Here is a 72089-nt window from a genome sequence, read left to right on the forward strand (position 1 = left end):
AATTTGATGTTGCCCGAACGGAAACTGGTAAAGAAATGACGCGAGCTGCCACTTACTGTAGTTGTAATACGATGAGTACCGTCCAGCAACGCGCAGCGGCGCTCTAATGCGATCCGACCTTTAACTTAAATATTTAATAGCTGCGCCATTCACGTTCTTCGTATTGGTTTTTTTATGGAAGAGGAGACATCCAAACATACGGGTAACTGCTGTTATATGATCACCGAGGCACATTCCTCTCGTAACAACAGAGTAATCCCAATAGCGTTGACGACCTTTTAAAACGTCGAATAAAATATAAATGTTAATTCGAAAACCGAAAACTATTTGGTGCGGGGCGGGTGGGGATCGAATCGGGGTATAGTGGTGAGAGTCAACGGTACTTACTACCTATTTGCTTGACTGACGAATTGAAATGAGAATGATGGAGGGTTATCATCAGGAATAGGCGTGAGTCTGCAACATTATTCATCTTGTTCTTGTTGTGTATTAAAAAAAACCTAAACGGTTTCCACGGTGGAGTCCTGAGGCGAAGCTGACACTTTTTATAACTGTTAATATGCTCTACATTGTCAATGCTTCTACACGTGTCAGCTTTGGGTCAACTAAGCAGCATCAGACGGCAGTATAATAATGCATAGCGAACTCTGATGAGACTGCGCAAATATTGCAGTGCATCGGGGATGTTTGCTGACGCCAGTTCCCCGATTATTTCGCAATGCTAAGATCACGAGTTGCGGTTTTTTGGTCTCGAATTCGCGAATCTGAAGACGAAATTCTGATTGTATGCTCTAAGCACCCGGAGAATCCTATACTTGAATACTGGCTTACGGTGCATCGTGACAGTAACCGGAAATAGTTTTATCAGTGCTTTCTTCTCTTTGTACGAACCCCCCTTTGGGCAATTTTTAGTTTTACCTATGTTAATTTTTATTTTGTACTATCTTGTATATTAATTTTATTGTAACTTATTCTATACTATACAATTTATTGTAATGGGTTTTATATGCCTGAAATAAATGACACATTATTATATCTACAAACAACAACTATTCAATGGTCCCGGCAGGAATCAAACCAGCATCACATTTCTATAAAGGCTGACATTTATATCTGGACCACCAGGCCTAACTATCCATTTTATTTTAAAGTAAAATTATAACGCTCCGTCTAAATGTTTATATCACACATAAGTATCAAATATATCAACAGCTATGGTATTATTATCTATTTAGTATCTCTATGTTCATTTGTACGCAACTTAACGTAAAATATATGGCTGTAGTAGATTGAATTAGCCATGAATTATGTTGATAGTTACGGTTATCGCATTTTATCTATAAACGGTTGCTTTTACAGCCACAGAGCCTTCCATTACAAATTATGCTTTTAAGTACCTACAGCTATATATAATAAAGTGTGGGATCTATACATAATATGTATAGGTAAATAAAAATATTATATTATATTTAAGTACAACTGAATTGTCTGTTTGTTCTTATACAAGTTTTATTTTCAATTTTGTCTGTATTTATTAGAGCATGACCTATTTTGACCAGACTTTTCCTGGTAGAAAGCTTACGTAAAAAACGATTTAGGGTTCAGCAATTCAATGAATTGTGAATGCAAGCTGACCCATTGAACAGAATGCGACGTCGAACGTCAAAATTTCGCGAGAGATGGTAGACTTCGATACGAATCTAGCTGTTTTGTAAGAAACTTATTTATTCTTTCTTATTGTTTATTACAAAATTTGATTAACATTTTACTTAGATTTAACTAAAAATATAAAAGACGGTATTTAATTAGACATAATTAATTTAACTTTTTTTTTTAATTAGTCCAAGCCTGGCAAGTTGTATAACTTGTTGAGGTGAAACCCATTGGCAGGCGGGTGTAAGTGTCGGCCTCCCGGTCACGGGGCAATAGGTTGCAGAGTCAATTCCTGCTGGTAACATGTTTATCCAGAAATGGATAACTGATGGTAAAGGTGAGTTGTCACTTGTGCTAGTTGTTTTTAGTAAGTATTTAATATAAACATGCCAAAGGGGCAATGAACAGTGTAAGTAGAAGTGCGGATTATAAGATTTGTTGTTCTTTGTTTATCAACAGGGCACTTAAATAGAATACTAACGTAAACTATTGTGTGTATGTGTAATCATGTATGCCCGCAAGAAGTAATACTTCTTTGGCGGAACAAATCAAAAATCTTTAAGAAAAGATTCGCCAACTATTGTAGGTTTTTAGAACAATATTCTTATAAACAAGGTATTAAATACAACCAATGAAAATATTATTATACCGCATAATTTAGGTAATTTAGTCTTAAGTATGATACAAATAGTCTAATTCACAAACTAACATCAGAGTGTCGAATTTGGGTGTCTGTGTGCGCGCGCAACGTAAAATTTCTGAAGAAGTACCTATAACTGCAAAAAATCACATGTGATGTGATTTAGTTACTAGAATGGTATTTTGAAATAATGCAATGTAACTTTGGGCGAAAACGGCTCTCCTTTATAAATTTAAAAAGATTTTAAATATAAAAACAGAGTAGTGATAACAAAATATATTTATTTTAATGTTTTTACAAATATACAGATCACAGCACGTAGTTACCAACAAGGCAATGTAACTCAGTAACCAGCACTGCATTGCTATCATTCCCATCAATAAGCCTGCTTTTCAACAGATTACAATCCTTCGTCGCCATAGCCCGTTTTATAACGTGAACGCTTTCGAAATCTTTCACTTTTAAACTACATTTTGTAACAATATTCGTCAATTGCTTCTTACTCAAGAACTTCAATGTTCGTTTCGATATTAAATTATACAGTTTAACATATTCTACGACTTCGAGGACGTCTACAGCATCAATATGATTCAATAACTCGTAAATTATTGCCAATACTTCATACTCAACATCACTTTTAACTTTAATTTCTGTATTGTTACTGTTAGGTTTAACTTTCGAGATTGCAATTATATTTAAACTGTGAATTATTGTTTCAATTAAATTTATAATTACTTTAACAATACTTTTATCATTTGCAATATACGACATTATAGAATTCATCCAAGCCATAAGTGAATATCCTTCTAGCAATATTTCGAAAGCTCTGGGTATTGCTGCTATAGATTTAATAACTCCTAATATTTTAACTTTACTTCTTCTGTCACAGAGCACAGTTGTATAAAAATCCATTATCATCTTAAGACACATAGTTTTGAATATCACATTGACATCAACCATTGTTTTAGTTCCATCTCTAATTATTTCCAGAATCCATAGTCTGCGATCAATTAATTCAACTTCGTTATCATGAAAGAGGCTCAGAAAATCTGGTACGACTGTGAGGTCTACGAACTGTTTGGCTATTAAGAAGTTGTTTGCAGGTTTGTAGAGTGGGTCTGAAGGTGACGTGCACACGGTCAGTACTTTGGCGAGGTACAACGCGTCGATTGCGGGTAGTTTTGGATTTTTCAAGTCTCTGAAGTATTCATCTTGGTCTGGCTGATTGATTGCTGTGCGCAAGCTGTGGCGTAGTGTTGTTATGAAGTCAGTAAGAAGAAGCTTATCGTTTTTGTGTCTCCTGAAATTAATAAAAACATTTTTTTTACTATTTTTGGAAAAAATTGTAATGTTATATATAGTTGAATAATAAATGGTTTTAACGAAATATTTTATTTGCCTATATAATTTCACCAAAACATATTTTAAAATGAAGGTATTTCGAAATATAATCCTGTTTTTCGACCTTTAGCATTTTGGTAGCCAAAATAATTATATTTATTGTTCAAAGCAATAATATAAAAGTTATTTATGTATAAAACCACTAAAATACCTAAAGTTTTTATACAAATTTAATTTGGACCAAAGTTTTGACCGATGCGTGACTCGAACACGCGCCTCTCAGGTTTTGTCCGAGCGCTCTTATCAACTGAACTATCCATCCGAGTGACACATCACACGTTGTTGTTCTAAATAAAATTTATTTAGTGAACTTGTGTTTTTCAATTTATGTAGGAGAATATAGTGTAACTACACACTTGTGCATATTGTTATTGCGAGTCGCTCTTGCATGCCTTGAGTACTCTGTTATTGGCTTAGCACACAAGACATTAATACAAATGTTTCCATGGCTCAATTTATGCTGCCATGCCCCACAATTAAATTATTTTACTATTGAATACTCACGTCTCTGTTTCCAACAGTAGGCAGAACCGATGTAACACGTGGAAGGCCGCTGCTCTCATCAAAGGACACTGAGAACTAAGTCCCATCACCACCACAGAAAGCATACCACACCTCAATAGCTTAAAACAAGACGCCATAGATCCAGGCGCCAATAGGTGACTTAAAAGCGGGAAAATAAATGCTGGATCATATATTGCAACATTGTAATCCGTCTGAGAAACCACCAGCGCATCTTTACCTATTAATTTCATAGTATTCGTAAATTCACTTTGTTTTAAATTATTTTCAGTAGCTACATTTCCTGATTTTACCGTCAATTTTCGGATGTATATTTTGACGTTTCCTTCTTCAATCTCATTACAATTTGGCGGCAGTTGAAAATAATAATTTAATTTTTGTGTAACTGGATAATTTCGGACAGTTACGTCAATGACTTCTCTATCAAATAAGTTTAGAACTTGGTTTGGTGTGGGATGACTCCAAAGGGATGAGTTTCTTTTTTTTCTGACTGCATAGTAATTTGCCGCTGAATCTCCCCATATATACGGCTTATAATCATTGACTGGCAGGCCATTGGATTCGTAAAATTGCAGAATTGATAATATCAGCCTATCTGACGGAGATCTTGTTGCATGGTAGGCACTTAAAAACACTGGAATTTGTTGACTTTTCATCACTGACTTATTCATCTGCATTAATGTGTAGATGAATTGTAATAAGCGTGTTTTAATATCAGGGCTGTGTAAGCTCAGCATAACATTTAAGAACTCAGAGTGAGATGTAACCATATCAAACAGTGTTACTATATCACTGTTGTCTGTCGGATATAGAAGTGTAACAAATGAAGTCAATAAACACAATAATTTAGGCCCATAACATCTATCTTCATTTATATTACTGACTTTAAGTGCTGATTTTAGAACAATTTTACAAAAGTTCTGCCATGTCGCTGTATCAATTATTTTTTTTAAATCTTCTTTATCACTGTATGATTCAATATTATCTATTTTCGTTGTATTATAAACTATTGATATAACTTCATCTATATCTGATAATTTGTCATCTTTTAGCGAAGTGGAAATTAAACTGAGCATTGATAAAGCATAGTTGCAAAAATAATCAATTTTAATGTCCTTCTTGGAATATATCCTTGTAAGTATAGCCTCAGTTAGTCTTATATGAGATATTTCTAGAGCTTCAAATTTATGATTTTTTGAGAATAACTTCATACAGTCCTCCTCAGACATACATGTAACTGCAAGTTTTTTAATCAACAGCCAACTTTGAATGTAAACTTGTCCAACTTTATGCGGTTTTTCTAAAAATTTCCATATATTCAGTTTATACTCTTCATATAGCTTCTGCAAGAAATCATTATTCTCTGCAATAAAATGTGAGTGTTCAATAGCCGCATTTGCCAGCGGCAATGTTAGTTCCCTGTGACTTAATATATCTTGTCTATCCAATTCAGATTTGAATACATTACAAAAACATACATTTAATTGCAGTAAAGAACTTGCTAAGCTTGCTGTGGTTTTTCGTACTGTATTTGCTTTAAAGAATTTTCGAAAGTCATCATCAGTTACAAATATGGCATGATGTGGTTTGTTTTCAAAATATGAAATCAATGTTAGTTCTAAATTGGTTAAATTTGTTGTAACTTCTGTATATACGAGCATTTCTGTATATAATTTTATACTCTTCTTTATGATATCTGGAGTAAGTTCTAATGATATTGACTTAGAATACTTATCAAGTAAAATTCTCAGAACTTCAAGGACTACACTTGGTTCTTTGTCATCTTTAACACATGATGCTAATTCTATGTCAAAAACATGATTGAGCACTTTAATGTCATCTTCATTGGAGAGACCAACAACATTGAGCACAGCTATTGTATGGTCACAATTAATATTCTTTCTTTTATTTATTTTAATAAATGCTTTAACAATCTCTGTTAAAGTCTTTTGTTGATATGGTCTCAGAATAAAATGTTTCTTATTCAAATAATTTACAATATCTCTATTGCTAATAATCACATGCAACAGAAAGTCTGTGGCTAAAATATATGATTGGTTATTATTCGTATCTAAAGCTCTATAAATCTTACGAATATGAGCATTCTTGAACAGATTTAATAACATAGAGCGACAAAAATCCATTTTATGATGTTTCTTTCCAGTACAGATTATTGCTTTGAAGTAGCTTTGTATCTTTTTTTGTTTAGCCACTGATAATTTATCATATTTGGACAGTTGTATTACACAGAATATTAAATATTTACCCCAAATAAATAGCTGTGAACTGTCTAATGATTCTGTAACATTAATCTTGTAATGGATATCATTAACTATCAAATCATTTGCACCATGACACTCTTCAAGGTTTGAAAAGACCTGATTAACAGATAACTCTTCATCTTCAATTACCGACCTGGATATTTTAAGCAAAACATCATCTTTTAAAATAGAATCAGGCAAAGGTGTTGGATTTATAGTACAATCAGCGACATAGCTTCTAACTTCTAATTTTGAGTCCCCAATTAGTGCCTCAGATAATTCTGCTATACAATTGCTATGATACAAATTTGCAATATAGAGTGAGAGAAATTTTTTCAAACCTTTTTTTGCATCTCTGTTACTTTGAATATATTGCATACAACCAATTATAAAAGGTGAGGGTAGTTTGTTTTCTAAATATACACTTCCTGTAGTAATCCTATTATTCATCAGGTCAGTAAGAACCTCATCTATGTTTGATGCAACACTATCAACACCAACTATAAAATTTCCCATTTGGCTTCTTGTATATTCAACCAAATCATTCTTATTCTCTAAAACATATTCAACAACATCCACTATGAGTGAAATTGGATTAACTGTCACATTTCTCAATGTATATAACATTAAAAGTATTTCATCATCATTAGCTTCAAAAATGTCTGTGCTTTTCAAGAATTCATATAATGTTTCTTTCGCTTGATTCCAAGTAGTTGTATCTTCACTTGTAAACACTTCTAACATTATGAGAAAAAGTTCCTTAAATATTGTATTCTTCAAAGAAATTGCTGACGGATCTAGGATTAACCATAAAGATATAACTTTAAACTTTAGAAGTGCCACATTATCTGAAGACAATGTTTTAGTAAAGTCAAGAATTTTTTTCATATCTATGCTGCTTTCGAGGTTCTCGAAAAAATCTGGATAAATACTATTATACAAAAGTAACAAGTCTATTATATGCAATAAGGAGTCAGTAGCATTGATTTTTGGCAATTTATAGTGTTGTGAACTCTCAGTTCCTTCATTTTCATTTGTTATAATCTTGTTCATAAGTGAAACAATAACATTTGAAGGTGGCAAATGCCTGGGCAAAAAGTTTTCTAATCTACTTTTTAAATCAGTTAATATTTCAATGGATTCTTCCATTTCAAAAATATCCAAATATTTCTTTAATGATTGCAACATTTTTACTAACACTTTGACACAGTATACAGAAATTGTTAGATCTGCCTGAAAATTTGCTTGAATTAATTTTAACAATGGGACTGGTATTGTAATAAACCTAATAAAATTGGCTGCTTGTGTTGAGCTCAATGTGTGCAATCTAGGGATCAAATCCTCAGGCTTAACTGTATCTAAAAGTTGCACAACAAAATGTGTTGCTCTTTCCCATATTGGTGAATGCTGTGGTTGAAATGATTGCTCTATAATATGAACAACAGCTCTATGTAAGTCAGGGCATTTTAGGATTATCTGAAGAACAACATCAGCCTCATCTTTATTCTCCCAAGGTCTTTTCAAACTCAACAAGGTCTTATATAAATTTTGATTTTTATGCAAATCACTAGTTCCTAGACTATGGTCAACGAAGTATAGACCGTACTTATGAGATGTAAATAAGGTCAACATTATATTGGAGAGTAGCTGTACTATTTCTGGACGTGCCTCATTTTTTAACTCTTGACTTATCTCTGGAGGCCCTCTCCAATTAAACAATTTAAATAAATTATGCAGTACTTGGTGGCTAAATGTTTTGAGTTTCAATGTTTTTGATATAAGATTGTTATCAATCACATTTTTCTTAAGAATATTTAAGAACATTAATACAGCTTCTGCCTCATCTTGAACTAGGCCTGGTATTACCAATCCTAGCAGCCCTTGTTTTTCCAGCAAAGCTTTTATTAGCGGTAAATGTCCGTCAACAAGAAAGGAGGTCATGAAATGCACAAATGCTGTTCTCACATTGTCTTTCTCTTTATAATTAGGCTTTTCAACAATGTATTGTAAGTGCTTGGGTGTGAGAGGCACCTGACTTAGTACTTCAACACCTAAATCTGAGTTCAATGTAACCATTGATGTCAATAGGTTCAAAATGACTTTCCTGTGCCGAGGTCCCGAATTCTCACTTATCATAATTTCAACTGTTGGTATGAATGTGTTGAGGAAGTAGCGACAAGCTTCTTCTGTTACAGCTATCATGTGTGGCATGGAAGATTGAACTTTGAGAATTATAAGATGAAATATATGAAAGGTTGGAGTTGCTAGAGTAAGGTTCTTCTTATTGTCAGTAGAGATTTGTTTTAAAATTTCATGAGAGTTGCCCCCCACTTTTAAATACTCTAATAAATAATCAGCACCACTGTCTGGATTCAAACAAACTTGTAAAAATTGTGTTAAAACTGAAACAGAATAAATTTCTAGAATTATTTAATGAAAGACCAGTACAATCTCAAAACATGAGTAAGCTATACTTAAAATAACTTTGCTTGGAGAGTCATAAGTAAGTATTTATTCAACAATAGTATTTTTAATTTTGCTTACCCATTGTTTGACCTTGTTTTTTCGTTAACTCCTTCCGAAAGTGTTTCAAGTCAAAAATATTTTGTTTTGAGGAAGTATTTTGATTATTCTCTTGACCGGTTTCATTTTGATCTTCATTTTCATCTATTGTTATACTTTGTATTTCACTCAATTTTTTGTTTTTATTATCAGGACCCTCTGTTTCTTCATTATATTTTCGTTTTCCCATTTTGAACTAAGTAAAAACTACTTTTTAACTCATCACATACACCATAAACTTTTTAAAAACTAACTTCGAAATTGAAGTCACACTATGTTTTGAGAAAACACGTGTGTGTTTGTTACTTGAGTAAATGTCAATTGATAGTATTGATACAGAACGTCAAGTGTCAATATTGGACATCTGTCATTTTCACGTTAAATATCTTTGGGTAAGTTCCGATATGCACTGCGAGCACTGCACAGTGCTATCACTGTAGAAAAATTCATTCCGTTATGGACTGCCAGTATACTGCCGCAGTACCCTAGTGAATTAAATGACGTCATAAATCGCAGCCATATTCTACTGTGAGCACTGGTGTTTTCGAGGTAAGGTACTAGCAGTACTTCGATCACGTGATCAGTCAAAACCACTCGAGTGCCTAAAATATTAATTAAAATATTTTTAATTTGACAGTACTCCAACAAAAGTTTTTTTAATGAATTAAAAAACTTTAATACACTCATTTGAATGCTGCGTCAAACATGCGGCTGACAGTATACGGGATTGCGTTCCGTTTTAAATAGTAACCAGTATAACTGGCTATAAAGGAACGGCTTCACAGTATAGGTACTAGATTGACGTCACACTGTACAGTGGTCGCAGTGCATATCGGAACATACTTATACTCTTTGATGAGGAGTAGATCAAGTGCTTCTCATTTTGATTGTAAATACTATATAGGTAGTTAAATAGTAAAGAAACAGAAAGTAAAGAAAAAGTGCTTTGGGAAGGGCTTGAAACGTCGGGCTTACTGAATAATAATAAAAAATTTACGCAAAACCTAGAGTTAAAAATCCGTTACATTTGTTTTATTGCATTATTGGACAATTGGAGTTATAAACAACCAAGAAATATTATCTATGCTGTTGAAATGTCAATTAAATTAGTTCGTTCTAGAGGAACATTCAACTTTATGGCTTCCCCCAATGACTTAGGGCTTAATGTATGCATACCAAGTGTAATTATTACTATTCGTTAAGGACAAATCAATCCATCAGCTTAACTTTAACATCAGAAAGTCTTTACTTCTACTATAGCCAAATATCCCGTACATATACCTAATTAAGCAGACGTTAAAGTTTTAACGATCCCACCAGGGGTCCAGCTTAACACACTAGATAGCATTTTATCGATCGGCGCGCTCCGCCGCTCGATGTACACCTTAGATCGGTAAGCGGTCGGCGCTCGCGCAGCGTTTTCCCCGTGCGTATTATTTTACGTGTAGTAATAAAATGCTTATAACTATCGTGATTTGAATGACTGTCACTGAAAGCTATTGAAACAAACTATAAGACCATGTATAAATTATTCATTTTGTACTTTTATTTTATTTCACACAGACTTTTCTTTCCACAATAAGTGTAAAAATATGTATATTTTAGAATAAATGATGATTTTCAATAATAATTACTTGTTTTATTTACTAACTTTTATGTTTTTGTAATAAACATTATATGTTCTTTATAAAATAAAACCAAAATATACATGCCTTTATAGTAATATTTTGATATATTCATGCAGAAACAACCCCACGAAAATGATGATCAACAGAAATTGCTCGCGTTAGGATCCGTTCTTCAAAACGATTTATGAATAGATATTTAGCTTCTAGACTTTTATTTATATACCATTCGGTAGGAAATTTAATCTAGATTTTTTTCTTATAATAGTAGATCAGATTATTTATAAAATCCTATACTGTTTGAAGCAAAAACTAGACTGGGGTAGGAAATTCATTATAAAATCCAGATTTTTATCCTGTATATTTTGTCATGATAATCTATGTTTTCTGTTCATTCAGAACGTATATCCAAATGGCAATGAAATGACCTATTCAGCAATATATAAAACATGTACACCATAAAACAAAAACTATTGAGAAAAGCTGAATGAAAGTGTCTTGCGTGGACGCAAAATCGTTACACACACAGACACATGCTTACGTGTATTTACACGGCCGTATACGGGTGCTCTAACTTCGCGCCTCTTGAGAATTCTGGATTTCTTTGCATAAGACTTGCTTACTGTCCAGACTGAGTGGTATGACCTAGTGTCATGTTTATTATCAATTATTATATCCATAAATTTTATATGAACATGGGCGGGCTGTCTAAACGGGAGAATAAATTAGATACAAGTCTAACAATATTTCTAGAGCTTTATTATAATATGACTAATAGACATACAACAATGAAATAATAATATTTATAGAAATTTATAACCAGTAAGTACAATTATTTTAAAAATTTATATAAAAGAAAAATTTCTAGAACTTAATTGTATGACGAATAAATAATCAGCAAGGCGAAATACTTATACAAATCGTCTATAGTGACATCAGCCCATTGCCCCAAATACTTGGGAACAGTGGGACGATTGTTATATTGTTCAATATTTATTTGTGCCTTGCGTATTTATTTGTCTCTGACGCTATGAGACCCATAACGTCCACGTCCCAAATCCTCAAAAATATCTCTGTAGGGTCATTAGAAATAAATGCTGGCCCAGGTTGACGTAAGTAAGTTTCTTGTCGGCCGGTAGAACCGCCCACTGAAATACTTCACCTACGTCAACAGGTTCATGCCCCCCCAACACATTCAAATCCTCTGGCACTACCACCGACTCATCCATCACACATTCGTCTGGAATAAAATCATCCACATCAAATTCATGCTCTTGAAAGACCTTCCGTTCTAGCAATTACTTCGTGACGCAAGCGGTGGGTTATTGCCCTCGTCGGCATTTGAGTTGCCTCCTCAGTGTCCTCGTCGGACTGGTCTGCATCCGATTCACCTTCGCTGCCCGAATCTGCTAGTAGCAGGACAATATCATCGTCCTGCAGCAGCGAACGACGAGCCACCAAAATGCGCCGGCCCTGAGCCGTTGAGGGCGAACTAGCCGCCACTCCAGATGTCTGAAACAAAAAAAAAGTTAGAAACCATGATGATGAGAGTCGAGAACGATAAAGATGTAAGAGATGTTATAAAACAGAGACTATACAAGTAATCAAAGTAAAAAAGAGTAGAAGTGTCTAGAAACAAAAATTACGTTTACTGCATGGGCCCCTAATATTTATTTTATACTGTTTTTTTAGTATTTGTTGTTATAGCGGCAATAGAAACACATCATCTGTGAAAATTTCTTAAATCTTAGTGATAGTATCACGGATCATATGACACAACCTGGTGACAGACGGACAGCGGAGTCGTAGTAATAGCGGCCCGTTTTACTATTTGGGTACGGAACCCTAAAAATCAAAGTAAAAAAGAGAAGAACTGCTAAGAAACTTATTGACAGTGTTCAATAAATATTTACTGCCTTATCATTTGACAGATTCTACCAAATACAAGGAATGGAAAGTAATACAACAAATAAGTTGTGTTTATTGAGATAAATAACTACAAAATGTATAGAGTAGGTATTATTGGTCTAACAAGGGATTTGAAGTGGCCAGTGCTTGCGACGGTGCAAGGTCAAACTTGTCGAGAGCAATTATAGCTGTCGACAAGCCATTGATCGTTGATACCGCTAAGGCGATTTGAATAGTCACTAGCAGAGCTAAAATTACACAATGTTTATACCTACGTTATGACTCGGTCTATTGTTCTATGGAAACATAATTTGATACCAAATACAATAAATGGAAAGTGATATAACAAATACGTTGTGTTTATTTAGATTATTATAACTACAAAATGTATAGAGTAGGTATTTTTGCTCTAGCAAGGGATTTGAAGCGGCCAGTGCTTGCGATGGTGCAAGGTCAAACGTGTTTAGGCTAATACAAAGATATTACTTACACTTGCAGCCCCGACCTCTAAATTTATCGATGTCATCGTCGGCGGGCTCCCCGTCAGCTCTAACTCCCCATCAGGAATGGCCCTGCACCGATGCAGCGGCACAGACATCTCTTGGTCAGACATTATTGTTGGAAATAGTAGTTTCTGTTTTAAAAAAATTAAATGTGTTTTATTTGTGCACAGTAAAAAAAATGATAACCTCCTTTTTTTAAATCGGGAAAAATACTTCATCTGAAAAAGAATAACACCCCATCTTCTTCTTCTTCTTCATACGGGCGCTTTCCGCAACTCGACGTCATATGAGCCTATTTTGCGTGCGAGGGTAGTAGAGGCTACTCCAACCAGCCCAGCTCCTCCAAGAAGTCACCCAACCTCTTAACGTCGCAGAAGACTTCCCGAAGAGCGCCTGGTGACCCCAGGTCGCCCTGTAGTTTGCCACCCCACTGCATTCCAGCAGAACGTGAGCGGCTGTTTCCTCTGCCCCCAGGCAACCTCTGCATAGAGGGCTGTCCGTGACACCTATATTAAAGAGATGCCTGTTAAAATTGCCGTGACCTGTGGCCGCACATAATATTAATCTTAGTTGACACCGATTAAGTTGTAAGATTTCCCTGGTAAAACGCAAGTCGGTGCAAGGTAAAGCTGCTTTGGCTTGCCTGCACTCCTCAAGGCTATCCCAGTATTGTTGATGTAGTGCTTTTATCTTTTGATTTAAGTGGTTCCTGAACCAACTATGTGGCAGAGGCAGGAAAGGCTCTGGTCCAACCGGTTGGGTCTCAGAACCCCTTCTAGCTAGTTGGTCTGTCGCCTCGTTGCCCCTGACCCCACTGTGACCTTTGATCCACTGTAGTGTTAGGTTGTTGTTTTTACCAGCCACCTTATTTAATGCTGAGTGGCATTAAAGTAATAGGCTGGAATTGATTATCTTACCTTGAAGGGATTGTAATACCGATTTGCTATCAGAGAGTATTCTAATGGAGTGACCTTGAACCTCTCTGGCCAAGATAGCATTGGCAGCTAGCAAAATCCCCATGCATTCAGCCTGGTATACAGTGTTAAGCTTACCCAAGGGCTCGGATATGCTGATATTTAGATCTTCCGAGAAGACTCCCGTACCTGTGCCTGAATACGTCTTCGAACCATCTGTGTAGAGGTCGAGCTCATAATTTGTAAGGACACTGTCGTTCCTTTCCTCGAGGTCTATTCTGTATTTTTTGTCAAAAATGAAAGTCCGCTCTATTTTATCACTAGCTGCTTCCACAAGTGGCATAGCTGACCATGCTTCTGAAAGTATGCTAAGATGTCTTACTTTGTCAATTCTCTGTGTTTTCAGATGTTTTAATCTTAGCGCAGCCATTGCCGCTTCTTGATATATGAATAAGTGTAGCGGAGGGATGCTCAGGGCTATTTCTAAGGCGGCGGTAGGGGTTGTCCTCATGCATCCTGTCACCGCACAGCATGCTTGCCTTTGAAATTTTTGTAATTTGGCGATGCAAGTTGTAAGTCTGGTCCTGGTCCACCACACTACACAGCCATAAGTGAGCATTAGTCTCACCACTGCTGTGTAAAGCCATAAGGTGAGCTTTGGTGTGAGACCCCATCTCTTGCCAATCATCTTGCGGCATTGCCATAAGGTGATACTCGCGGAGTTGATTTTGTATTCAAGGTGGCTGCTCCAGTTCAGTTTGCTGTCTAGAATCACACCTAGGCATTTGACCTCTTTTGATAACTGAAGTCTTGTATTGAAGATAGTGGGCGGTTTGTGGTTCCCTACCAATCTTTTGTTAGAGAAGAGTACTACCTGTGTTTTGTGTGGGTTTACAGAGAGCTCATGGTCTTTACACCATTCCTCGACGATAACACCCCATATCCAGACACTCAGCCCCACTCTCTTCTGACACTCACACATTCAAGATGATAAATTTATATGTGTGCGACCATTTTGAGAGGCCTCGCATTTAGAATCAATTTTATAAAAAAACTATAGAATAATGGTACAAAATAACTACAGAAATGTATTTTACGATAGTTTTACAAGTAAAGTTATGATATTTCACTGTATTCTAATAAATAAAAACAATAAAAAATCATTAGACAAAAACTTCAGTCTCCATCTTTAGCCGTTACAAAATTTGAGTAGACGCATTTTCAACAAATACTATGTATTAGACTATTATAATTATTGATATGTATTGCAAATATACTCTATTAGTATTATAAAAATAGCAACTTACTGATTATTAGGTAATAACTCCTCAAAGAACAATATTCGTGCACACTCTTGATAACGTCCGCTCGCTGCGCCGCCAGCGAAAAAGTGAACACAAAAATGCTATGTCCGTAAAGCTATGACGTCGAATATTGGTGGCCTTGAATCGTAACGGATTGAAATGTGTATGGGACTTCACTCGTTCATAACTGCGTAGGCAAATAAACCATCTTGTACACCTAATAAGGGTGAAAACTGGGTGAGGTAAAAGAGTGCCTCGGGGCACAGCCGCTCTCATTGTTTTTTGAATTACCAGTGCCCGCGGGCACGTCCGATGCGGAAAGGATATGTTAATAACGCTCCATTCAATGGAATTTTTAACAAGAATTCATTTATTTTGAAAATTGTAGCATTATTCTTCTCACACACAATTCGATACCCTCGACGCAAGTTACAAAAGTCATTAGTCATTAAAAAATATGTATTATATTTACCTTTCCACATCGGACGGTGCCCACAGACACTTGAAATTACAAACACATACAGTTCGGTAGTGCCGCACGGCACTCTTTTACCTCACCCAGTTTTCACCCTAATTACGTGTACAAGATGGTTTATTTTCCTACGTAATTATGAACGAGTGAAGTCCGATACACATTTCGATCCGTTACGATTCAAGGCCACCAATATTCGACGTCATAGCTTTACGGACATAGCATTTTTGTGTTCACATTTTCCCGGGCGGCGCAGCGAGCGGTCGTTATCAAGACTTTGCACGAAGATTGTTCTTTGTGGAGATTTTGGTTTTATTTTATAATGAACATAAAATGTTTATTACAAAAACATAAAAGTTAGTAAATAAAACAAGTAATTACCATTGAAAATAATAATTTATTCTAAAATATATCTATTTTTACACTTAATGTCGAATGAAGTCTGTGTGAAATAAAATAAAAACACAATATGAATAATTTATACATGGTCTTATAGCTTATTTCAATAGCTTTGTGACAGTCACTCAAATCACCCTAGTTATAAGCATTATATTACTACACGTAAAATAATACGCACGGGGAGAACGCTGCACGAGCGCCGAACGCATGCCGATCTAAGGCGAACGTTTTGCGGCGGAGAGCGCCGATGTGGAAAGGTTTATAGGACCATCTGATATGAGAAATTGCTAGGTTAAGTGAATGAAAACTATTTATAGTAACAATGTGCAATTATCTTAACTGTTTTCTTAATAAAATACAAAAAACTAAACTTACGACTTTATGCTTGTTATGCAAAGGTCGCATGTTGACCTTGCGAGTTTAGGCTACGGAATTTGCCAAGAGTATAGAATATAGTCGTAAGTAAAAGATACGATGTTCTGCGACGTAAATTTTAAAATCTCCCAATTGCTGGAAGTTGGGTCATACATGAAATGAAAGAGCTTGAAACAAAACAACTGCATCTTTTATAATTAATAATTTTATAATTTAATCAAACTAGGAACAATGTTAGTAACCTGCTGAGGTTGCTGAATGAGATACTAAGGACTAGTCAAAAAGGTTTCTTAAGGAATCAATTTTGAGAAAATAAATGCCTTTTAGTAATATGTTTTGAGATCACCAAAAAAAATGGACAAATAACAACTGAAAAAATTTGATCGTCACCTGAATGAGGCAAATTAAGAAAATATTAATAATATACGTTTGGAATAATATGACATATAAAGACTCTTTATTTTATATTGGCAAAGGATTTCCATAACACTGATTCAAATTAACCTGATCAAGGTTTTTCTTTCGACGTGAATACCCATGCCAATAACAATCAACATAATTTGTTCATAATAAAAATCATTACTAAAATATAAAATATTTGAGTAAGAGGTCGAAAATGATATCTGTCTTATCTTGTTCCATGATTTCTTCTCTCTTTTTTTGTGTTCTTTAGCCTATTCTTGCCAATTAACAAATCTTCGAAATTTAAAAACCTATGTAACTCTTTTAGAAAGCATAAAAAAAGATAGGAGGATATAAAAATATATAAAAGAAATAAAGATAGAGGAGGAGTCATTTTCGAATCATCCTCATTCTGCGTATGGCCCATTCTCAAGAAACCGGTGCGTCACTTGAATTTCTTCCAAGAAAGCCATAAATGCGAATGAACGAACCAGAAACTAAATTTACAAGCATTCCCCGTATTTACCATAAAATTATGGGCACACGTAGCCATAACCTTCATACTGTGAAAGATCAAAAAGTCAGTGAAGTTCAGCAAAGACAATTTTCTTTTGCAGTAAAGCAGGCCTACGTTGTCATGCGGGTAATTAAATATTTTTGGAAAATCATAATTTTCTTTACTGGTGTTGGTAACTTTATTTCCTTCAAAACGTGGCATTGAGCACAAATATCCTTTTTAGGCTTATGAAATGCAACATTTACTTACGAGCTTACAATATCTGTATATTGTCTGATTGTAGTATCTAGTTTAGTTATTCCTTCTCTGTTACGCCATTTTTGGTACATGTAAAACGTTTTCCGAAACGTAAGAGACCCATCGATATATAAACTGTTTGTTTTACTGCAGACATAATGTGATTAAACAGGTTGTAAACATTTACATGCATACCAACTCCTCGAATTATATTATTGTCAATCTTAGTACCCCTGCAATCTCCTCTGCGGTCTAGCGATATGGCTCCATCTCCAGAACACCATTTTTGAATAGCTGTTTGTACTGTTCTTTCTCCTGCAGATAGTGTTTTAAGAAACATCGTTTTGCATACAACTATTTTAACAAATATTAGCGGTAGTTTTGGAGTATCAACCTGAGGCAAGAAATAGATGAAACTCTTAATTCCTCTAGAATTAACATGTAAATGTGAGTGAAATTGTGTGTTGTTAACTTCAGTGTGGTTTGCAATGTAATTCCAATGTCGCGTATGATCACTCAGCAGCCAAAAAAATTCAAAAAACCTCTTACGCGGTTCTTCACTGAATTTACACAAACATTTCAGACGGCACCTTGAAGGGCATGTAGACTTTTACCATGTCTAGGAACTCAAGTATTGCTTACGTCAAGTATTCTTCACATGCGAAGACATTTTGAGTTTTGACTGGAGAGAGATTCTCAGAAGTAGAAGCACTATTATTGAGATTAGTTACGATCAAAGTTTCCTCAATAGATATTCATCTCTTTTTAAACAGTGGCACTTGATGAACTGAAAGCAGCTGAAGGCTTAGGAAGATCGCAATTTGGGTTGTCAGCGGAAGGTTTTAATGAACTAGTGCCTTTATACGTATTTTTAGCGCTTTGGGCTTCATCGATATTAATATCAGAAGAAGTCACATGAAAACATAATAATAAATCATTTTATTTCAGGCTACAAGGCCCATAAAATAAATACCTTATAATCTAACAAACATATTTTTAAAACTTAAATCTACGTCACATTTTCGGGGCGATGTGAGGCGCTGGTTCGGTAACTTCCGTTGGTCGGCGACGTCCGCGATACTTGCGGAACACGACGCCCTTCGGCCACAGCTTCACGTCCAGAAAGGTCGATATATGTTCTGTCGGGACGCGAACAACAAGAGAGTTGAAGTCTACTGCGTGACGCGTCACCAACTTTTCGACCCCCAACCGGAACCATGTCTTCTCCACCAAGTACTGAACAATGTCGGAGGCCTTGGTGGTGTGGTGAAAGCGAGAGACGTAGATATACGTCGCTGGTACTACGGGACGCAGGAGCTTGTTCTGTCCTATCGGTGCTGTGCCACATTGATTATGACTAGGAGGTCTCCTCTTCTTCCGCTCCACCTTAATGAAGCCATCCTTGTCGGTCAGACCCTTCGACACAGCTCTACAAGCCGGTTCGTTGCGGGCGTGCCCGCTTCCACTTTCTGTCCTCAGCACTGTCCGCTTTCTGGGGTGCTGGCGGATAGCAGCAGCATAGTCACATTGAGGTGTTGACGTAACGACAGCAGGCGACACCTCCGAGAGGGGACGAGGTGAGGGACGGGCGGCAAGTACATTACCGCTTACACGTGCGGGCGCAGCGGCCGGTGTCGAGTAGAATTTCGCTGATTCAATACTCGCTGGCGAAGCAATGCAAGCCCCACGCCGTGTGTTGATGTTATTGGCCTCTATTGACCTACTTACAACAGTATTGTTGCGCAAAGTCGCAACTTTAGCTTGCAGGTCCCTGATGGTGTTGAGAGAGATGATAAGATGCCTCAAATTTCAACACTACTTCTGCCAGGCCTGCCTTGAGGTTTGTGATGTCCTTCAGCAACCTGGTGACGTCGACATGGTCGAAGGTGACGGGCGGTAACTTGTTCAAGTTCCTTGCCACGAAAGACGGTACGTCGTCAGGATCAGTCACCTTCAGGAGATTTATCATGTCCTGAAGACTTCTCCCTCCCCTTTCATCCCTCCTGCGGGACGGTATCTGGTCGGTTTTCATCAAAACCTCGTACAGGAGCGTCTTGGCGTGCATGATCTCCTCACTCTTGAAATTTGATGCACAGATCTGGATGATGCTGATCTCGTCCATAGTATCAATTGTGTGCTGAAGGAATGCCAGCAATTCATTGGCTATGAGTTTTTTGGAACTCATAGTCATAATAGCGTGCAGCGGCGGGCGCAAAACATGCAATTAACTATGGCATAACATCTTAATTCTAAATCAACCCTACGCATAAAGATGTAAGATATAGATACTACGTTACTCACTGATGTCATTTAACTTTTTCCTAAGTAAATCGTCGTAAGTCTAAGTTAAGACGTCACAAACTAATTTTAGAACACGCACAAAGTCGTAATATGTAACGATACGACTTTCTGCGTTGAAGTTTATAGTTGAATTCAAATTATTAATAATGAAACAAAATGTCAAAATAGTTAAAATCTGAAGTTTATTTAATAACAAAAGTGATCTCTTGACACAAACATAGCAATAGCATGGACTTCGTAAAATAAAATTTAGAAAACTAACCTATTTGTAAGTCCTCCAGGGTGATTAAATTATCATTTATTCTTAAATTGACATTGCTCTTTAATGCCAGGTACATACTTTTACTCGATCTCTTTATATAAACAAAAATATAGGCAAAACAAAAAACAAAAAAATATTAAGAAGTAGCCTCACTTAGCACGTGTTTCTCGTAAGCAAATTGTCGTATGATGTCGTTTACGACCTGTGATTTGTTGGCACGCGGTCCAAACACACAGCGCATAACATTGTAACTAGTGATAATTTCCTTTGCGCGGAACTGTTTCCATGTTACGACTATTAGCGTTCCTTCCCACAAGCACACAGCCGGTCTGAGGTTCGAGTCTCCTTAGGAGACGCCCCGCGACTGTTGTTGCGTAGTCTTTGCGGCCTCCACGGCCCACGTCCTACTTCGCTGTGAAAGCCAGGGCTGCTAACAGCACAGAGGAGGTTTTAGTCGGTATGGGGTGTCCGCTTACGCGGACACTCGAGTCCGACATATTACGCCCCGTTCCGGGGCGTAAATACGTAACCGTATTTCCTCCTCTCAAAAAAAAAAAAAAAGACTATTAGCGTTCCTATAAAATCGAAAAAAATGAACTTATTTTGTAAATGATATTATTATGTCTTTAATAAATTAAAAAGTTTTCTAATTTTATTCAAAAAACAAGTTAAGACGTTATGCGTCGGGGGTATCGATATTATTCTTGGGAACAGGTATACATTTTCTTAATGAAGATAATGGGGAACACTATGGGAACTTTTAAAATTTATTGTACCTTTGCTTCGTTATTGTGCCGTGGAGGTATTTTAAGTGTTTTTTTGTTGCGACATGTCTTTTTAATTGATATAATTAATTAACAACTAATTTTATCAATTTTTTATTAACTGTTGAAAGTGGTAGGTAAGTTATTAATGTGTTCTCGAAATTTTGTGTTGTGCCATGTTTTTTTGATCCGCATTAATGTAGTTTTAGGATAGTTACACTAGTAACTATCGTAAAACTACATCAAAGAACTAGCTTTGACTTTTCTCACACGCAAACTTGAATCGTTTTGTTAAAATGTTCCACAGCATTAATCACATTCTCGTCTGAATGAATTGATTCTGCAGCTCTGATTATATATTATAAAGAGCATAAAATAATATTTCTATAAGGTAACAAACAATTAAGAAATAAATATTGTTATTTTCTCATAAAGCTAAATAAATTAGTTTTTTTTCTAAACTATTAATCAGTCTTATTATGAAGAGCTTCTATGCGGTTTATTTCGTCGAGAAGTATGTCTGCAAGGTTTTCATTTGGATTTATATCTGAAAAAGGAATACAATAAAATTAATCCACCTATGTTTCTTATCATGATCTATCTATCTATATCTAATCATGGCAAATGAGACTTAATATCTTATGTCTCCAGGTGACGAGCGCAATTGTAGTGCCGCCTCAGAATTTTTGGGTTTTTTTAAGAATCCTGAACGGCACTGCATTGTAATGGCAGGAGGAGGCAGTCTATTTTGAATGGGTGGTAGTTTTTGACGTTCAATAAGTGATTTTGAATCCTATTTTGAATAAAAATGTTTGATTTTGAAGTAGGGCATATCAATTACCATCAGCTGATCGTCCTTTTTTTCTTTTCATAAAAAATACACTTTGAATTGTTTCGCATCGAATTTGGACGCGGAGCGGATCAACCGCAAACATAATACTTATATCTGTAATTTCTGATGGGAATATGGCGAAAAACAAAACGATGGATTTAGATATATAGAGAAGTACTAACACAGTTATAGAACGAATCAACGAACGGAGCAGACAGAGTGACAGCCAGTGGCATAGAGTAGGTATCTTATCAAAATAAAATATTACATTAGTGACACATGACAGTGTTATCAATATCACTTTGTCTTAAAGACGAAACAAGTTTTTCTTCGTTTAGTTTACAAATAATACAATTTCTAACAATTTCTTCTGACATTTAACATCTCAGTGACTACTACATCAAAGTATCGTGATTAGGTGAAGGGTTCGTTTGATTGACTTTTCCTGCTTTCTTTTATGCATTTGCCGTGACACACTGGGTCAATAGCTAAACGAAGAATTTCTAGAATCATCGGGAATCCAGTAGCGTATCATAATGTGTCTTCTACCGCATTTATCACGGGGAGTGTTCCGAAGCTGACTGACTTGATTCCTGTCGCCATTTTTCCATCACACTACAAGGACAATATGACGTAGAATGCTTTTACAAGATCCCAGAAAATGTTCAGAACAAAAGTATTGCGTTATTCAAAAGAATTGTTAAAAAACGTTTGTGTGGTAAAGGTTACTATAACATAAATGACTTTCTTAATGATACCACAGATTGGGAATGGAGTGACCGCCCTCAGGCTATTAAATAATAAGTTTAATTGTACAATATTACTATGTAAACATATTTTTTCGATGAAAAAAAAAGGCCGCTGAGTTTGTTGCGCCCGTTCTTCTCGGGTCTGAGGCATTCATTTTGGAATGGCGAGTAGTTTTTGACTTTCAATAAGTGATGTCACATCCTATTTTGAATAAAAATATTTGAATTTGAATTTGAATGGTTACCGTTTGTAGTGTATGTGAATTCACGATAGCCTAGAAACGTCAGCTAAAAAGCTAGTTGTCAAAGTCAACGTACTCGTTGTAGTGTATGTGAGTGAAAGAGAAGGAAGCATTATGACATCTCTAGCGCACGTGCGGTCGTGATACAGTCAGTCCGCTGTGAGCGACGGAAGTGAGTGGGCGCGTGTGTCTAAGAGTTGATAATATTGAAGAATATACTACACCGTTGAAGTAGACGAGCTGACACTTGTCGCGGCAGTCCGGGCTCCTGGCGATGATCTGCTGGAGTGTGCTGCAGAACTCACTCACGACTTGCTCCACATCTACGTTGCCCAGCACTTCAAACATTCATTACCATAAAAAATAAAGGTTTCAACTTGGGGGTGTTCAAATTATATTAATATTAATAATCGCATCTTGCTTCCGTCAAGGTAACACGTCAAGTAGAAAACATAACATCTTTGTGACACGTAGTACAACAAGAGTGTAATTTGAAAGTGAGTTTAGTGTTAAGGACGCGTTTACGAATCCGACAAAAATAAGATATTTTTCGGTAGAGTTTGTGATGAAATTAAACTAAGTCTAACAAAACTAAAAATTGCCATAAATAGATTACTTCTTTATCTCCAATTAGCGGTTTGCTTTGAAAATTTGATATTTTATGTCGTAAAAACGATTATCCGTTACCTCTTCACACAAATTGACGAAATGGGGCTTCATTCAGGATCAGTTTTCTGCTACCACTTACACAATTTTGGCTCTTAAAAATTATGTAAGGAAAGCAGATATAATATTTTCAAAAACACGGGAAATGAATTAAAGAATATCTAATAAATAATCTCAGAAAAAAATAAAAATGAATCGTCTAAAATTCATATATATTTCTGATAAGCATGAGCTTTAATGTGTGGTATTAAGGGTTATTTTATTTTGTCACTCCGTACGCATTGCACAGAAAGATCTATCGAAATAACCTCAGTCCGCGCTCGGCCGCCGTCGTGGGTAGACCCTGTGTCGGTTGTAAGCAGCAGCTCGTACTCGGAAAGATCGCTGTACGAACATGAATATTTTTTATAAGCTATACAATACTGTCTTTGATACTTTACATATTTTGTACGCAGTCAGATTTTCAATAAATTATGTTTCTGTATTTTTTTGCAGAATTAGTGATTTATAAGTTCATCTCTAATAATGGTCTATATTAAATCGAAATCCAAGATGGCGCCGATGAAATTTACCAACTTCTCTTCATGGGTGTCATTTTCATGGTTTTCGGGGTCAACAATAACGAATATCGGGTCAAAATCGAAATCCAAGATGGCGCCGATGAAATTTACCAACTTCTCTTCATGGGTGTCATTTTCATGGTTTTCGGGGTCAACAATAACGAATATCGGGTCAAAATCGAAATCCAAGATGCCGCCGATGAAATTTACCAACTTCTCTTCATGGGTGTCATTTTCATGGTTTTCGGGGTCAAAAATAACGAATATCGGGTCAAAATCGAAATCCAAGATGGCGCCGATGAAATTTACCAACTTCTCTTCATGGGTGTCATTTTCATGGTTTTCGGGGTCAACAATAACGAATATCGGGTCAAAATCGAAATCCAAGATGGCGCCGATGAAATTTACCAACTTCTCATCATGGGTGTCATTTTCATGGTTTTCGGGGTCAACAATAACGAATATCGGGTCAAAATCGAAATCCAAGATGGCGCCTGTGAAATTTACCAACTTCTCTTCATGGGTGTCATTTTCATGTTTTTTTAATAATATTAATTAATAATTAAATACTTTATTTGGTTCAAAAATACAGAAATCTTATTACTAATAACAATATTATGGACATTACAGAACCAAAATGGTGTCTAGTCAGCATTATGTTGGGAATTTTACTTCTCAACGCTGGTATTCTCTAGACACCGAGACACAGACTTTGAGAATTAAATATTTATATATTTATAATCCCCCAAGTCTACTGCTGCCATAAACATTGGCAATAAATTTATATAAGTATATATATATATATATATATATATATATATATATATATACAAAAAATTAAATTAAATCTGTTAGTAACTAATACACTTCTCAATTTAAGGAAAATATTAATAACATAACATTAAATCATAATATCATAACATTGGTAAGGAATCGGTAAAATTTTTCTTATAAGTAAAATAACAATAGGTTTGAATAAATACTAGCTAAGTCATAACTTTGACCTTTTATACAAAATAAAATATATCCATAAGACATCAATAAATCAGCTATAAAATCCAATGTTGTTCTATACACATATAAATAAATAAATTTAAATGTTTTATAAAAAAATGGCTCTGTCGTAAATCCTATTACTCCACTGCTGAATATCTAAATGATCGGACAGCCTGAGACTAGATTGTGATTATTTTATAGCGATAGAAATGACTGTACAATATTCTATATTTTTATTGAAAAGAGCGCAAAAAAGGAATGCTGGGAGAGTTTCTTGCGCCGCTTCTTCTCTGTCAGAGCGCCATTTGTTTCCGAAGCGGTAGTAGTATCTAGTAGTTATTAGAAATGACACCAAAAAGAATTCTAAAGGAATCAATTTTGAGAAAATAATTAATGCCTTTTACATAAAAGCCTATGAAACTTACCAACTCCTTTACATGGGTGTCATTTTCATGGATTTTGGGGTCAACAATAATGAATAGCGGGCCTAAATCGAAATCCATGATGGCGCCTATGAAATCTACAAAATTTTCTTAATGGGTGTCATTTACATCGTCAAAATTAGAATTCATTCATAAACTTAAATTATTTTATAAAAGGCCTGTCTAACAATATCCCACATGCTAAATTAATTCTTCATTCCCTAAATATAGAAATATTTACGTTTCGACTTTTCACTCACAATATGTACAAAAAACATACCGTTACCAATACGATACCCATATTGTTGAAGTCATAATTTTTCGCGGCGGCCCTCTTGGATTTAAAAAAACTGCGTTTACTGCACACGACGTTATGCGACAGAATTGCCATCTAAAATTCTAATATTTAACTACTAAACGAATACATCAACCAATTATCAAAAATACATAGGTATTAAAAAAATAAAATTCAAACTTGCTAAAGTATCAAATTCGTTTGGTTCCCGCAATTAACTTTAAGTACGTGTATGTGTTTGAGCGGTGTCAGTGTAGTGGTGCGATTCGATACCTCTCTGTTTTGAGAACGCGTCCTTAAATTCGTTTAGTGCATATCAACAATATATACAGTTGATAAAATTAATTCATTTACATATTAAATATTGGTAAAAGTGTATCAAATATCTAAATTATTATCATTGCCTAAAGTGAACGAGTGAAGTTAAAGGTGTACGGTCAAAACGCGTAAGCGACGCGTGTTGCACGGCGCTTAAGACCTTTTGGACGAGAACTTTTAACCTGCTGGTATTACGAGGTTTGTTATTCTTACAATTAACTTAACTTCAATATGAAATGCAAAGAATGTGCTAGACCTATAAACACAAACACAGATAATTATCTGAAATGCAAAACTTGCTCTGGAATTTTTCACTCCCTGTGTGCTGGTATGAGTGACACTGAGTTCTTTAAGATTTTGCCTATGAATAAAGCCAAATGGAGGTGCACTTATTGCAAACAGAGTGGTAAGAAAGGGTCAAGCTACATCTCGGAGACTCCAGTAGTTGAAGGAGACATAAATAAAAATAAAACGGAGTTCACCTATCTCACCACAGTGTTCACCAGGCGGTACCACCTTAAATGAATCATTGTTAAATAATATAAGTTCATTGATTGATACGAAGCTTGCACCCGATTCAAAATTCATGCATAATTTAAAAAGTCTTCTTAGAGAAGAGGTTAAAACTATGATTAAAAGTGAGACAAATCTGGTCTTGCCCATACTAAAGGAAGAGTTGCTAGATACACGTAAGAACGAATTTACTGAATCGACAGACTTCTTGAACCACCAACAATGTGATCTCAAGAAAATCATTTCAGACAAAAATGAAATTATTAAGAACTTAAAATCTGAACAAAGCCGTTTAAAGTCTGAGTGTAATGAGATACAAAATCGCTTAATTACTTTAGAGAACATTTCTCGTGATAATAATCTGGAAGTGCAAAATGTCCCTGAAAAGTAAAACGAAAATGTCCAAGCTATCTTCTTGACATTATGTAAGGAATTGCAAATAAATATGGGTGACACTGATATTCGAGCGTGTCGTCGCGTTGCCAAAATTAACGCTTCATCCAATCGACCACGCAATATTCTTATAACACTGTCTTCGCCTCGTCAAAGGGACACAGTATTATCTGCTGTGCATCGCTACAATAAAAATCACACACAAAATAAGCTAAACACTACTCATCTGGGAATCCCTGGTGATAAGAGCTATGTGTATGCCTCGGAACATTTATCACCTAAAATAAAGTTATTACACTCGGCGGCTAGAAAATTTCGTATAGAAAAAGGTTATAAATACTGTTGGGTAAACCATGGCTATATCTATCTCCGGAAAAAAGATGACTCACAGGCCATTAGAGTAAAAAAATGAGATTTTCTTAAAAATTTAGAGTGATTAGGTTTTTATCTTTTCTTTTTTTATATAAACTCAATGACTTTTTGTCTACATACTTGGATTATATAAAAATTTAAAAATGGTACTAATATACTATCAAAACGTTAATAGAATAAGAACTAAAATTTCAAAATTTTACTTAAATAATCTTAATGCCAACTTTGACCTTATATGTCTTACAGAAACTAATCTTAATAATAGCGTTTTCGACGGTGAGCTGTTGGACGACAGGTATGATGTATTTCGCCGTGATCGTAACAGTACTATTATCCATAAAAATGAAGGGGGAGGTGTTCTTATAGGCGTCAAAAAGGTTTTAAATGCGGTAAGAATTCAGCATCTTGAAAGTAAATTTGAGGATATTTGGATTAAAGTGCATTTGAAAGACCTCAAGTACCTAAATATTTGTGTGTGTTACCTACCACCTTTTTTAAATTCGCAACATATATCTAGTTTTCATTCAAGTTTACAAAAGATATTACTGGAGTCACCCACTGAAGACTTCTTGATCATCGGGGACTTTAACACTCCGGGTGTTACTTGGACGTACTCTAGCTCACTATTCGTACTACGACCAACTAAACTACAAAATTCTAGAGCAGAACAATTAATTGATACAATGAACCTTTGTAACCTTAAGCAGTTTAATAATATACCTAACAAAAATAATAGATACTTGGATTTAGTTCTCTCTTCTATTGAAACAATACAAGTTTCGGGAGGTGACCCCTTGACCAGACCGGATTTGCATCACCCTGTATTGGTTATAGAGACCTGAAATAAATTTGTGAAGCCTCTACAGGATAAAGGAAAAGCACGCCTTAAGTTCCATAAATGCGATTTTGTTCAAATTAAATTCAAACTTGCACGAGTAGATTGGAATGAAATACTATGTGATACATTTATTAATAATTGTATGTATAAATTTTACAATATGCTGTTTAATATAATAAAAGAAAATACTCCTTTTGTTAAATCTAAAAGCCAGGCATTTCCAGTTTGGTTCAGTCCAGCCTTAAAACGTTGCGTAAAAGAAAAACTTAAATATCACACTCTGTACAAAAAATATAAAAATCCGAGGGACTATGATACTTTTTCATTTTTGAGAAAAAGATGTCATATTCTAACCAGGGATTGTTACAATAAATACATCACTTCCGTTACAAATTCCTTAAAAGAAAACAGTGTTAAGCCGTTCTGGGCCTTCACTAAGAACAAAAAGGGCAGACCTGCTATTCCCCAAAATATAACTTATGGCAATCAAACCTCAGTCGATGGTGAGGGGGTATGCAATTTATTCTCCTCGTATTTTGGATCTGTTTATTCAACCCCTTCAGGATCTACTGAGATACACTTTGATTTTGCCAATAGTGATACTTTGGCTAAAGTTGTGATTACTGAGGGGCAGGTGCGAGAAAAACTTAAAAACCTAAATAAGGATAAGTCAGCTGGACCCGACGGTATTCCCCCCATGTTTCTAATTCACTGTGTGGATGAGATTAGCAACGCATTGGCAATCTTATTCAATAAATCTTTAACTACTAGAGTCTTCCCAGATGAATGGAAGAAAGCACACATTATCCCAATCTTTAAGAGCGGCGATAGAGCTTGCTGTGAAAATTATAGACCGATTAGTATCTTATCCGCTATGGCCAAGGTTTTTGAATCTCTTATATACAAATATATTTACAATCACTTTCGACCATTCCTCTCTGAACAGCAGCATGGATTTGTGAGAAATAGGTCTACCACTAGCAACTTACTGGTCTATAAAAACTACTTATGTAACGCCTTTTCAAATGGAGGACAAGTTGATTCTATATACAAAGATTTTTCTAAGGCCTTCGACAAGGTTGACCATGGAATCTTGTTACAAAAGCTAGAAGCCTACGGAATTCACGGTAATTTACTCAGATGGATCTCTTCATTTTTGGCAAATCGTAGTCAATTAGTTACGGCCAAGGGCTTTCTATCGAGTCCAATTAAAGTCACTTCTGGAGTTCCTCAGGGATCACACCTAGGTCCTTTATTTTTTGTCATTTTTATCAATGATCTAATCAAGAAGATTAAATGTCCATGCTAACTCTATGCTGATGATTTAAAAATTTATTATAATATTGTTAATACCAATGATTGCACGATTTTACAAAAGGATTTGACTGAATTAGCAAATTGGTGTAACATAAATAAAATGTCATTAAATATTTCGAAATGTAGTATTGTGTCTTTTTCAAGAAAAAAACACAGAATATTTTTTGATTACACACTGTCAGGTCAAACACTTAATCGTAAATCAATCGTAAAGGATCTAGGTGTACTTTTTGACGATGAATTGACATTTCGACCTCACTATGAGAATATTATAGACAAAGGTAATAAGCTTCTCGGATTCATTTGTCGAGTTTCAAAGGAATTTCACAACAATTTTTGTTTATTATATTTATTTAATACCATTATCAAAAGTACTCTAGAATATTGTTGTTGTATATGGTCTCCGTTTTACACTGTTCACATCGATAGGCTTGAAAGTGTTCAAAAAAAGTGTTTGAAAATATTATCATACAGAGAAGGCACAGGAAGGCTTCTTCATGACTATCGGGAGAGGCTGGCTAAATACAAAACTTTATCTTTGGAGGACAGAAGAAAGTATCATGACTTATTGACTATTTACAAAATAATAAATTCCAATATTGACTCGCCCTATCTCGTTCAATCGCTTAATTTTAACACTTTTCATAATTCCAGATCACAAAGGACTTTTTCTCTGTGTGTGTACAAAAATAATACCTCGTATTATAATCCCCTTGTGCGTATGTGTAGATATTATAATGAATTATCTCATAAAAATAAAAACCTAGACATATTTAGTCAAAGTTTGGCAGAATTCAAGAATATTGTCAAAAAATAATATATTTGAAATTATATTTATAAGACACAATATTGTAATCATTTTAAATGGTTTATGTATAGTTTAATATTTTTCGTTTTTATGTTTATGCTATATTCAGATACTAAAATTTTGTTACCTTTGTAAAAAGCATGCTGTGCACGCTATTAGTGAACTACAATACAGATATGTAAATACATATATATATATGTATTTACACATACATTGTAGTTTGTTTGTGTGCCTAAATAAATAAATAAATATACCTATATAATACAGAATAATTTTTCCGAGAGATTGCGGTTAGACAAATCCGAAATTATCAGGAGAAAAGTAAACAAGGGTCTCAGGCTCAATTTTAATGACTAAAACTGCCCCACTGGCTTTTTGAAAAAACTATTCCTGAACAGAATTCGAACCATCGGTTTCTATAGTACAAAAAAAATATTTTTTATAGATTAGGTAATCAACAAAACCACTTCGTAAATAGTGAATCGTAAAAATTTTAACTTCACATAAAGGCAGGATTAAGACAGGGTTTATTTTAATTAATATATTTATAATACTTTGTAATTATACTATAACGGCCTTACAAATCAAATTGGCATAAAGCTATAACTAAGCATAAACCAAGAATATGTAAAATGTTTACAAATAGACATTTTGCTTACGAATGGTTTGTTCGGACGTATAACGTTTCCCGCGTTTATTTGCAAGGCAGCTTGTCATTAGGAAAACTTCAGAATTATCATTGTATTGACAGTGTCGTCAACGATAATGTATATATTTTGCATTTTCTTTGTTTAACATCAGTTATAACTTTATACCAAGTTTATTTGTAAGGCCGTAATACTATAAGCAATTTTGGACCGTCTTAAATGTAACTTTTGTTTGAGCTAATCAAGAATTTTTTTTAATGCCTGGAACGATTACAGAATGTGCTTGGTATCTTTGGTGATTTATCTAAGGCTTTTTACTATGTTCAAGATTCAAGCTGCTCAGCAAGCTGTGTTACTATGAAATAAAAGGAACTGTGCTTGATGTTCTGACTTCATATTCAAACAATACAATTCAAAACGTAGATGTGAATGGCTGGAGATCTCCTGGACTACTACTACACAAGGGCCTATTTTTGAACCGTTTCTCTTCCTTATTTACATAGCCGATCTACCTAAGGCTGAGAGCATGTTTATCAAATATAACAGAGAGATAGGATGACGGAGCAGCAATGATATGCAGAAACCAATTGTTTCTCAGTTGATCGGGTGTACATTGTTCCGGCCGGACCATCGTTCCATCAAGTGAGCATTCTTGCAAACTTAAGCTGCTGAATCGATACTATACAACGAACATAAATGAAAATTATTTTTATGTGTTAAGTTACGAAAGGAATGCACTACAAAATTAAACACGGATGAACTGTGGTAAGAAGGTACCAAATAATAGGTAGGTATGATTAACTCACTTTCGGACAGGGTTCGTCTCTCAAGCGCTTTGTGGAGCGTGTGCAGGGGTGTCGCACACTCAGCAGCGAGGTACACTGGCGGCTCGTTCTGACGGTGTATTTTGTACGCAGAGTTTCGGTATGTCCGCCCCTTAACACCTGCCACGTCCTTCTCTACCTCGAATAGTGACTGGAAATATACTTGCTAGTTGACATTGTGGCATCGCAACCTGAAGATTGGCAGGGTGTTTTTAGAAATCCTTAGCTATTACAAAAATTGGAACTTTTATTGGATAATATTCTTGTCCATCTCTCCGTAAAACCCTGAAAACAGCGTATCAAACAGCGCTAGGGTTACCTCGTAGTAAATCACGACGGCGTCGCCTGCCTTTTAGTAAGGAATACGCGCTTATTTTGAAAGTATCCATGTTGTATCGTCCTGGAAATACAGCACAAGAAAGCTCATTCGTACGTATGGTTGTTCGCGAAATTTTTCCGTAAAATTTCCACAGTTGCAGAAATATACAAGAAGAAAATATACAATTTCTGTTTTGCCTCAAAACCCACCGCGAATTGTGTTTGACCGCAACTGGTGAAAATCGCGTGTTACTTATTATCATAACCCACATTGCTGCAGATTCTTCTGATGCATCTTGATAGGTTAAATTGACAGCGCTGGTTCAACACCTCTTGACTTATGACTTTTATAATAAAAATAAACTTTATTGGCAACATAATTATGCTAAACATAGGTCATAATTTATACTTCTCAATTTAATATTGCAGGAAAAAAGCTACCAACCCGACATGCTTCCAAATACGGTAAACGTTGGTTCTTCTTATTGAAATGCTTTAAGTCAGGTGGACAGTACAGAGACTTGGTAATGATGATAAATAGCTTCTTCACGGGAAATACCACACCTTGGCTTGCCTCGTATATGTTGATGTTTTCTTCGAAGCCCACAAAGTTAGCTCCATCGCTGGGGATTATGTGGGCCAAGTAGCCCTCGAAGAAACTACAGGCCATGCCGACACCGTATGTTACAGATGAGTTTTCTTTCTACAAATTGAAAAAAAAAATAAAAGAATTATAGCGTTGATGTCTATCAAATATGTATTATAATTAGTTTTGCATATCTGCTATATATGCTCAATCTAGAGCGCAAGAATATGGCATAAGACAAATAATGTGCTTTTCTATTTTTTTATAAAAATAAGGGACGAGACCAGCAGGACGTTCAGCTGATAGTAATTGATACGCCCTGCCCATTACAATGCAGTGCAGCTCAGGATTCTTGAAAATCCCCAAAAATTCTGAGCGGCACTACAACTGCGCTCGTCACCTTGAGACATAAGATGTTAAGTCTCATTTGCTAGTAATGCTTACACATTACTGCTTCACGGCAGAAATAGGCGTCATTGTGGTACCCATAATCTATCTATAAATCTTCCACTACAAGCTCGAGAATACTATATGGAATCATCCAAGAGCTTAGCGAGGTACGTACAAGGGAGAATACTGCTAGTGATGTTAATGGATGGCGGTTTTTCACTATGAATCAGATTCCACACATGCCGGATTGCGCCCTCTTATAAAAAAAAAGGTTTGTGTGGTTTTATAAAACCACAGTAAAAGTGAAACTTTTTTTCACATTATAGACATTTAACTAAAAATGTTTGTAATAATTCCATTAAGGGTGTAAAAATCGCTCAATCAATCTTAATTTTATACTTGGACTATTACTCATTCCAAATGAGAAATAGTCTATACACTACACGGTCAGCTGCTGTGCGAATTATAGGCACCGCCCGATCGTCACGCGACATGCAACACACAGACGAAAAAGTTTGAGACGATGTAATAAAAGTTTCACTTTAAAAACTGCCTATGTGAATCATCACATGAGATTAGCTTACGTAAAAATCGCTTACCATTTCCAGATAAAGGGTAACTAAATATCCAATGAATAACCAAACAACCTCCTCCTCGATAAATTTCTCGTCGAAATATTTGAGAACGGCGATACACGCGACAAATAGACCTGCATACGTTTTCCGTCTTAAAATATAATTGTAATGATCAAAACCACTTGAATGCAGTATCCTGTATCCCAACACACAAATTCCGTGGATCATTTTTATATACAGCATGTACAATATATATCGAACTGAAAAATAAAAGAAAACGTTATTACTTATTGTAATTAGTAGATAAGGGCAGCTATGCCACGCTATAAATTTGCCTTTTATTGTAGCTGTAAAGTGTGAAATGAGCCATGTGACAAAATGGCGGGCGTAGAGCTATTTGACAAGGGTCATATCGCATTAGGCTATATAATTTTGTGATATTTTACGAGTCAAACCATATCTGAAGTGTAGTGAACACTTTAGCGAAAGTTGAGTTGAAAATATATTTGTTTCAAAATAATAAATTTTATGTGCATATCGCACACTGTAACCATATCTTTATTTAAAAAAAAGAACCTCGCTGAGATTATTGCGCCCGTTCTTCAATAAGTGAGTGGGTTTGACTTTCAATAAGTGATATCACATCCTATTTTTAATAAAGATATTTAAACTAAAACTACACATCTGTGTGGGAGGTGCCCACACACGCGTTGCTGAGGTAAAGGGCCTTGACAGATGGCCAATGTTTCGTTTTTAGAGTTTTGTAAGAAATGTAACTAACGGGAGTCTTATTCTTTTACTAAGACTCTCTGACTATGTGTCTGATTGTCTGTCAGCGGTCTCTCTAAATAGTTAGACAACTGATATGTTGATAGTAGGTACTTGTATAACTTAATAATACCGCTATAAAAACAAATATTTAAAAAAACCGGCCCAGTGCGAGTCGGACCTACGTAGTTCCGTACCATTTTTTTACAAAAACGAACATGTGGTTGTGTGGGAGCCCCTTAAATATCTAATTGTTTTTATTTATTTTTAAAGTGAACATATAGCTAAATATTGTGAATATTTCAAGCGTCCACCTGTTGCCGTTATCAATATCGAGCATAAACGAACAAAAAGTCACATTTGCTGTATGGGAGCCCCTTAAATATATTATTCTAAATTGCGTTTTTTTTTTACTATTTGTTGTTATAGCGGCAATAAAAAAACATCCATATGTAAGAATTTCAACTGTCTGGTAACAGACGGACGGACAGCGGAGCAATAGGGTTCCGTTATTGTCATTTGGGTACAGCACCCGAAAAATCAAAAAGATGGCGAAAATTCCCAAAAAAAAACGCCAAATATTTCGCAGATCTTTTGCGACCCATGCACATGGTTGAATACACTAAAATAGATGCAAAAAGATTATATTAATTCTGAAAATAGTTACTTACCAGTTGAAATGAGCCATTTGTTCATGTTTTCACTTTTCCCAAACGTCAAACCTGAAAATATAATAAAAATCACCGTAAAAACACTACAAATAATTTTACAGCAATCCATCCTGTCCTGCGGCATAATCCTGTACTGCTACTGTACAACACATACGTGCAATGAACAACTAGATTGTTGTACCTTATCAACGACCAAGAATTTTATAGACGGAACAAGTCAATTCCAAAAAATCCGCCTATACAAAAATGGCATAGCGATGATGTTACTGCTAGACTGTTTGGCTTCAATGGAAAACACTAGCGATGGGCGTTGAATGAACGGATCAATTCAATCGAATGGTCGATGGTTCAACGGTTCACGTATTTCTAAGTAGTTCATTCATAGATTATGACAGACGTAAACAAGGGGTTCGTTGGTCTTCCTTTTTAAACAGAATGTAAATTGTAAACTAAGATTATTATTTGTTCTGTGCTCGTAATAGACCGTCTAAGAACTGCAGTCCACGATATTAACTAGTCGACGAAAGAAATTGAACGGTCTAGTTTCGTTCACTCTAAATACGTCGACGAACCATCGCTAGAAAACACGCAGTGCCAACTTCTAGATTTTTTTACTTCAAGCGTAATATGAATTGACGCCGAATTTGGCAACTATCGCCAGGCTTTATAGAAATGAGTGACAATCACAAAAATTATTTAGCTGGATGTCTCATTTCCACTTAATAGCAAAAGCAAAAGAATTATAAAATATAACCTAATTTTCATTCCAATTCTTATAGCTTTATGATTAAATGGTATAAGTGTTGAAATTTCTCAATCATCAAACTAGTGCTTGATTGGTGCTGATTACTTTACTTTCGAATGGATACAAATATCCCGTTAAACAGTTAAATGAACTCCAACAGAGTTAAGTTCTATTATCAAATTTCAGATGAATGCAGCATAGATTGCCCTTGCAAAGGCAGATAGAATACAACTTAAAAAAAAATACTGTAATATGACATAGAACACCTTGGTTTGATCATTTATAGGTGACTAAAATAAAACACAATTGGTCAATTGGTCATTCAGTAGGTTAAACAGGCAACTTGCATAGCTACAGTCAAATGTAATTATGAAGAACAGGTTGCAATCTATTTGATATGCACACTTATGACCAAATGTGCTCATTGTTCATCTCATATGTTTATAAGGCATTGTATATTCAAATGTTGAGAGTAATCAAAAGATATATTATCAGGAAAAATTGTTATTAAAAATTTGTATAACAAACAAATAAATAATATAAATAAAATTAATAAACTGTTATTACAATTATTATTTATAGCACATACTCTAAATAATAATGGCTTAAAAATTCAGTAGACTCTGTCTATGCTATTCATTGGTCGAAACCTATAGCAGAAATTCTTAGAATCATCACACACTGAACTACTTGTTTATAAAACAATAAAGAGCATTTGTTTAGAGTATCGGATTAGTGAACCTGATATTAGTAATTTATTTTATTGTAATCCAGGATATGAAATTTGATTACACTAAGGATATAAAAAGTAATAACATAATATCAAAAGAAATGTAAAAATGCAAAAAATTTTTAACAAAAAAACAACCGAAAACAATAGATATAATATGCACTAAAAAGTATAAAAACAATTACTTATTTTTATACAATCTAATTAATTAATATAATTCTAGTTACGATTATTGTCATTTTTGGAATCGATGTACTTCCGCCGGGACCTGCTCTCGCTTCTCGCCAACTCAAGCACATCTCACCTCTAACTATGTATGTAGTTACAAACCTATCTTGTATGAAACCAACTCCAAAAATTACAATAATCGTAACTAGAATAAGATTAATTAATTAGATTGTATAAAAATACGTAATTATTTTTATACTTTTTGGTGCATATTATATCTATTGTTTTGAAATCGTGTTCTTGAAGTCGGTTGTTTTATTGTTATTTTTTTATTTTTAGTGAATTTGAAGTACACTAACTAACAATTTGTCTTAATATGTATAGATATACTAAATTTTTCAATGCAGAAATGAACGTAAACACTTTGCAATTTGATAACACACAGTAAGAAATTCTGCCACAGATCGCAACCTTATTGTAAGTCATTAAGGAGTCCCATTGATCATCATATTCGACTACGACAATTACTTGATGATAACTATGTTATGATAGATGACTTAAATATCCAGATACCATAAAAAAGATTCGGCCGAGTATCCGTTAATTTGCTCCTAAGAATTGAAGAGTTCCGTTACTTTCTCATGGATTCCGTAATCAGAACCAAACCAAACTATCTTTGAAGTACATCCTTTCCAATAAAAAAAGAATCATCGAAATCGGTTGGCGCAATATTGAGTTGTTCGTAAATTTATCATATATCAGATTTTTATGGTTTTCTCATGGATGCCATTGTCAGATCTGGAACCACACGTGAAAAACCAGCTTTCAAATAAAAAAAAGAATTATCAAAATCGGTTCACCCAGTTGAAAGTTTTGAGGTTACAAACATTACAAAAAAATATACCCACAAATTGAGAACCTCCTCCTTTTTTGAAGGTTAAAAAACCCATTTTGAAGTTTGTCAAAGATGTATTTATTGTATATAATGATAAAGATGTATTGTTTATAATGTTAAAGGATGGTGAGATGTACCAAATAGGAAACACAGTAAAATGAAAAAGTAAATATGATATACATTATAAGGAATTACAGTCCAGTAATTGTTTGTGGCTCCTCCCCAACCAATCCCCAACGGACCAATTGGATAAAGAGATCAATAAAAGGATTGGTAACTCTTGGAAACACTACTGGTCACTGAAGGAGATCATGAAAAGTAAGGAGATTCCAGCATTAGAAAAAGGCAAGATTTTAAACACCTGCATAACACCATGTATATCCTATGGATGCCAAACCTGGGCCCTTACAAGCAAAAATATGAGAAAACTGGAAGTGTGCCAAAACACCATGCAGAGGAGCCTATTGGACATAAAATTAAAGGACAGAGAAAGACTAGCGGACATAAGAGAAAAAACAAAGGTGACCCCATAACAAAAACCATGAAAAAACTTAAGTGGAAATGGACAGGTCATATGATCAGAGGCCCAAACAAGTGGTCACAGACACTCACCCATTGGTACCCGAGAGGTGCTAAAAGAAAGAGAGGCAGACAGATACTAAGGTGGGAAGATGACATAAAGAAGGTTGCTGGACCAGTTTGGAGTAGAGAAGCGCAGGAGAGAGAGCACTCGAAGGTCCTAGAGGAGGCCTTTGTCAGTGGACAAGCTAGACACATTGTTAAAAACTAGAGGAAAAAAAAATGTTACTACATAACTAATGTCTAGAAATAAAGGCTATCTTTATCTTTATCAAATTGTTTATGGCAAACATTTACTCTTAGACTTTATTATAAATATCATTTCCAAGACAAGGGTGTCACAAAATTGACAGTGTTATTTGTCTTTCACACCCTTGCACTTATGCAACACACAAAAAGCTAGTAATATTATCTTTGTTGAAATTTTCTCACACACACTTTTCTCATTGGAAATTGAACCTGCATCATGTTTCTTGCTAGATAAACATATCAACAGCTCAAGCTACAGGCTTGTTATAACAATCATTCTGTTACAGGTTCAAATTTGAAAAAAATATTATTTTCATTCATTAAAACGATTTAATATGTAGAAATATTGCTTCAATTGTATAGGCAAATATAATATTGACATGAAATAAGTATATTTATATAATAAATGATATAATCAGCTGTTCCCAGAGATGAGATCCAAGCTCAATTCATTTATCGCTACAAAAACTACTGTGTACTAAATTTAATCACAATTGTTACAGCCGATTCCAAGATAATTAATTAAAATAAAGAGTTATGTACTGTACATACTAACTCACAAAAACAACAACAGGCTACAGCAAAAGCAATTTCTGTGCTGTGAAACTTTTTTGGTTCGATTTTGCATTCATTTTAACGCTTTGTTTAGTTGCTTGAATGTTTCAGGAAACTGAGGTAACTTTAGAATTTCCAATTTCCATTAAAATTTATAAAGGATTCATTCATGAAAAGGAAAAAACTGCAAAATCAAAAATACAAACTACGTAGGTATTTACATCAGTCGTATTTACTCGTTTTTTTTATTATATTTATTTAGTGGCACAGGATGCAAGTCCATTGGTAGCTGTCATTAGAGTATTTTTATCGTACAATTTTTTTAATCTAAAAAATTATACGTAAAAACACTCTTAAAAAATATTAATTGTGTCAGTTAATTATGCTATTTATCAGTTATTAATCCAGTATATTCAGCTTTCCTCAATCGTAAGTATATCGAATTTTTTAGGTTTGAGTCACCCCCGTTATTGGCGATATTATCACCACTGAAAAATTGCTGTTGCTAGTCATACGATTGTCGTATGAATAATAAATAATTATGTGTCCGACAATTTTTAGGTTAAAACTTAGTATCCCGTAGCACGAATTATGAGGTAAAAAATATTGTAAAGCTTTAGTCCACGATTATAATACTACCACTCTTATTACAAGGTACCTCAACTCAAATTACGACATTTATATGGGGAGAAAGAAGAGGGAAACGCCTTCAATTCGTTTCTGGCATCGTTGTTTTAAATGTTCTTACATAATCTAACGTGACCAATTTTTATAAATTGTAGTTGATAGAGTTTTGGTCCACGATTATAGTTCTACTAATGTTAAGTATTACAATATTTAGTACCTCCTAATTCGTGCTACGAGATAACTCTAAGTCCAACCCAATTGTTATATTAATGAAAATAGAGTCAATTTTATATAAAAGCAACAAATAAAATATAATTCACATTATTAGAAACTATTATATTAGTTATTATATAAATGCGAATTTATTTTAAAAATTGTCGGACAAATAAATAATAGTTATTCATACCATATACGATAATCGTATGATTAAAAAAAAATAATCATCCGAAAATCGGACGAATAGACACGCAGCTGTAGGTTTTTTTGGCACTGCACTGTATGTGCATTCAGCCATAGCAGTAGACAGGTTCAACGCGTGGTTGAGAGAGGTTGTTGAATTTAGGTTATTTTTTTGTTAACGCTGATCGTGGTGTTTGTGTATCTGAATTTTATTGTTAGTGTTGTTTTGGTGGTGGTAGGTATAACTATTGTATGTAAGTATATGGTATTTTTGTAATTATAAGTGGAAATGAGTATGGAGGAGCCGCCTGATGATAGGGGGGGGATACCCCCAGACAAATCAAGAATTTTGAAAAGAACGGCAGAGATCGAAATAACTAAACCCGATGGCAAGAAGATTAGGACACTGGCAGAATCGATCCAATCAATTTATTCGAAACCTGGTTTTGACTCTGATTGTAACCTTAAATACTCTGATGAAGACAAAGGCCCATTCTCTGTGTATGTCTCTAAAATTGAACCAGACCCCGCGTCGGGATACGCATTGAAAATCCTTAAATTTGCACAATTCCTCCACAAAAATAATATAACCGGTATTAAAGAGGGAGGCATTAAGAAACTTGGCCGCAATAAGATCTCAGTTGATTTTATTTCAGCTGAAAAAGCTAACAAATTCTTAGACTCGGATATTCTAGAAAGTAACAAATATTCTACGTATATTCCGAAATTTCAAATATTTCGTATGGGGGTGGTCCACGATATACCTACAGATTGGTCCCTCGAAGAACTTATTCAAGGCATAGTGGTACCAGTAAATTGTGGAGAGGTAATTCGAGCGAGAAGGCTAAATGTTAAGGTTAGGAATGATGGCTTCACCACATGGGTACCTTCCAACTCAGTGGTACTAACTTTTTTGGGCCAATCCCTACCCGATAAAGTATATTGCTACCATGCTTCTCTCCCAGTTTCCCTTTACCAGCTTCCCACGATTCAATGCCGTAACTGCTGCAGATTTGGGCATATAGCTAAACAATGTAGATCTCAGCCACGATGTTATAAATGCGCTCAACCTCATTCCGGAGACTCTTGCAAAACTAATGACTTGGAGGCTTCCTGCTTCCTTTGTCGTGGTGGAAGTCATATGGCCATCGATAGTAAATGCCCCGAACATGCTCGCCAAAAATCGATTAAACTTGTTATGTCACAGGAAAATATAAGTTATTCGGAAGCCTCAACCAGGTTTAATAAACCAAGAACACTTTATTCTGAGGTCTCCAGACCCCATCCCTCCCCTGTTACTCCTCAAACTTCTCAATCCCAACCAGCGACCTCCACTCCCCGCACTTCTTCAACATCTTACAAGAAGACATTCTTACTCCCAGCTAAACCTAAACCAGTTTTAGGGAAATCCTATGACCGTCAGGCTCACCAAAATATTATCTCCTCTCCTTCCTCTTCCCAGCCAAATGGCTGTGCCTTACAGCTATTTCCATCTATAGAATCAACCCCTCTCCCCACTCCAAATGATAATCTTGCTGAACTACTTCTTTGCTCCCTTATTAATATGCTCTCCAAATTCTCGGACGCCTTACCGAACAATGTCTCTGCCCTGGTTGAACAGTTACTTGAAGTCCTTTCCCGCAATAATGGCTCCTATAGGGCTCCAAATTCTCCAATGGAATTGTAGAAGCATTCGCCGTCATAAACATGATTTGTCATATTTGATTAATCGACACAAATTGTCTATCCTTGCCATTTCGGAGACGTGGCGCATGCCTGGGATTTTAGGATTTCAGGCTTTTCTTGCCTCCGGGATGACAGGGATGATGGTTGGGCAGGCTGCGCACTGCTGATCAATTTATGTATGACATTCTCCCAAATTATTTAGCCTATAAATAATCCAGGTTTACGTGTAGTAGCTGCCAGAGCTGCTAATATATCTTTTGTTTCTGTTTATATTCCTCACCCCAATTCTAACATCATTCTCGAACTAAATACTATCCTCTCCTCAATACCTAGCCCCATGGTGGTATTAGGTGATTTTAATTGCCGACACACCATCTGGGGTTCTCATTGTATTGACCCATCTTCCTCGTTCCTTTTAGATCTTCTTGATGACATAAATTGATGTATCCTCAATGATGGATCTGCCACTCGTAGAGTTTCCCCAGCACAAAATATCAGTGTGCCTGACCTTTCTCTTGCATCTCCTTCTCTAGTCTCCCTCTTATCTTGGCTAGTGCTACCAAGTTCATTGGGTAGTGACCATTTTCCCATTATTATTTCTTATTCCCATCCATCGCCCCCTTTTCTCCCTCCCAACCTCTCCTCAAATACCAAGTCGCCAATGCCAATTGGCATCAATTTTCATTGCTTATGGACTCAGAAAATGATTCTTTTACAGAGATAACAACATCTAATTGTCTCCAGATATATGAGAAGTTCATTTCGTCAATTTTACAAGCTGCCAATGCTTCAATTCCCTAAAAAATCCTGACCCAAAATTTACTTCTTCCCCTCCTCGGTGGGATGCTGAATGCTCCGCCATGGTCCGCTCGCGAAAAGAAGCTGAATATATTCTCCACATCTTGTAGCATGGTAGATTTTATTTCCTTTAAACAGATTTCTGCTCGCACATCAAGACTTCTTTCCAAAAAGAAATCCCTTGGATGACGTCAATTCTGTGAATCCTTATCTCCTCGTTCCCCCCTTTCCCTCGTTTGGAAAAATATAAAAACGTATCGTAGAGGTTTTGACAAGCCGGAAATTTCAAACAATGACCCAAACTCTTTTATTAATGACTTCTTTTGCCATCTAACTCCTCCCTACGTCCCTGAATCTGATTGCCTTTTTACTCCCGATCCGATTTCTACCCTTTCCGACTCAGACAAAATGAACAATCCTTTTTCCTTCTCCGAACTAACATCTGTTGTTGAACACCTTCGTGATTCCTCTCCTGGCGCGGATGGTATACCTTATTCCTTCATTTGTAAATCCTCTACCACTAGCAAAAAAGTCCTTCTTAATATTCTCAATTCGTTATACCCCTCCTGTGTAATCCCGAATTCTTGGAGAACACAAATTATTATAGCCATCCTTAAACCTGGCAAGGACCCATTGGTTGCTTCCTCCTATCGTCCCATTGCTTTGTCGTCAGTTCTGGCCAAAATTATGGAAAATTTGGTAAAAAACAGATTAGAATGGATAATAGAAAATAAAAATCTCCTTTTTAATAGCCAATATGGCTATAGGAAAGATAAGGGTACGCTGGACAACCTAAGCATCCTTACTTCTGAAATTCGTTTAGCATTTTCTAGAAGCGAGCATGTTGTTGGGGTCTTTCTAGATGTCTCAGCGGCATATGACAACGTTCACCTTCCTCTACTTAGGCAGAAAATGCACCAGCTGAGTATTCCGGTTAGGTTGATCAATATCATTTGTAATATGTTAATGGGTCGCTCTATTTCCGTCCGCCATCAAGGAACCCTCCTCCCACCTCGAACTGTCTGGAAGGCCTCCCACAGGGTTCGGTGTTAAGTCCTATCCTATATAATACATATACTTCTGACCTAGGCCTTACTGTTAGCCCATTCTGCAAAATTCTTCAATATGCTGATGATATAGCACTATACTCCATCTCATCTTCTTTTAACTATTCATCATCTTGCTTAAATTCTGCTTTATATTATCTGAATCAATGGCTCTTAGACCACAACCTCACTCTTTCTGTCCCCTAATGTACTGCGGTTATTTTTTCCCGAAAACGCACTATACCGGTCATAAATCTCTCAGTAGGTGATGAATCAGTCCCGTTTAAGGATAATGTTAAATTCCTAGGTCTTTTTCTTGACTCTAAGCTCTCCGGTATTCACCACTTGAAGTACATTGTTAAGAAATGTGAGAGGGGTGATAATGTTATCAGGGCCCTTTCGGGGGTACGCTGGGGTGCCCACCCATTTTGTCAAAAACTTTTATACAATGCTATCGTTTGTAGTCATTTTTATTACGGTAGCTTTCTACTTGAGCCGTGTAGCAAAATAGCCCTGTCCAAATTAGAGAAAATCCAGTCCAAATGCTTACGAATCATAACTGGTGCTATGAAATGTTCTCCCGTCAACGCTCTCCAAGTGGAGTGTGTAGACCCACCTCTTCACCTTCGCCGTCAGTACCTAGCCGATAGATTCCTAACTAAAGTAATCCAATTTAGCGCACACCCCCTTCTTGATATTCTGCACTCTTTGTCTCTAACTATTCCAACTTCTTTATATTGGTCTCATAAAGATCCACCTCCGTTAATTAATTCTTATACTAAATTTAAAGCCTTTCCAGTTCCCATTTACCAATCAGCCTTATGCCCAGTCTTTGAAGTAGAATATCAGTCTCTCATTTTCCAACCTAAAATTTTCTTTGACTTTGGAATTACTAAACACTGCCCTGAAGCCAATAGAAAATTTAATTCCATTCTATCTTCTGATTGGTCTGATAGGGTGACGTTGTACACGGACGCATCCAAATTATCCAACAATAGCTGGGTCGGGTCTGCAGTTTGGATCCCTAAGTTCCGTATAATTTTAAATTACAAAAGTCCCTCGCAGAATTCCATCTTTACTGGCGAATCAATTGCCCTGTCAGAGGCGGTGTCATATGTTGAATCACATAAGATCAACAAGGCTTTAATCTTGTCTGACTCATTAAGCTGCTTGATGGACCTAACAAAAAATCCTTTCAAATCTTCAAACAACTTCACAATTCATTTAAGAACAAAGGCATTCCTGTACAGATGTCACATAATGGGAATAGAAGTTGCATTAGCTTGGATACCTAGTCATCTAGGGATAACTGGCAATGAAATTAAAGACGCGATTCAGTCTGCAACATTAAAATTTAATTACTGTTTTCCTCGAGATCTACGCGCTATGTCTAAACACTTTCTGGTTGATTCATGGAATGCTTTATGGCAAATCACACAACAAACTAAAGGTAAATTCTATGGTTCTATCCAACCCTTTATCCCCTCTAAGCCCTGGTTCTTTCCTCAAAAAAAAACAAAATAAACTTTTCACTTCTGTCATCATACGACTTCGCTTGGGAATTGCCTGTTCCCCAGTATTTTTGGCCAAGATCCGGGTAAGGGACCATTCTATATGTTTTTTCTATTGTCCTAAATTGTCAATTCCTTTATATGACCTTCTACCGAAGGATATCCCTCGCCCCATCAACATCCCTTTTCTTCTTACTTTATGCCATTCCCCTTTCATAATAAATAAATAAAGATTCTTTACAAATTTATCTCCCGCAATAATATTAAATTGTAATTTCTATCCTCCATACTTTCTTTGCTTCTATTAGGCACATATTCCCACTTACATTCACACATTTCTCCCTTAAACTTAGATTAGATACTAACAAGGTAGTTAATATTGTCGTGTTATGGGTGTATATTACTAACCGTACTAACTCTTGTTGCCTATTCTTCAGTTCACAAAAAAACCACAGCTATATCAACCGATCATTTCCTTTTAAATCAGCTCTTTATATACTTCATAGAACTAATGATATTCATGTGAAAGTCTTACCTTAAATTTTAATCGATAGTACGGTCATCCTAGTGCATTAATTATTATTTTTAACTTATAGTTTTTTAGTTAAACGCAACATAATCCAATTAATACTGTGGCACTGTTTGTTATTAGAAAATCAAACATATTAAATTCAGTGATCGTGCTCAAGTTACACTTCAAAATATCATTATATTGTTTTCCACACTTATAATTATAATTCATAGCGTATAGATTAACATTAAAATACAATAAAAGTGAAGTGTCTAAAATATACAACATATATAAAATCTGGTGCAAGAAAGTGAAAAGTAAAGTGGGTACTTACAAAATAGTAATCAGCTGACAGAATAATAAGTGGTGACCGTAATAAATTATCGTTTGCCCATTATTCCAATGTAAAATTTCAAACAGAATTGTATGTTGTGAATAGCCTATTCACTAACATTGCGTGTCGTCTACTTCATTGGATACGAGTTCGAATCCCAGATTTTTCAATTTTTTTTTTGTGTTACTTTGATATTATAATCTTTTTTAATTTAATTTATAAAAAATATTTTAAATTAATATAATTTTAATGTTATTATTCTCTACTCAATCTAAATATTGAACACTTAAAATCTCATTCTTTGCCGTTTATGTACCTGGCTTCCCCAATATATTTTATTTCTGTTGATGCAATTTATTCATAAAGTATATACTTAGTAAGATGTCTAATGAATGTAATGTTTGCAAAATTAACGTGCTCGTTACACAAAAAAGGATTAAATGCGCCAAATGTCAATCGCTATATCACTTTGAATGCATTGTGCCATCTGGGTCTAAATCGCCTGTGACTCGAGGGCAGTGGATTTGCCCGACCTGTCAAAGTAAATTGCCGTCGACAACACTTGAAAGCATAAATATTAGCGAAGGCGCGGTGGATTCTAACGACTGGTTATTGGCGATAAGAAAAGAAGTGAAGGAAGTTATTTCTCTAACGGTCAGTGTTGAATTAAGGAAAATTCGCGAAGAATTAAGCGGTTTACAAAACATTAAGGCATCCCTAGATTATCTGTCAAGTCATTTTGATACAATAAAACAGGAGCTAGAGGAAGCAAAGAAGGAGATTGTATCATTAAAAAAAGACAATAGTGAACTCAGGGAACTTCTAAAAAGCCATACTAATACAATTAATATACTCGATAAAGAGGCTAGAGCAGGAAACATTGAGTTGCATTGTATTCCGGAGTTTAGAGGAGAAAACTTAGTCAAGGCTGTGCAACAGATTGGGAAGGTTATAAACACTCCATTAACGGAAGAAAGTCTCATAAAGTGCACGCGTGTCGCTAAGCTGAACAAAGATTCCTCCCGCCCAAGGTCTGTTATTGTCAAATTTTGTTCTCATCTACTGCGTGATAAGTTTTTGTTGGTGTAATTAACATTAACAAAGCAAATAAAGAAAATAAATTAAATACAACTCATTTTGGAATATCTGGTGATAAGAAGCCTGTATACATATCAGAGCATTTGTCATCCACAGCAAAGGATATTTATGCAGCAGCACGTTTATTTGCAAAAGAAAAGCAATATCGTTTTGTTTGGTCCCGTAGCGGTAGTATTTTTTTACGGAAAAACATTTCTAGTGACATTATATTGGTGAAATCGAAGAAATTCCTAGCCACATTAACCTAAAGACATTATTATACACAAGATTATTTATAATCTATATCCCTGTGTCCATAGTAAGTAAACTCTATTATTTTTCATGGTAAAACATTTAAAACTATTCTATCAAAATGTAAGAGGAGTGCGTACAAAAACGAATGATATTTATCTTGCAATTCTTAACTCTGACTTTGACATCATAATATTTACTGAAACCTGGCTCAACAATGGCGTTTCAAATCATGAGTTCATTGACGATAGGTATAATGTATTTCATCGCGATCGTGACACCACCACTAAAAGTAAATTGGATGGTGGAGGGGTTTTAACTGCGGTATTGAAAAAATATAAATGTTACAGAGTTCATTCTTGGGAAACTAAATTTGAAGATCTCTGGGTAAACTTAGTAGTAAACTCAAACACAATTTCTATATGTGCTGTATATATTCCCTCGCCACTTAAGTATGACACTCTTCTAAGCTTTGTACAGAATGTCGAAACGATATAAGTAAATAAGCAACTACAAACTGTAGTAATTGGTGACTTTAATATACGATGGTATAATTAAGTGGGATAATGTAGAAGGTTGTCAAAAAAGAAATATTCAGATTAATAATGGCCCAGCAGCTGTTCTTATAAATGATCATGGCACTGACTAATTTATCTCAATTTAATGGGATAAGTAATGCGTATGGCAAAATCCTAGATCTTGTTTTTAGTACATTAAACAGCATTACTGTAGAAAATAGTGATTTTAGTGCTTGCTTTATAGATAAATATCACCCACCACTTGAAATTAACTTTAAATTGATTATAAAGATTCATTGTTTATATCTAATGTAATAATGAAACACAATTTTAGAAATGCTGACTATGAGGTTATTAATAGAGAGCTTGCTGAAATCAAATGGGAGATTCTTTTTAGTATTTTTGATGACGTAAATGAATTGACGGAAATATTTTATACTGAGTTACATAAAGTTATTGAAAAGTTTATTCCAAAAAAAAGGGTGCTAAACAAAACTCGTTATCCAGTGTGGTATTCTAAAAACTTGACGGTTGGCAGAAAAGAACAAATATAGAATATTATTTAAAAAATACCGTAATCCGCTAGATGAAATAGAATTTAAATTATTAAGAGATAGATGTGAAATTATTATAAATATGGACTATAAAAGTTACCTAGAAAAGGTGGAGAATAGCATAAAAATTAATCCTAAATTTTTTTTCACGTATTTGAAAAAAAAGCGTAGTAATAAATGCGATTATCCAGCTTTAATGACGCTGAATGATTGTTCGTTTTCAAATGGTTCAGATATTTGTAACCAGTTTGGTATTCATTTTTCTAGTGTGTATACATCACCCCAAAGATCTGTATTGCAAACAACTACAAACATTAATTATTTTCCCATTTGTTATTTGTATAGTATAGCTATAAAGGAAGAAGATGTAAAAAAACAACTGAGCAGCCTCGACATTAATAAAGGGCCGGGCCCTGATGATATACCAGCTTTATTTATTAAGCAATGCGCGGCTCTGTAAGCAAGGCCATTAACGTTGATATTTAATAAATCATTAGCAGAAGGCGAATTTCCTAAAATATGGAAAAAGGCTAGAGTAGTCCCTGTGTTTAAGAGTGGTGACAGAAAAGATATAATTAAGTATAGACCCATTTGTATATTATCAGTATTTTCAAAGGTATTTGAATCATTAATCTGTCCGATATTATCATGGCACTTAAGATCAATAATGATACAGAACCAGCATGGCTTTCTTAAAAAGAGGTCTGCTATATCTAATTTACCATTGTTTGTCGATGATTTATCAGTTGCCATAGATAGTTCAAATCAAATTGACTGTGTTTACACAGATTTAGCAAAAGCATTTGATGTCGTTGATCACCGCATTTTGTTGGCAAAACTTTGGGCATACGGTATTTGTGGGAATCTTATTCAATGGATGGGCTCATTTTTAAAAAACCGTGAGATGAGTGTTGTTATTGGAGGGTACCAGTCAAATACTTTTATTGCGACATCTGGTGTTCCGCAGGGTTCCAATCTTGGCCCCACGTTGTTTGGTATTTTCATTAATGACATAGTCAAATGTTTTAAGTTTTGTCAATTCCATCTTTATGCAGATGACCTCAAGATGTATAGTGAAATAAATAATATTGAAGACTCGATTAATATGCAACAGGATTTAGATAGACTTTCGGTTTGGTGCAATGAAAATAATCTAAAATTAAATCATTTGAAATGTTACAGTATCACCTTCAGCAGAAAAATAAGAAATATTAATTTTGATTACAGTATAAAAGGCAAGATATTAGAAACGGTCAATCAAATCTTAGTAGAATTTAAATTACTTAGTAAATAAATAATACTCTTATGGCAATAAAAATTAAAGAAATCTTAGATTGTAATAATATAAATAATTACTTTCTACAACTACCACCTAAAAGTCACGCATTGTTTACTTGTATACATTTTAATATACGTTCTATAATAAAGAATTTCACCAAACTCCAACAAGTGATCAGCACTTGTAATTATACTATAGATTTGATAGTTTTATCCGAAGTTGGCATTTCAGAAAGTATTGTGAATTTATATAATTTAACGGGTTATAATATGTATGCCCAATTACGAGATAAAAAACGGGGAGGCGGTATAATTATTTATGTAAAGAATTACCTTAAGTTTACACTAACACCTCACAAAACTTTTATGTTTGAAAACTTAACAGGTATAATAAAGTTACCCACCGATGTAAACGTAGTTATATGTGCAATCTACAAACCTCCGTGTAAAAATAAAAACCTTTTTGTAAATGAACTTAGCAGGTACATCTCACGGTATGACTCTAAAACAAATAATATATTACTTATCGGCGATACAAACATAGACCTAAAAGACCAATCATCCCATAAAGATTACTACTTGGATGCACTTAGTGAGTACGGATTGATGTGTGGTATTTCAAATTACACGAGAATAGAAACAAAACTAAATAAGGTCACCAAATCTTGTATAGATCATATTTTCGCGCGGTTCCCCACATTAGATCCGTACTCGGCGGTGCTTGACGAGGTACTGGCGGATCATCGAGGTATTGTATTTACATGCATTAATAACTCGTCACCAACGAGACGTACACAGGGTGCTACCAAAAAGATTACTATTGATCAAAATATTTTTCACAAAGAAATGAGTAGGGTTGACTGGGAACAGACTAACTTAATAAATACGCCAGACAATATATTGGCTTATATCAAAAAGTCGTTTCTAGCAGCCAGAGAGGTTGCAAGAAATTATAAATTAATAAAATACAAAAAAAACAAAACTCAATCAAACACAGCTCCTTGGATAGATGGAAACGTAAATCGGCTTTGCGAAAAAAAAAACAAGTTATATAAGCTTTGGATAAAGAGTAGTTATGATCCCTTAATCAGACTACAATATAATAAAACCAGAAACAAACTCCATAAATTAATGGAATCCAAACGTGACGCATATTATTTAAAAGAAATAAAGAAAAATTTTAAAGATATAAAAAAAATCTACACAATTATTAATCAAATGCTAGGGCGGACAAATTTAACCATTGACGAAGTGATACTAAAGGCGTTCGAAGGCCAGGGCCTTTCCGTTAAACAGATAGCTGATAACTTTGCGAATGGATTTGAAAAATCAGTAAAAAATATAATTCCAAATTGCAAACTAAAACTTGATGATGCAAGTACGTATCGCAAGCCCTTAAATACTACAATGTTATTCCAAAAGGTCTCCAAAGACGATGTTAGTAAAGTAATTAAGAAATTACACTCAAATAAGGCACCTGGACTAGATGGTATTAAAGTAAGTGAACTTAAACTAGCTAACCAATATCTGGCCCTACCAATTGCAAATTTAATAAACTGTAGCGTCGAAACAGGCGATTTTCCTAATGACCTCAAAATAGGTTGTGTAAGACCAGTGTACAAAAAGGGTCATCACGAAAATTATACGAACTACAGGCCAATTACTTTACTTTCTGCAATTGACAAAATCATAGAAAGAATCGTGAGTGATCAGATTCATCAATTCTATCAAAAGAAAGAGGTAATTAGTAGCAATCAATTTGGGTTTCAAGCGGGTAAAAGTGCAACAGACCTCCTATGTTCTTTCACTGACGAGGTAAATGCTCACTTAAACAACAAAAAATTTGTACTGGCCCTATTTATTGACTTTTCGCGGGCATTTGAAACATTGCAGCATGAACAACTAATCCAAAATCTAGATGATTGTGGAATCAGGGGTCCGTTACTAAAGTGGTGCAAAAATTATCTCACAAATCGTACATTTACTGTTAAAGTACAAAATACATACAGTGACCCCAAAATGGTGACTGAGGGAACGGCTCAAGGATCAGTCCTGGGTCCCCTACACTTTTTATCGTATGTGAACGATTTGGGAAACTGCCTAAAATACAGCACGTGTTACCAATTTGCAGATGACACTTGCCTTATTGTGTCAAGTAAAGATATCCATAGAGCATGTGAAGATCTTCAGTCTGACTTGGACACGATAACTAAATGGTGTCATGATGCTGGTTTAGTACTAAACATTAGTAAAACTAAGCTCATGATTATCAAATCACCCTACATCAAGCACCCTACACCAAAATCTATAATTGCACACAATCATAACTGTCTGCATGGGCTAGGAACCTGTAGGTGTCCTGCAATTGATATAGTGGATACACATAAATACCTTGGCCTAATAATTGATTCAAAATTCAACTGGAGCTACCACATCGAACACATTAGCAATAAGTTACGCCAGTTCCTAGGAAATATAAAAATATTAAAAAATAGAATTCCCTTTAAAGTAAAAATTATGCTTTATAATTCATTAGCGGAATCCTATATTCAATATGGCCTAACAAGCTATGGCCGTACATATTCCTCATATCTGAAGCAAATATACAATCTTCAATTAAAAATTTTAAAAAATACATTATCTGCAAATATGTTTCGAAAATTAAAACAAAACGAAAATGAAATATTTAAACATTGCAATATCTTGCCCATTTATCATAAAGTTAAGCAAATGCTATTAAGCCAATACTTTTTTAATGAAAAAATAAGATTGCAAAAGATAGAACATCCTATACAAACAAGAGCCATAACTCAGAACCGGTTGTCGATTCTCCGGGCCTGCAACGTGTACGGCGAACGAACTGCCGATTACCTAATACCTCGCTTGCTAAATGAGCTGCCCTTCAGTGAGCGGCAAAATTTAAATACTAAAAACATTAATTATAGAATAAAGGATTACCTATTACATAAATTATAGCAGCTAAGAGAATTTGAACCTGCTAAGTCATATTTATAAGTTATATTTATTCGTTTTTAAGTCTTTTAAAATATTTTCACTGTGTTCATTTATTTTATAGCATAAGTTGTTGTTGAGTTGTGACGTATTATTAAGTGTTATTAGCATTAGTTGTTAACCTTTGTGGTTTTTTTTTAGATGCTAATTTGACCTAGTTTTATATTGGTATATGTAATATGATAAATAAATAAAAAAAAAAAAAAAAAAAAAAAAAATAAATGATCTCGGGATCATTCTAGATTGTAAGTTGAGTTTCATACCACATATTGATAATCTGGTGAGTAATGCTCTTAAACTTTTAGGTTTCATAATAAGAAGTACAAAAGAATTTAAAAGATCATCCACAAAATTAACGCTGTTTAATTCAATGATTAGAAGTAAACTTGAATATTGCTCTGTTGTATGGTATCCTAACTATAAAGTGCATAAAGACAGAATAGAAAGAGTACAAAAAAAAATTCTTACGACACTTAGCCTACAAGGACAATATATTAAAAGAAATTAATAATACCAACGATCTCTTAAAACTTTATAAAACTATATCACTATGCAATCGTAGAAACTCAATAGATCTCTGTTTTTTGCATAAAATTGTAAATGGAGCTATTGATAGCCCGAACTTATTAAACAGAATAAGGTTAGCAGTTCCAAGACAAAATGCACGGTCACATATTAAAAATAAAATTACTTTTATGCCAATAATTACAAAGAGTAACCTAGGTAGGACCGCTCCTATTAACAGAATTGTAATGTCCTATAACAATATATTTAAAATAGCAGAGTTGGACATATTTTGGAACTCTGCATTGATTTTCAAGCGCAAAATTAAAATCATTTGATTAAATAATATCATTCGTTTTTTTTTCGTATTTAATAATAGTTGCTGTATTTTAAATTTAGTTTATATAAAATTTAGTTTTTTTTTTGTTTAGAGTGATAAGTTTTTTATATTTTTGTTTAGGTAACCAATTTATTGAGTAAATTAGATAAGTAGTAAGTAAACGAAGAAAGTGTCATATTATGTTAATAATATTTTTAAGTACTTGTAATTTAATTAAGTAATTAATTGCATGTCAAGTTAGCCCGTAAATGGGGTATACGATGTTAAATAATATAAGTAATTAATGTGTAAATATACTATAAGGTAATACATTGTATGCAACGTGGGCTTCCTATTAAATAAATAAAAAAAATAAAATAAATAAATACTTTAATCAGCTAAATTAAAATAAAAAATCTCTCCACCTTGACGTTGGCCGAATCGTCGACATTCAGTCGACGGAGCCAGTTATATAAAAAAAAAAGCCATAGCAGTAGGTTTGTTTTGACAAATGACAAATATCACCTAGGATCTACTCGTCAAATTTCATTTTCAAAAGTCAAAACAAATACAACATTACTTTTAATTGGTAGATAGTAGAGACCCAGTTTATCATTCATTGCGTTGCACATTGTATTTTCAGTTTGTATGTTAAATTTTTAATAGTTTTATGACTGAAAAAAACTGAAAGATGCCTGAGCTGGAAATTAAACGAAAAGCTGATGAATACTCCGTTGTTCCTGCTAAAAAGACTCGCCATGAAATTTCAGTGGCCGGCACACGCGAAAAGGCTGTGGTTACAGCAACAGTAAGTAAAATATTGTAATAGAACGTATCCTAATCTGTTTTGTATCACTGTTGAATGAAAGATGCATAAAACAACACATAGTACACAACAACAAATAGCATGTACATAGGACTGTCAGAAAGTTTTAAACTTTTCAACAATTTATAGAAAATTTGATACAAGAACATCATAGACTAGTCATGAACCTATACCTGTAACTTCGTGATTATTTACTTAAATATTCTGGTGACCATCAGATGACCACCATAGGAATCATCCTATTGCCAACCTCCACCTTTGCACCTCACACCACAAACTTGGATATTATCATCTCCATCTGGATATGTGTTGTTCCTCTACAGTGTAGTTTTCAAGGAAATTTCTGCCTCATACAAACAAACTGGAATGAGCTTCAAGGTCCCAATTAATCAACACTTGAATAATGTTGTAAATTGTGATAGATACAGATAAAGAAAACTGTATTTCATTTAAATGTTATATAAATATGCAGAGACATATTTAAGTAAATTAGTACTTAGTAGTAATCTATATATATAAAAATGAATTGCTGTTTGTTAGTCTTGCTAAAACTCAAGAACAGCTGGACCAATTGGATAATTTTGGTCTTGAATTATTTGTGGAAGTCCAGGGAAGGTTTAAAAGGTGAATAAATATGAAAGTGTTCGGAATTAAATAAAAACAACAATTTTGTTTTTCCCCTGTCCTCGAAATATTTGTTTTGTATGGACATATTTGTATATACATTTTCTATGAGAGAATTTATTGACACACGGTTTGACAGTCCTGCTGTGAAACAATTTCATTACAACACCAGGGAACATATTTTATGAAATAATTCTTGATGTTATGATATATTATTGACAAATTAATAAAAAACATTATTTCATTTATTAGAACAACGTCTGTCGGGTCAACTAGTAAATAATAAAAATTACTTATGTCAGACTGATGACTGATCTGAGAGAGACTGGTCTGAAAGGTCAATTTTTATGTAGTTGTCACAGGCAGTTTGCAATAGTATTTTGTGTAATAAGTGGGTAATTAACAATGTTGCACGAGTTGCACATACTATTTTGTATTACGAATGCAACGATTCATATATTATTTACAACTTTTAAAACTTAAATTATAATTTTATTTATTAAATTAAACTGTCGTCAGACTCATCAACCTCAATTCAGTTTTCATAATTCGAAATTTGAGTGTGCCAAATATAATTTGCGTACGACAAGTAAAATTTTTACACTCAATGCACGCACATAATTTTAAAATGGCCAAATGGCTTTTTTTAACCACAACAGTGAGCGCTACGACAGTACTTTTCCGGCATGAATAATGCAAAATATATATACCTATAAGTGGAATAACTTTGGATTCATTCCCCATTCTAATGACTATTGTATAAATGGATAATATATATTTCTATATTTATTAATATGGCTTTACTCATGGTTTATTGGTGTGGGTAACGACTAGTTTTGGACCATTTGGGGGTCTGAAACTAGTCAGTGCCAACACAGATGAAAATATTAATAATTTCATAAATTTCTATGTTTATTTGCTATACAGGTTCCACGTACATCTAATCTATATGCTCCAATAATGTTGTTAGAAGGGCACCAAGGAGAAATATTTACAGGCAAATTTCATCCTGAAGGAAAACATTTGGCTTCTGCTGGATTTGACAGGCAAATCTGTGAGTTTCAAGTTAAATAACCTTTTATTTTCTTGTCTTTTTAATTTATTATTAGGTATTCTATTATATTTATATTATATATTTACCCCCTTATTCATAATAGTCTGCCAACTTAAAGCATTGCTAATTCTCACTCTTTCTTCTTCTATTGACCTAAGTCAGAATGAGAAAAAACACTCCTTAGCGGCTGTTCAAAGTAAATAGACCGTTATGAATAAGGGGGTTAATGATTATATGAAGGATTTGTTAGAAACCTATATATTGATACAATTTCATATAAGCAAGTGCCTGGATCTGGCAATACTGTTAGGTACTACAAATCTCTTTTTTCTCAGTTTTTTTGAAGTAAAATATTTTAATAAAGGTCACATCAAAAGGACTCACAAAAGTCATAAAATTTGATAGGTCCCTCGACCTTGCAACTAACACACTGATTGAGTATGGCATAACTCACTGTTATTAAGCCAATTTGTTTCTTCTTCATCCAAAACTAGCTATCTCTATGAACGTCTTTGACAGAAAATGTGATCAGTAAACTGACATCGAGTCTCTTAAGCAATCTTGAAAACCGAACTGTGACTAAATTTCTCATGGAGACAGACAAAATTAATTAAAAATAAGGATGGATAAGACAAAAATTATATAAAATGGTAGTCATGTTGAATAGAATTCTATAAATACATATAAGATTTATTAATTTTACATAATGTCATACAAGATAAATGAATTTTAATATGTAGCCAGACTAGATATACTTTCACAACATGATCCCATAAAACATGCAAAATGGGTATGACAACGAAATTTACAAAAGTATTTAAAAATGTTGTGTTAAAAGTTGGTAAAATAAATTTATAAAGGATATTATTATAAATTACTTTCTTAATGACACCAGAGCCCCCAGCTATTTATTGTGAAAAAAAAATTACTTACATTTTGTTCTGAAATGATATAATGGAAAATTGATTTATTTTGGTGAATTAAGTATTTTTGTTTTTGAGTTAATTTTTAATCATTATGGTGAAGATTTGTTTTTTAAGGTTTGTAGCGAGCACACTGTATTTAAAAGATTATGCAGCTAAATGTGTAAAACAAATTGCTTTTTTGAGCATGTTACAAAAGGAATAACAAAATTTTTATAGTAATTTAAAGAACGATGGTCCGTAGCTATTATGTAGTAGTTTGTACTGGCTAGGAGCCGGTATAATTCCTAGCCAACAGATATGTTTGAAGTGTTTAAGCAAAAAGCAATCATATACTGTGAACTTATAATGTCAAGAAAAAAATAATTTGCTTTTGTATGTTTAAATTTCAGTGTTGTGGAATGTTTATGGCCAATGTGAGAATGTGATGGTAATGAAAGGTCACACTGGTGCCATAATGGAGCTGTGCTTCTCTACTGATGGGTCCCACATGTACACCTGCGCTACAGACAATACTGTGGCGGTCTGGGATGTGCCCACTGGAACCAGAGTCAAAAAACTAAAGGGACATTCATCTTTTGTCAACTCTGTATCAGGTGAGCTTTAATTTTTTTTATTTCGACCATTTCAATGGTTGTAAAATGAAACAATAGTAAAACAAATCAGTCAGAAGTTATTAATTATGAATATTTAAAACTAACACACTTTTAATGCAATATTTACATCTTCATCAATTTTTTATTATCTTAAATACTTAGTAATACAATAGTGATGAAACTAAATACTCAAATGTTACGACTTACCAAATTAAGTGAATTTTTTTTTTGTAAATTATTAAAAAATACCTCAAGACATTGAGTGCGCTGAATGCATCAGTGCACAAACACTCAATAAATAATGGTGGTATGAGAACCATATCTCGAATAAGAGCCGCAACGTAAATTTTTTTCGCCTCATACAGAAGTACCTGTGTCCATAAGAATCTCCCCTCACAAATAAACTTGTTGTCGCCGTCTTATAAATTTGAGGGTAGGAAACTTAACTCTATGGCTGCCCGTGGATTTAGACGACCGTAAAGCAGAGATGAATCGTCTTATAGACAAAATTCAATTGGAAATCCATGGCATTCTTGAAGACTTCTCTATTGTAAAAATCGTAGTCTTAAATGGTTCAGCCGCGCACTACGCAGGGCGATCTATGTAAATAATAAATTTATCTATATATAAACTAGCTGACCCAGCTAACGTTATATTGCCGATATTAAAATCGCGATACAAAACTGTTAATCATAGATGGATGAAAATTTGAAGTTGTGTGTATTTTTTAATGCCGACTCAATTTCAAACAAATAAAAAAAAAAATCGTGTGGACCACATTTAGGGGGATGAAAAATAGATATTGTCCGATTCTCAGACCTACCCAATATGCACTCAAAATTTCATGGGATTCGGTCAAGCCGTTTCGGAGGAGTTCAAAGTTTAACACCATGACACGAGAATTTTATGTATTAGATATATTATATAAATTGTTATAATTACAGGAGCTAGAAGGGGACCTGAGCTACTTGTGTCTGGCTCAGATGACAACACAATAAAGTTATGGGATGCAAGAAAACGTAATCCGATTGCATCATTGGATAGTACCTATCCCGTGACGTCAGTCCTTTTCAATGACACTGCTGAAAGGATAATATCGGCAGGAATCGATAATATAATCAAAGTATGGGATATAAGGAACAGTAAAATTGCTTATAAAATTAAAGGGCATACAGACACAGTTACTGGTAAGCTGGTTCATTGCTCTTATATACTTCTAAGGTACTCAAGCTAAAATTTAAACAAAGTTGACTAATTAATTTAAAGAAAACTTATTGTACCAATATAGCCATGTATACAGGGTGTAATTGTTAAGTGTGACCAGGTGATTATTCCGTAACTATTACAGATATCAAAAAACTTTGAATAGATATCGAAAGTATGTTACCTAATCACTAAAACGACATCAATTTTTTTTTTAAATCAAATACTGTAGGTATAACTTAACACATTTGGAGCCAGATGTCTTCTCACTATGTAACAATTTCGCGAAAGAGGTCACTCGTCGAATCCATCTCGGAAGGGCAGCGTTCAGGAAGGTGGCTCATGGTTGCTCAGAAGGAAGAAAGAGAGGGCTATGATCGCAGTTTTCCTGCGAGATCGAATCAGAACTCATTTCTGATTATTAAAACTGAGATCCGTAGGAGAATCAAAGTGACCGACATAGCCCAAATGATTGCCAAACTGTAGTGGCACATAGTTCGACGGACAGATTGGGGCAGTAAAGTCCTCGAATGGCGACCACGTACCGGAAGACGCAGTGTTGGTAGGCCCAAGATGGACCAACGATCTGGTCAAGGTCGCCGGAATACGTTGGATGGTTTTTGATATTTTTTGTCGTTTTCATGACATTTGCGAGAAGTTTTTGCCGGAATTTGTTGAACAATAGCTTTTTTATTACGGCAAATATTAGATGTTTGTGTGCTCTAGATCTAGACACTCAATATATATTTTACAAAATTTTAAAGATGCCAATCTTTAATAGTTATTTATGCAACTGTTGTGTAATAAGGGGTATTAAAACACGAATGTGGATTTATCTCACGAGGCGAAGCCAAGTGTGATAATAGTATCACATGAGTGTTTTAATACCTAATTATCAACAGTTGCATACAAGACTTTATCTACACCCATAATATGAATCCTCTAAAAGATTCTGAAACAGTTAGCTTACTGCTAACATTAAAACAGCCAGTCCTAGTAGTAACCTAATATCATTCATTACTGATTATATACAAATAAAATAAATATTAATGAAACAATTATTTATTTTAGTAGTAATTTACATTTTGTATAGTGCAATAATTAAAATTCACTCGAATATTACGTTCTTTTGCAGCGTTTAAATGAATCGCTCAGTTTTTGTAAACAAGACAATAAAAATATCCAAGAAAAATGGCGGGGATTCGAATAACCTACTTTTTTTACGGCGCGCGATCTTCTGAGATTGTAGAGCGCGCGTAAACAAAAAGTTCTTTTTTTGAAATTCATACAGATACCACGCATCGAGCAATAAGAATGTGGCTGTATGTTGAAACTCTTTGCGCGTGAAGAGATAAAACAAACAGAGGAGTGTTGTTATGAAATTTAGTACAACATTACAACACTCTTTTGGGTGATGTAATGGTTATTAGAACATTGGGTGTTTTAATGTTGGCAATAAGCTAACTGTTTCAGAATCTTTAATAGAGGATTTAAAGCATGCATTTAAAACATACGCTTCGTGTTATTTTACATTGAAATTAATAAAATACTTACTGATGATATGTGATGCCAGTGTCTTTCTTATTTCTTGTAGTATAATTTTTTAAAGATTTGATTGAGAGCAAAATTCAAAGAAATTAACATCTTGACTGTTGCTTCTCAATATATTCTTAGTAATGTAATGTATGTTCATAGGCACATAAGTGAATTTTCTAGAAACTGTCATAACCATAATGTTAACACCAGGAACAAACATAAACTTATAATGCCTACTACTCGGCTAAGTCGAGTTTGTAAGTCTTTTGTGGAGCGATGTATATATTCTTTTACAACAAAATCCCAGAAAATGTTCAAAACAAAAGTATTACGATATTCAAAAGAATTGTTAAAAAACGTTTGTGCGGTAAAGGTTACTATAACATTTATGACTTTCTAAATGATACCACAGATAGTTAGTGGAGCTATTAAATAATAAGTTTAATTGTACAATATTACTTCGTTTACATATTTTTTCGATGAAAAAAAGAAAAAGTCCGCTGAGTTTGTTGCGCCCGTTCTTCTCAGGTCTGAGACATCCGTTTTGGAATAGGTGGTAGTTTTTGACTTTCAATAAGTGATGTCACACCCTATTTTGAATAAAAATATTTAAATTTGAGTTAAATTAGTGTGTTCTAAAAGCTATATTTAAGAATTCACAGCCGTTAGATGTCTGCTGGAAGTAATGGCATTGCAATATAATAAACATGGCTTACTGTGGCAGGTATGGCTCTCTCCTACGACGGATCGTACCTGTTAACAAACTCAATGGACAATACATTGCGGATATGGGATGTGCGAGCATTTGCCCCGTCGGAGCGTTGCGTCAAACTGATGACTGGACACCAACATAATTTTGAGAAGAACCTGCTTAGGTGTTCCTGGTCACCAGATGGTTCAAAGGTATTAAAGTTGAATAGTGTATCTATAAATATTCACTAACTCACAGTAATTCAGAGAGGATCGCTTTTATTTGCGAAGAACGAACTATTGGGTTCGCTACTGATTTCCTAGGTATATATTTCCAAGGGTGGTGTTAAGTTTATGTGTTAGTGGGCTGCAATACCAGAGATATAGAGGCGTTTTGATAGCCTCAAAGCAAATTCTAAAAATTTTTACGCCCACAATTAGGCGCTTGCTTAGACGACAGTGCTCAGTTGGCATTCTGGTAAGTATGCATAGGTTTTTCCTATTCAGTGGTAGGCCCATTTCTGTTGATTATCTAGCATTTAGGCAAAGCCTATTATTTTGCATCAATGTTTAGATACTTCAATGTTTACTGTAGACGCTGGTTCCTCTGGGTCTGTCGAATTTTGGACTGCTGTGGCATTTCATTGCCTATGGTTCCAGAATGCCTTGGACCCATCTGAGAATCATTCTGTTATTGAGACCTTGTGTGTTTCTGCCTTCACTGCAGTTTTTGACTAATTTTCCGTCGAGTCTGCGTCTAGAGCCAGTTGTGCTGCTTGACTGTATAGTGTATGGTTAAAGTACCTAGCCTTTTACCATATTGATTTCTGCGCATTTTAAATTGCCTGAACTTCTTCCAGGAAGATAGAGGCGTTATTCCCCAGGTTTGTGCTGCATTTTAAGACTCTTTATAGACCCAATAGCCAGTTTTCCTCTTTTTTCCATTTTGGCCCTATCAGTAAACTATAAGAAGCTCCCGTGCTTCCTGGAGACTTGTTTTTATCCAGTATTTGATTGTGATGATTTATAGAATCGTATGCATGAGTACCATGCCCCTTTCTCCATAATTTCCCTCACATGCTAGCCTTCGCCTCATGCTTTATAAACATGGGAGAGACGGAAGTTAATCAGCGCCTCAATGACCACACTTGGAGTGGATGTCATGGTCCCCTGTGATTACCAAATAGGCAAGTCTCTGCAGGGTATTTAACCTATCTGCAACTTGCTCGGTTAATTTACATAACGGAGGCGTACGTAATTGTTAGGAACAGCATAAAAAAAAGCTTGTGACGTGTTCCTCAATCTCTACCAGATTCTGACTTACATGAAAATCCATTTTAGCCTTTTTCACTATTTTTCCGATGTGTGAATTGCGTATGAATTTCTAATCCAATGTGACTACCAGATACTTAACATAATTGAGAAATCTAACTTGGAGCGATTCAAATTAAGAGGCATTACAATATTGAGCTTGTACTTTAATATAAATAAAAATGACCTCAATCCACTTAAATATGAATATTTTTAACTCATCCAGGTGGCAGCGGGCTCATCAGACCGCTATCTCTACATCTGGGACACCACTTCCCGCAGGGTGCTGTACAAGCTGCCCGGACACAACGGATCTGTCAACGATGTGGACTTCCACCGTAACGAACCCATCGTTCTCTCGGCCTCCAGCGATAAACAAATATACTTGGGTGAAATTGATAGTTAGGATAAAAACATTGAATAGATTGCGAATAATATTGTGTGAAGCTACAAATGATGAACAAATAGACAATTTGTGGGTTCATTTAAAATAAGTTTAACATTCAAACCTCTTGATCACTATCTATATAACCATCGTAACTCTTACATAACTCGCAATTGAAAATAGCATGTCAAATGTCTAAGGGACTACGCGCACTTATTCAGCTCCATTCGCGTTTCGCTGAACGATTTTGGTCACACTTATACAGCTCTGCTTCTGTCAGCCGCGTACGGCGTTGTAAGAATGAGAATAATCTTTAAATCACGTCTGCACTCTTTAGTCTTTGCGTGCATAATGATTACGTCAAATCAATGCAGGAACAATACAGGTCGCAACTTGTCGACAAGGAGTCGCGAACCATCCCTGTAAAGAGCTGTTCCGCCGCATTCGACGGCGAACAGCGCTGTACGCGGCGGAACACCGCCGACCGCTCTCTATAGCATTCGCATAATAAAAACACATTAATCCTCATTTTATGCTGGTTTGCCGCGAAAGCAGAATGGACGCGGAAAGCTGAATCGACGCGTACACGTCTTCATACAAAATTGTTGTTTTCTATGGACAAAAGCTGAAAAGAGCTGAATAAGTGCGCGTAGCATACCTACTTTGTTTATCGAAGATACGTGCTGCGAAATATATCGGCATAAAGCTACTTCAGTATGGTTTTCTGTAAGTGTATTTTAAATTGTTGGCTCACTATTACAAGGTTCTATATTAATTTAAGTGAAGTGAAGCAATTACACTTTGTAAAATATTGGGCTTAAATATAATACTTACTAGAAAAGAAAATAACTGTTTGTTTTTTTATAAACAAAACAATATATTATGCATAAACCTTTATTGAAAAAATAATAAAAACTTAGGAACTTGAACTTGTACATTTAAGATAATTAAAAAAAAACGTTTGTTAACTGCATTTTAAATAAAAGTAGCATAAAAACATTACACATAAAAAGTAAAGTAAATATTTGCAAAACAAAACCATGTTTTGACTTTTTGTAATTTAACTTTTGAAATTTTTCTGAATAGTTCTTAATTTTTATCCACACACATATTTTTTCACATCTCATTCATATTATTCTGAAACTGGTGGAAAAAGCACTTTTTCCATCAGCTTCCCACCTCGATGAAAACCTGGCTTTTAGTCCGAGTGGCCGATTCTCTCCCGGCAAGACGACTTTTGTCCCTCGTACCAGGGACTAAAAGCGAGCTTTTCATCCAGGTGGGAAAAAATCGTATACGCACCACGTAAGATAAGTAGGACATTGCCACCCGCGATTGTCAATATTCCGCGGGTAAGAATGACCTACTTTTCTCCCTAGGTGCGTTATATACTATTGACTTGACTAATAGTATCACATTGGCTATTGCAACGGCACTACCACTCGGATCATAGGGAGACTAACCCTGCTCCAAGGGTAGGATGCAAAAAAGGAACGCAACCTCTTCCGATCTGCCAACCTCTAGTGCCATATACGGCGTGTGTATATGCTGGTGTTCTGTGTCTTGACCAGGCATATTCGACGTCCTAAGAGAGAACTGTTAACTATGGGGATATGTAGTGGATACCAAAATATTCAATCCATATTGAATTTGATGAGTCCTTATTGGATTGGATTCCTCTTATGTTGCAAAATTCGCTTCAGGCTCTCTAAAAGGCAGTTTATTCTGGTATAAATGCTTAATAAGCGCAACCAATAATCTACAGCCGTTTAACCATTATCGAAGCTCTTAGGGTACCAATGTAATTCCATTCACTTCTGCTAATTGGTATCAAAATGTCTTTAAAGTCAGTCCAAAATGTGTGCATTTTTTAATATAACAAGAATGCCTTCTTCTTAAATCTAAATGATCAAAAACAGTGTGCTGTGTGTAATGTACTTGCATTCTTACCTTGTTTGCATACAGTTACTGCTTAAGTGACAAAATGTTTGGAAGTACCTAAAGTAGTAAGTACTAAAATATAACAAATATTTTGCTCACTGTTTATTTTAATGGCATGATTTCTGAAATATTAAAATGTATTTCATTAAGAATCCTCCTGGCCAAAGTACAACATCCAGGTTGCATCCAGCCTACTTCCTACTAACTACTTTTTTCGGGATACAATTTTTCACACCAAACACCGTTAATGGCGGCTAGCCCCACATAGTGCCGAGGTTTAACAGTGTCCCCACTAAAATTAAAGCATATGATAGAGAGCCAACTTTTAAATGTCAGTGGGAATCTGTCTTACGTACTTAAAGGAACAACATCATCATTTCAATTTAAACCATGTTCAAGAATAAATTTTACTCCTTTTAGACCAGCTGTTGCCAAAGTAATGTTTTGTTTGCCTTAATAATTGACCTAACAACAATTTGCCTGACCATAACAAAAATCACCATTAACTATGAAGTAAATATAGTCATTTAATAATTTTCATACAATGCTTAGTCGACGATAGTGGGAACGCTACGAAGTATCGCACAAAGAGGATCTCATTCTCTCGCCGCCGGCTGAATCTTTAACATTTACCTGTTTGTGTTTCTATCGTCTCGCTTTTTCGTTTCATCGAGTTTCTAATCACAACTATTCTAAAGAAGTTTCACTTCAATAAATTAAATGTTTATTTTACAATATTATACATGTATGTAAATATTACGTAATTATAAATTTGGAACCCTCTTACAATTTACCCACTTGTAAATGTAACGTCATCTTGATTTAGCAACTTTAAACTCACACGTGGAGAATGTTCTAGTACAAATTCTTATTAAACTTTCGTTCCATGCGAAAATTTGTGATGCCATCACTTGTATCACAATGTGAATGAACACTTAACTTTCGTTCTTGAGAGAGAAATATGGTTAGAATAATGAATAGGTTTTAATAAAATATATTTTAAGAATTAAAATGTGTTTCGTTATTACTCCAGCCACCTTTGTGCTAATTTATGTAATATCGTAATCATGGCAAGGTTCCCTTCGAATGATCCCAGTGCCTGCGCCGTTGCAGTAGCCGATGTGATACAACAGGGCATGGATATTTTTATACCAAGCTCTGTAGTAACGTACACACGTAATCTATGGCAGATCACAGCCCTCGTTCGATGAATCAGTTAAACCAGAATCTAACTGCAAAAAACAGGTGTATAAAACTTGGGTTACGGCGCTGGGCTCAAAGGATCCGGAACTGCAAAGTTCTAAAGATTAGATATAACCATGCCTCCAGATTTTTTAAGCAGAAAGTCGCCCGTGCTAAATCGAAACACGTCGTCAAAATCGGCGAGCAGTTTTCTAGTTACCCGACCGGAACACGCAAGTTCTGGTCGATGTCTCCAAGCTGCTCTTGGTAAAAAACCCCATTTGTCTATCACCGGTCTTCGACAACAATTCCCTTACAACCTCGCCTAGTATCGGAATACGGGGTCTCGAAATCTCGAGCGATTGCCAATTCCGCGGCCATCTGGAGGGCAAAGCCAAATTGGCTTCGAAGAATCTGGGAGTCATAAATAGAGACGACAATACTTCAAGCCGGCCCACTTTCTAGCGCTTTACAAAGCGCAGGTCATGGAGTATTGCTGTCATCTCTGGTCTGGCGCACCCCAGTATCAGCTCGATCCATATGACCGCGGGCAACGCAGAGCAGCTCGAATTGTCGGGGACCCAGTGCTCTGTGAACGGCTAGATATTTTTATACAAAGCTCTGTAGTAACGATCTATGGCAGATCACAGCCCTGGTTCGATGAATCAGTTTAAGCAGAATCTGACTGCAAAAAACAGGCGTATAATACTTGGTTTACGGCGCTGGACTCAAAGGATCCGAACTGCAAAGTTCTAAAGATTAAATATAACCGTGCCTTCAGATTTTTTAAGCGGCAAATCGCCCGTGCTAAATCGAAGCACGTCGTCAAAATCGGCGAGCAGCTTTCCAGTTACCCGACCGGAACACGCAAGTTCTGGTCGATGTCGCCAATCTGCTCTTGGTAACTTCAAACAGCCGTCCCTACCGCCGTTGCATATGAACAATGACACCCTGGCCCATACGGCAAAAGAGAAAGCCGATCTCCTGTGCGCTCTTTTTGCCTCCAACTCGACTTATGACGATAACGGAAAAGCACTGCCGACAACAACAGAGCTCTATGCCGGACGTACAGTTCATACAGAAAACTGTTCGGCGAGCTCTGTTTTCGTTGGACGTCAGGCCCCAGTATCCGCTCGATTCATTTGACCGCGTGCAACGCAGAGCAGCTCGAATTGTCGGGGACCCAGAGCTCTGTGAACGGCTGAATCACTTGGCGTTACGTAGAGACATCGTTTCACTGTGTCTTCCACCGCGTTGCCGGCAAAGCTCCTGTGATCCGATGTTGCAAGAGAATGTGGGTGGCGGTGATCACTTGACACCAGGTGACCTGTACGCTCGTTTATCCTCCTTTTCCATAAAAAAATAATACATCTACCGCATTTATTAAGGGGAGTGTTCTGAAGAGCTGTTTGCTTTGATACCTGCCACCCAATACCCATCATTGCACCTCACGCTAGAAACTTTATCATCCCCTCCTTTTGGGTATGTGGTCCTCAGAACAGCAATTTTCAAAGAACTTTCTACAACAAACTACCAAGTACTGGATGAGCCACCAACAAGATTGACAGCAGGGAAGAGGCAGGCATTCCAAATTTGTTTCACCGTAAGACACTAATGATGATAATATGGTCATTATTTGGAGGACAAAATGTGTAAGTATAGATACCTACCAAAAAAAGAAATTCACTACAATGTCTTATCATGATGAATATAATATCATTATTTTACTTTGATTATTTTTCTACATTATTTTTTAAATAAATCTTATATAACGGATGGCTGAGAAGTTGACGTTCAAAGCTAAAATTTGAATTTGGCTCATTTTACTGGCAAGTGTTCTGGGAAGTTTTTAAAATAGAAGCCATTTTATTTTATTTTTGATACCTTGAACATTTTCATAAATTTAGCTGGAGTAGTTATCTTGAACTTATGACTCAATTCTAAACTAGTTCCACATTGTCTAAACTATTCATAGTTTCTTATGTGGTTATTGCAATTGTAGTTAATAATTATCAACAATAAAATTAACTAAAGGTGTTCAAAAATTTAGAAAAAAGTCCTAAACCACTATTAGGTGCAAATGCGGATAAAAGGGGAAAAAAATTACTTTCCCTAAAACTACGCAAAATCGTTGAACATATACATAGGGGTGATTCGGATACTCATCACCATGAGGCTTTCAAATTTTAGCTTTTGACATTAAATTCTCGGCCACCTGTGTAAAGTGATTGGTATTCTGATATTTTTGAAAGTTGCCTATTAAATTTCATACTAATTTAATATTGAGATAATTGCAAGGAGCAGCTAGTATAGAATATGAAAAGATATGCTAGTTTAAAAATGGCCAATGATTTTTTGGCATTTAAAGTTGAAGCTCAACTATTTAAATAATAAAAATATAATTTGGCCTTGTTTCTTTGACTGTAAATTGTGTTAATGACTTACAAATGCCAAAGACAATTACATACCAACATAGTATTCATAGACAAAAAAATTCATGCAATTACATGAACATGCTGCCATCTAGTGAATATTCGTTATATCACTTTTAGGCCACTCTGGTTCTATCAAAATGATCAATTTGAACTGAAAAAATCATAAACTCAATATTGTAAAAAAATGAGTTAGGCCACTATGGTTCTCATGGCCTTATATATTATGTAAGTTTTTGAATGTGTGTAACACCTATGTCCTATATTTGAGTCAACATTCAGAATTTATTTTTGTTATTATATTATTTTGCTTTTATTAGTGTTTGTCTTGTTGGTTTTAAATAAATAAATAAAAATTAATACTTCAAAATAGTAACAAGTATTATTTTATGCTGAAGGATTCAAGAATAATTGAACAAAAATATTAATTGAATGAAAGTAAACTAGTTTAATTTAATGTTACCTATATACAAAGTCTATGTAGAGGTGGCAATTCTGGTACAAAACCTAATTGAAATTCTTCACTCTGAAAAGCTTCTAAATCACTTTCTGATAATTCCTCTATTTTACTATAAATATTATTATTGTTTTCAGTATTTTGCATAGTATTTGTTACACCAAACACATCTGTTTTAGCTTGATTGAATGGGTCACTGTTTCTAAATGGATCACTTTGTTTGAATGGATTGTTTTGATTGAATACATTGGAACTATTTGATTGAGCAGTTTCTTGATTGTTTATTGCAAATATATTCATGGGACTCTGTTGTGTAGGTCCAAACACATTTTGACTTGCTTGAGCAAAAACAGACTTAGCTGATGTATTTTGTTGATTGGCTGTGTGAAATATATTTGACGGTTGTGAAGGTCCAAATTCTTTCTGACATGCTTGACCAAATAAGGATTTTGCATTTGTACTTCCAGATGAGTTCTGTTGATCAGCTCCACCAAGTACTGAATTATTATGTCCAAAACCTGTGTTCTGAACAATATTGTTATTTGATATACTTTGAAACATATATGAAGTATTATTTCTAAATTCATGAGTTCCACTATTAAAAGGTGATGTCACTGTTTCACCATGATACATTTTTTTTAATACTTGAATTATTTGTGCATTCGGTTTATATAATTGTTCATATTTGTATCTTGCTTCTTTGAAAATATTATTCATGTAATTAGCCTGAAACAAAAAAGGTCATAATTGAATATTTTTCCATTTGTAAGTATTAAAAAAAATCAATGAATATACAGTATTTTATTTATTTATTATTAACAAAAACATGTAAGATTTACTTTAATGATATGATAAACATGATCTGTAAAATACTTTATTATAAGTGAATTATTAATGTTAAGGAAAAATTAGATACTGAAATAAAACAAAAAAATTGTAATAATTTCAAATTGACAAGATTCAAATTACCGCTTCAGACCATTTGTTATTATTTTTTGCTTCATACATCATTAACCTTGCTTCCTCTTGGGATATATCTTGTATACCTGGAAAGCATGACTTGTCTTTTAATGGAGCATAACAGGATAGTATCCACTGTCCCCCATTTAGCGCAGCTTCCACATCTGATTGGACTATGTTAATGAGTTGTTCATCATTAACAGTATTCTTTGCAGGTGCTGAAAAACAATGTTATATTTTTTCATAATCCTAAAAAACCATTCACTTATTTTTTTAAATTTAAATTTCTCTAATTTACCATGATAAGTATATTTGGGGTTGTTCGAATGTTCATAATTACAATTTTGACCAAATCGACAGTTTCCTTGTTGAAAAAATCTACAAGCCACCACTATCATGATTAATGAATACTAGTTACAATTACAAAACTTGAAGTTAGTAACAAATAAACATTAATTACTTTTCAATTTTCGTCTACAAACACAGCTCGATAAATTATATTATCCATTATTAGTTATTATTATTCCCTATATATTATTAAACTCTTTGATTATCGTTAATTAGTTTTGTTTTTTTTATGGTATAGGAGAACAAACGAGCGTACGGCTCACCTGGTGTTAAGTGATCACTACCGCCCACATTCTCTTGCAACACCAGAGGAATCACAAGAGTGTTGCTGGCCTTTAAGGAAGGTGTACGCGCTTTTTTTGAAGGTACCCATTTCGTATCGTCCCGGAAACACCGCACTGGAAGCTCATTCCACAACTTTGTAGTACGTGGAAGAAAGCTCCTTGAAAACCGCACTGTGGAGGACCGCCTCACATCCAGATGGTGGGGATGATATCGTAACTTGTGGCGAGTCGTGCGAAGGTGGAATTCGGCGGCAGGAATCAGGTTAAACACCTCTTCGGAACACTCCCCGTGATAAATGCGGTAGAAGACACACAATGAAGCGACTTCTCTAAGCAACGCCAAGTGATCCAGCCGTTCACAGGGCACTGGGTCCCCGACAATTCGAGATGCTCTGCGTTGCACGCGGTCAAATGGATCGAGCTGATACTGGGGTGCGCCAGACCAGAGATGACAGCAATACTCCATATGTGGCCGGACCTGCGCTTTGTAGAGCGCTAGAATGTGGGCCGGCTTGAAGTATTGCCGTGCTCTATTGATGATGCCCAGCTTCTTCAAAGCCAATTTGGCTTTGCCCTCCAGATGGCCACGGAATTGGCAATCGCTCGAGATTTCGAGACCCAGTATTCCGATACTAGGCGAGGCTTTATGGGAAGTGTTATCGAAGAGCAGTGATACGACAAATAGGGTTTTTTGATGTGAAACATCTATAGCCGCACGTAAAACCGATTTCTGGCGTGGCGACGCATGCCGTGGCGACGCGTCGCCTTGTCACAGTAATACCGTCCTCAGAGGCAACATCGAATATAGCTATTACCGAAGTCACTGATTAAACTTTAAATAAATTCGTAAATTTTTGTATTTAATGAAAATAAATGTTTATTCAATAAATAGTCATCGTTATCTGGAAAAAAATCGTAATATTTTATTTTATCATTATGACATATTTAGTTCCTATCACAATATGTTCTTTTCTGCATATTACTTTTACAAAATAATGTCGATGTTTCACATCTGCCAGGCGTCCTGTGACGGCTCACATTTTTTTTAGTGGTAAACGCGCAAACTTGAGTCTTCTGGGGGTTAAATTGGACAAGGTTCAATTTACCCCATTCCGCGACCTTCTCGAGAGAGGACCCGATAGAAGACACAAGTTTCTACCGGCACTGGTCGACGTTTTCTCGAGAGAGACCTGCATGGCCCGTGTATACGGCATCACCAGTGCTGTGGTCTGCATAGCAATGTATGTTGGAGGTGTCCAACATATCATTGATAGATCCAAGCCATTTGGCATTGTGCCCGTTGAAATCACCCAAGACTACGATTTCTGCGGAAGGGATCTGTGCAAGCACGTCGTCAATTGCCGTTTGAACGCAGCCCATGAGGTGATCGGTTTCTGCGTTACCACTATGGGACCTGTAGACGCACGCATAGATGCGGACGCGGTCCACCAAATACGCGGTACTGTGCCCTCCCCAGAATACGAGGGGCAGCCCGAGCGCGAATGCTTGGGGAGGGATTCTCCGGCTCTACAGGAGCCGTTACCCTCCTGGGGTAATTTCTCTATTGATACCGCTCTCATATTTTGTTGGGGGGAAGGGGAGGGGGGAATGGCCTCCTGTCCTCGACACTAACCTAGGCGAAACATAGCGGCACTAGGCCGCTACTTCACGCCGGTATTCTGTGCGAGTGTGGTAAGTAGCCCGGACGAGTCTGGCCCGATTGTGCTGAAGTCAAAAGACGGTAGCGTGACTCTTCCACATTCAATAAGCCCGTAGTCACCTCTTACGACACCCTAGGGCCTGGGACTACCCTATTCGTTTTACCCCCGGGGAAGCACAGGACCTCTAGTGCCATATACGGCGTGTGT

General features: G+C 35.2%; 4 protein-coding genes and 1 long non-coding RNA gene across 13 annotated transcripts in view; 1 reads left to right on the forward strand and 4 right to left on the reverse strand.

Annotated features, from left to right (window-relative positions):
• Positions 1–2554: 2554 nt before the first annotated feature.
• Positions 2555–9324, reverse strand: LOC126965273 (nucleolar pre-ribosomal-associated protein 1). The gene is made up of 3 exons (XM_050808771.1): positions 9022–9324; positions 4199–8879; positions 2555–3593 (listed from the first exon to the last, which is right to left on the reverse strand). The coding sequence occupies exons 1-3, from the start codon at positions 9227–9229 to the stop codon at positions 2603–2605; spliced, it is 5880 nt and encodes a 1959-aa protein (XP_050664728.1). The 5' UTR covers positions 9230–9324; the 3' UTR covers positions 2555–2602.
• A 2078-nt stretch (positions 9325–11402) lies between these two features.
• Positions 11403–13212, reverse strand: LOC126965352 (uncharacterized). The gene is made up of 2 exons (XR_007729529.1): positions 13063–13212; positions 11403–12176 (listed from the first exon to the last, which is right to left on the reverse strand). It is a non-coding gene; the product is annotated as an uncharacterized LOC126965352 (long non-coding RNA).
• Positions 13213–20155: 6943 nt separating this feature from the next.
• On the reverse strand, positions 20156–39258 carry LOC126965312 (stimulator of interferon genes protein-like). 4 transcript variants are annotated; one of them, XM_050808853.1, is made up of 7 exons: positions 39049–39258; positions 35123–35173; positions 33708–33943; positions 32578–32835; positions 31797–31965; positions 23070–23183; positions 20156–21569 (listed from the first exon to the last, which is right to left on the reverse strand). In XM_050808853.1, the coding sequence occupies exons 2-7, from the start codon at positions 35145–35147 to the stop codon at positions 21487–21489; spliced, it is 885 nt and encodes a 294-aa protein (XP_050664810.1). In that variant the 5' UTR covers positions 35148–35173; positions 39049–39258; the 3' UTR covers positions 20156–21486. The 4 variants fall into 4 exon arrangements, with proteins under 4 accessions (XP_050664810.1, XP_050664809.1, XP_050664811.1 ...); XM_050808852.1 differs by having other exon boundaries at positions 39045–39258; XM_050808854.1 differs by having other exon boundaries at positions 39041–39258.
• Positions 39259–54026: 14768 nt separating this feature from the next.
• Positions 54027–63479, forward strand: LOC126965308 (U5 small nuclear ribonucleoprotein 40 kDa protein). The gene is made up of 6 exons (XM_050808846.1): positions 54027–54277; positions 55847–55973; positions 57289–57492; positions 58437–58679; positions 60956–61134; positions 62459–63479. The coding sequence occupies exons 1-6, from the start codon at positions 54161–54163 to the stop codon at positions 62636–62638; spliced, it is 1050 nt and encodes a 349-aa protein (XP_050664803.1). The 5' UTR covers positions 54027–54160; the 3' UTR covers positions 62639–63479.
• Positions 63480–68542: 5063 nt separating this feature from the next.
• LOC126965296 (nucleoporin NUP42-like) overlaps positions 68543–72089 on the reverse strand; it is an 8207-nt gene continuing 4660 nt past the window's right edge. Inside the window, exons 1-3 of one of the 6 annotated variants that reach the window (XM_050808817.1) lie at positions 70201–70968; positions 69599–69807; positions 68543–69355 (exon numbers count right to left, since the gene is read on the reverse strand). In XM_050808817.1, coding sequence (XP_050664774.1) covers positions 68636–69355; positions 69599–69807; positions 70201–70687 — 1416 coding nt within the window. In that variant the 5' untranslated portion in view covers positions 70688–70968 and the 3' untranslated portion in view covers positions 68543–68635. The other 5 variants (XM_050808819.1, XM_050808824.1, XM_050808823.1 and 2 more) reach the window with 5 other exon arrangements.

The sequence above is a fragment of the Leptidea sinapis genome, chromosome 7 (genome assembly GCF_905404315.1).
Source record: "Leptidea sinapis chromosome 7, ilLepSina1.1, whole genome shotgun sequence".
In the NCBI taxonomy this organism is placed as follows: Eukaryota; Metazoa; Arthropoda; class Insecta; order Lepidoptera; family Pieridae; genus Leptidea; species Leptidea sinapis.

What these genes read in the sequence shown, in the direction of transcription:
- LOC126965308 (XM_050808846.1), top strand. Translation starts at nt 54,161, where the DNA reads ATGCCTGAGCTGGAAATTAAACGAAAAGCTGATGAATACTCCGTTGTT. An exon ending in TGGATTTGACAGGCAAATCT is followed by an intron (nt 55,974 to 57,288) that starts GTGAGTTTCAAG and finishes TTTAAATTTCAG; the next exon opens with TGTTGTGGAATGTTTATGGC. An exon ending in GGTCACCAGATGGTTCAAAG is followed by an intron (nt 61,135 to 62,458) that starts GTATTAAAGTTG and finishes TAACTCATCCAG; the next exon opens with GTGGCAGCGGGCTCATCAGA.
- LOC126965273 (XM_050808771.1), bottom strand. Translation starts at nt 9,229, where the DNA reads ATGGGAAAACGAAAATATAATGAAGAAACAGAGGGTCCTGATAATAAA. An exon ending in AAAACAAGGTCAAACAATGG is followed by an intron (nt 8,880 to 9,021) that starts GTAAGCAAAATT and finishes ATTCTGTTTCAG; the next exon opens with TTTTAACACAATTTTTACAA. An exon ending in CTACTGTTGGAAACAGAGAC is followed by an intron (nt 3,594 to 4,198) that starts GTGAGTATTCAA and finishes TATTAATTTCAG; the next exon opens with GAGACACAAAAACGATAAGC.
- LOC126965312 (XM_050808851.1), bottom strand. Translation starts at nt 35,246, where the DNA reads ATGCCGCAGGACAGGATGGATTGCTGTAAAATTATTTGTAGTGTTTTT. An exon ending in GAGACGAACCCTGTCCGAAA is followed by an intron (nt 23,184 to 31,796) that starts GTGAGTTAATCA and finishes GAATGTTTGAAG; the next exon opens with TGCTGGGCAACGTAGATGTG. An exon ending in TCAGCTCGTCTACTTCAACG is followed by an intron (nt 21,570 to 23,069) that starts GTGTAGTATATT and finishes TTCCTTTTTCAG; the next exon opens with ATATAAATCCAAATGAAAAC.